The sequence below is a fragment of the Giraffa tippelskirchi genome, chromosome 6 (genome assembly GCF_054371585.1).
Source record: "Giraffa tippelskirchi isolate mGirTip1 chromosome 6, T2T-mGirTip1v1.2.pri, whole genome shotgun sequence".
NCBI lineage: Eukaryota > Metazoa > Chordata > Mammalia > Artiodactyla > Giraffidae > Giraffa > Giraffa tippelskirchi.
The window spans coordinates 113646343-113704447 of NC_137280.1; the positions used below are offsets into that span (position 1 = coordinate 113646343).

Here is a 58105-nt window from a genome sequence, read left to right on the forward strand (position 1 = left end):
CTGTCCATTTTCTTGTCCTCCTAAACAGCAAGCTTACTCCTGCCTCAGGGTCTTTGCACCTGCTGTTTCCTCTGCCTGGATCACTCTTCCCCAGCTCTTTGCATGGCAAATCCATTCTCTTCAGTCAGGTCTTGAGCCAAATGTCATTTCTTCAGAGGCTTTCTCTTACCACCCTAACTCACGTTCCTCTCCTATCAGTCACCCAATATATATTCCTGTTTTATTTTCTCTACCTGTTGACTTATTACACTCTCCTTCACTAGAATAGAAAACACTCTACTAGAGATTCCTTGTCTGTCTTTCTTTTTTAATAATTTATTTGTTTGACTGTATCAGGTCTCAGTTGTGGCACATGGGATATTAGATATTCATTGCAGCATGTTGGTTCTTTAGTTGCAGTATGTGGGATCTAGTTCCCTGACCAGGGATTGAACCTGAGCCCCCTGCATTAGGAGTGCAAAGTCTTAACCACTGAACCACCAGGGAAGTCCCCCCTGTGTCTGTCTTGTTCACTACTGTATTCCAATGCCCCAAAACGTCTAGCTCATAGAAAACTCTCAACAAACATTTGAATAAATAAGACTGAAATAACTTTATATCAAAAGTTTCATTTATTCAACAAATATTTTGTACGCACCTAAGAGGATTCAGGCTTTATTTCAAAGTGGTGGAGATTCAGCTGAGAACAAAATAGACAAAATCCCTGCTTTCTTGGGGCTTGCCTTCTAGTGGGGAAACAAATAACAAACAAGATAAAAAGAGAAGTACATGCGATATCTGATAGTAAGTTTTAAGGAGAAAAAATAAAGAGAGCAGTAAAGGAGGATATGAAGTGTATGTGGAGGGGCACACAGAAATGAGACTGAGCCATGAGGATATGTGGGGGAAGTGCATTTCAGGAGAACAGGGTAAGTGGGACAGGAACGAAGGGGTTGGAGGCCAACACTGTAGGTGATGAGGTCAGGAAAGTTAAGAGAATTCATATTGTATAGTGCCCTGTCGACTGAATCAAGGACTTTGACTTTTACAAAGAGAAGGATGAGAAGGTTTTGTAAAATTTAAGCATGGGGTATCATGATATGGCTTGCTTTAAGAGGATCGCTGGGGCTGCTGTTTTGGGACTACCTGAAAAGGTAAGTGAAGGGACCAGTAAGGACATTACAAATACCACAGCAAGAGATCGGGGCTCCAAAAGACTAGGGAAGGAGCAGGTGTGGGGTTGGAAGATGACATTTTGACTTTTGACGGTTACTTTGGAGTTTAGGGAGAGTTCTGGCCTAGGCGTCAGCACCTGGAACTTAAATCAGTTCAGTTCAGTTCAGTCGCTCAGTCGTGTCCGACTCTTTGCGACCCCACGAATTGCAGCACGCCAGGCCTCCCTGTCCATCACCAACTCCTGGAACTTACCCAAACCCATGTCCATCGAGTCACTGATGCCATCCAACCATCTCATCCTCTGTCGTCCCCTTCTTCTCCTGACCCCAATCCTTCCCAGCATTAGGGTCTTTTCCAATGAGTCAACTCTTCGCACGAGGTGGCCAAAGTATTGGAGTTTCAGCTTCAACATCAGTCCTTCCAATGAACACCCAAGACTTATCCCCTTTAGGATGGACTGGTTGGATCTCCTTGCAGTCCAAGGGACTCTCAAGAGTCTTTTCCAACACCACAGTTCAAGGAACTTAAATGGTACCTAATATAAAAGTAATCGAGTCCCAGCTCTACCACTTACTAGTAGCGAACTCGTGAGTAAATCATTTCTAGGTTCTGAGCCTCTGTTGCCCTACTAGTGAAATGAAAAGGATATTCCCATGTAACAGGGCCTTCATGAGAACAATGAGAAGTGTCAAAAGTTGGCCGTGAGCAAGGTGAGAACCCTGAGCCTAGGACCGCACAGCCCTGCCACAGAGGAGAGGGCTGCCGTGGAACTACCGACTTTCGAATCCACCGCACGAGCTCCGCAGCGACAAGAAAAAAGCGCGCGTGCCGGAGCCGCAAAGGAGCCCGCGGTGCCCAAACCTCGCGAGATTTCTTGGCCGGGGAAAGTCATCTTCCCAGCCACATCTCGCGAGATCAAGGTTCATGAGCGGCTATCGGCCGATTAGGGCTTTCGGGGAAGATGGAGTATACTGCATTGGGCACAGTGGAGAACGCGGACAGCGGCGGGGCCCGGTCATACAACAATTCGGAGGAGCGGGAGGGCCGGGAACCGGATGGGCTGCGCTTCGACCGCGAGAGGGCGCGCCGCCTCTGGGAAGCAGTGTCCGGTTCGCAACCAGTGGGAAGGGAGGAAGGTGAGTCCGGGGGCTTCAGAGGCTGGAAGCCCCTCGCCCGCCTGCTCGTTTCGCGGGGAGTGGCGGAAGCGCGGGGCGGGGACGTGGACCGGCCCCCGGGTCTACGGTCACACCCCCTGGCGCTCGGCCCGCCCCCTTGCGCGAGGCGCCAGGGGACTCCCTGACTCGTGCACCACGCTATGGCCTGGGCGCCGTGGGCCAGCTCCCCTGAAAAATCCAGGCTGCAGCACCCCAACAATCGCGCGCAGATGGTCAAGGGCCTTTTCACGCTCTGGCCGTGGGCTTCTTTCCCCCGCCTTCGTCACCCATCACTCCTGAATTCGAGGACTGGAATCTCTTGGCTTGCCGTCTAGGCCATCTTGGAGACCCCCAGAACCTTCCCTACCAGCCTCGTAGCCCCTTCACCGTCCCAGTTTCCAAGTTCCCCCATCCCTAGTGTCTCTTGCCTCCCTTCTTTCATACCCCACGCTTCCGAGGGCTCTAGAAGGCCACCTCCTTGCCCCAGTGTTCCTTGTGGACTTGGTGACTGAGTCCTGGCTTACCTCTGTTTTTTGGTGTCGCTTCTCTTATCTCCACCAGCTGGGTCTTTTTTCTAATATGGGGGCCAGGAGCCTGAGAACCTGGCCGGGGCATTCTTTGGCTCCAGCTGCTTGTAGTACTCTTGCCTGGAAACTCCCATGGACGGAGGAGCCTGGTAGGCTGCAGTCCATGGGGTCCCTAAGGGTCGGACATGACTGAACGACTTCACTTTCACTTTTCACTTTCATGCATTGGAGAAAGAAATGGCAGCGCACTCCAGTGTTCTTGCCTGGAGAATCCCAGGGACGGGGGAGCCTAGTGGGCTACCGTCTATGGGGTCGCACAGAGTCGGACACGACTGAAGCGACTTAGCAGCAGCAGCTTGTTTGTATCCCACGCTTGACCCAAAGTTGAGGAGAAGAGAATACACAAGGCCACCTAGGAGGGCATTTCTGGGGCTTCCCAGCTTGCTCTGCACTTGACCTGGCCCTGGATAAGATGGAGATAGAAAGAGGAGAATGAAAAGAGCTGCTGTGACCCCGTTTTGTGACGCACTTCACAGTTCTTAGCAGAGCTAGCTGCTTAACTCTAACCCAGAAGTACACAAACTGGGCTTTTGTGCTAATCCTGTCAGGTAATCTATAGAGAAATCAGATTTCTCTAGAGATTTGTTGGCTTGTTGAGCAGACTAATCTTGGAAGTTAATATATTGCTTGTGAACTGATTGCCGTGGGATAAAATGAAGTTTTTGACCACATCCAAGGAAGATATGTTTAAATTTGGGGTGGTACACACGACAGACCTATATCCTGTATATAGTTAAACTAGTCTTGTGTGACTCTTAAATTAATATGAGGCTCCTGTTTCCCTCATTCTCATACTTTCAAACTTGTTTGGCACAGAGTTACAATTTTCCTTTCATTAATTTGACAAATACTCTCTTCCCAGGATTGGCTAGAAATCAGAGCTGCAGAGATGAAAATACTACCGTTGCCCTGGAGGGGCTTGTGGTCTAGTCCAGGAAGCAGACACCAAGACAGTTGCAGTATAATGTAGTGGGTGCAGTAAAGAGGAAAGTCGAAGAGTTGGGGGTACACAAAAAGAAAGTGACCTTTGTCCTCAGGGAACAGAGCAGGCGTGTTCTGGACCTTGAAGCAGAGAACACAGCAGCTGTGCTCTGGAAGGTGAACTGTTTATGTGTGTATGAGTGCACACAATCACTTAAAGACCAATTCATTTCTCTGATCTCACTTTTTCCAATGATTTGTTTGAGATCTAGGTAGATACCTATAACACCAAGTCCTACTCACCTTGGGTTTTTTGTTTTCTCTTAGTTATAATTTTTGTTTTCTCATTGAGTTGTAATTTACACACCATAAAATTCACCCATTATAACTGTACAATTCAATGATTTGTAGTAAAAATACAGAGTTGTATAATGCTAGTCCAACTTAGAATATTTCCATCACTCCAGTTAGTTCCTTTGTGCTCTTTTTTTTTTTTTTTTTTTTTTATTATTTGGCTGTGCCAAGTCTTAGTTGTGGTATGTGGGATCTAGTTCTCTGACCTGGGATCAAACTCAGGGCACCTGCATTGGGAGTGTGAAGTCTTAGCCACTGAACCACCGGGGAAGTCCCTCTTTTGTGCTCTTTCACATTAAATCCCCACTCTCACCTCCTGCCACTGACAACCACTAATCTGTTTTCTGTCTCTATAAATTTGCCCTCTCTGAACTTTTCACATAAATGGAACATATAATACATACACTTTTGCATTTTGTTTCTCTCACTCAGTATGTTTTTGAGGTTCAGCCAAATTGTAGTATTAATACTTTATTCCTTTTTATTGTTAAATAGAATTCCATTGCATGATTCTTGCTTTTTTATCCTCTAATGATCTCTGCCTTTCAAGTGGGCTGTTTAAACTATTGACATTTAACTTAGTTGTTGATATGGCTAGATTTGCTGTCCCTCCTTCATGACCTTGTGAAAATCAGCCCTCTGTTTCACATTCTAGATCTCTCAGCCTCTGCCCCATACATCTTCTGATTATCTACAATATAGATACAAAATAAATCCTACCAATTAGGTGCTTTCTTATAAGATTTGGAAGGCAGAAATGTGGTGAAAATCACATTCCTAAGACTATTGGTACTATCAAGAAAAATTGTAAAACTGTAAGGTCTTCCCACATCAGTGTTCCAGCATCCATTCTCCAGCTTCACAGGTTAAGAGGCCTGTTCAGTGACATGGAGCTTCTTACTTCAGCAAGGCTGCAGTGGAAGCCTCAGAGACTGTAGCTCACATGTTGGAACATTTATGCATGCATTGTTCCTGGAGACATTTCTGGAAGGCTCAGCCTAGTACCTTCAGTCTTTTCAATATTTTCCAAGCACCTAATTGCCTGTATCAAACCTGTCCCCTGTGGTAATTGGTAGATGGATTAGAGTTGTATCTAAGCAACAGGGATGCACACTCAGGCCACCTTCTCAGAATTCTGATAACTCATGTAAGTTCTTTTTCCCCTCTGTGGACCTTAGCTTCCTCCAGCCTCATGAACTTCTCACAGATTTTTTTAAGTCAGGAATTCAGGAAAGGGTTGACTGGACAGTTCTGACTCAAGGTCTCTTTTGCAATTGCAATCAGATGGTGGCTAGAGCTGAAACAATAGTGGATGGAACTTCTGAATAGTGGATAGTCTCAGGGTCTCTCCATGTGATTTCATAATGGAATAGTTAGGGCTTCCTCCCAGCTTGGAAGAAAACTGCTTATGTAGCGGCTTAAGACTTGAAGAACAGTGCTCGCTTCGGCAGCACATATACTAAAGTTAGAACAATACTGAGAAGATTAGCATGGCCCCTGCGCAAGGATGACACGCAAATTTGTGAAGCACTCCATATTAAAAAAAAAAAAAAGAAAGACTTAAAGAGCAAATATTCCCAATTAGGTTCATTTTTATAATATGTCTTCCACATGTCTATATGTTGCTTAGTGGTCAGCCAGTGATTCAGTAACACCTGGAGCCAGTAAGCCCTCAGTCCTCTGCAGTTGGATCTGTGGGTATGTAGGAAAGGGCATTCAAAGTTCAGGCCATTTTAAAGTCAGCCCTAACTTTTACTTTCTGTCAGGCTCTTTTGCATCTCTTCTGTGCATGTGAACAACCAGAGTTGGCCGGGAGTATTTAGCCACCTTAGGCCCTCTTAGGTCCCCACTGCCACACAGTCTCAGCCACAGACATGACTAACGTCAGGTTATAGTAGAGCCTTTGGCCTTTCCTGCTCACCTGCCTCTGAGACCATCACTTCCACTGACACTATCAAAAGATCGGGGCATTATGCACCACTCCAACTCAAGTAATTTCCTCTTTCATGGGGAAAGGTTGGTTCTCACATCCTACCTCTTCCTGGTAGAACCTCTGCTCTGACTGAGTGTGGGAGGTGATGAGAGCAGTCCCAGATCCCTGCTGTTCTCATCCAGAGTTCAGCAGATGTACAAGCATAACTGCTTCCCAGATTGTTAAGTGCCTTTGTTCAGTTTCCAGAATACTGAAGGGATTTTTTCTGTCAACTTTGTCCAGTTTTATAGTTGCTCTGGGTGAAGAAGATCTCCTCACTCGACTATAACTGCAAGCTCCACCTTATACTCATTTTATGTTCAATTTCACTTTCTCTGCCTGACTTCTAAATTTGGAGGGTCCAGGACTCAAAATCCCAGGGGCTTCCCTGGGATTGGTAAAGAATCCAGTCCACTCAGTGGTAAAGAATCCACCTGCCAGTGCCAAAGACACTAGTTCAATCCCTGATCCAGGAAGATTCCATATGCTGCAGAGCAACTGTGCCTGTGTGGCACAAGTACTGAGCTTGTGCTCTAGAGCCCGAGAACCACAATTACTGAGCCCACAGTAATGCAACTACTAAAGTCTGTGCACCCTAGAGCCCGTGCTCTGCAACAAGAGAAGCTACTGCAATGAGAAGCCCATACCCTCCGCAACTGGAGAAAAAGCCCACACAGCAGCAAAGACCCAGCACAGTCAAAATAAATAAATAAATATTAAAATCCCAAGAACTCTTTCCTTTTCCATCTGCGTTAGGCATCCTCTTCTAGTCCACCGCTTTAAACATGATAAATACACTGATGATTCTCAATTTGTATCTCCAGCTCTGACCTTTCCCTTGAACTCCAGGCTTGCATGTCTAGGTGACTACTTGATATCTCTACCCATGTGTATGATAGACCACTCATGTTTAATATAGCTGAAGGTAAAGTCTTAATTTCCCCTCCAACACTGTCTTCCTCCACTTATCATCTACTTGTTACTCAAATTCAAAACCTAGGAGTTATCCCTGACTCCTGTCCTACTTCACCCCTTCCATCCAGTCAGAGAAATTGGATGTCAGATCTACTTCCAGAAGTAAGTGTTAGTCACTCAGTCGTACCCAACTCTTTGCAACCCCATGGACTGCAGCCCACCAGGCTCCTGTGTCCATGAGATTTTCCAGGCAAGGATATTGGAGTGGGTTGCCATTTCCTTCTCCAGGGGATCTTCCCAACCCAGGGATCGAACCCCGGTCTCCTGTACTGCAGGCAGATTCTTTACCCACTGAGCTACAAGGAATTCCAAATCCATCCACTTTTCCTCATCTCCACTGACAACCTGCCTGGTCCAAATTTCTGTCATCTGCTGCCTAGAAGACTGCAGCAGCCTCCTCCCTGCTCTCCCTGCTTCCGTTCCTATTCCCATATAGTCTGCTGACACAATAAACAGACTAATCTTTTCAAGCCATATCTTGTCACCTCTCATTGCGCTAAGAATAAAATCCATAGGTCAGACCATGGTTTGTGAGGCCTGTACTCATTCAGTATTATCTGGTAGGCCTCAAGCTGTCTCTCCCAACTTTATTTCCTACCACTATTCACTCATTCACCATACTGTATCGACAGTGTCCTTCTCTTCATTTCTTGCATATGCCAGACTTATTCCTGCCTTAGAGACTTGATTAATTTATTTTATTGAAGTATAATTGATTTACACTATTAATTTCTGCTGTACAGCAAAGTGATATTTTTTTCATATTATTTTCCATTATGGTTTATCATGGGATATTAAATATAGTTCCCTGTGCTATACAGTAGGACCTTTTTGTTTAATTCATTCAACATATAGTGGTTTGCATCTCCTAATCCCAAACTCCCAATACATCCCTCTTCCACTCCCTCCCCTTGGTAACGACAAGTCTGTTCTCTATGTCCGTGAGTCTGTCTCTGTTTCATAGATAGGTTCATTTGTGTCGTATTTTGAGATTCTACATGTAAGTGATATATGGTATTTGTCTTTCTCTGTCTGACTTCACTTAGTATGATAATCTCTAGTTGCATCCATGTTGCTGCAAATGACATTATTTCATTCTTTTTTTATGGCTGAGTAATACTCTATTGTATATAGGTATCACATCTTCTTTATCCATTCATCTGTTGATGGACATTTAGATTGTTGCCATGTCTTGGCTATTGTGAATAGTGCTACTATGAACATAGAGGTACATGTATCTTTTTGAATTATAGTTTTGTTTGGATATATACCCAAGAGTGGAATTGCTGGATCATACGGCAATTCTATTTTTTCAGTTTTTTAAGGAAACTCCGTGGTGTTTTCTGTAGTGACTGTACTAATTATGTTCCCACCAGCAGTGCAAGAGAGTCCCCTTTTCTCCACACCCTCTTGAGCATGTGTTATTTGTAGACTTTTTAATGATGACCATTCTGGGTCACACATTTTATTAGATATTGGGGATACAAAGTCATAAATGACATGGTCCTTACCCTGTTTAGTCTCTGGGAATCAGATTCTGAATATTCTTGAGAGGGAACCCCATCTCCTTTAATAAAATAATCCAACATCTCCAGGCAAGGAGAGGATGACTGGACCCTGGGTAACATTTTCCCCTTGTGGGTTTTGCATTCTGAGGAGCCTCTCACCTTCCATTTAAAGAGCTCTCAGGGGTTTCCCTGGTGGCTTAGTGGTAAAGAATCCACCTGCCAATGCAGGAGACATGGGTTCAATCCCTGATCCAGGAAGATCTCACATGCCACACAGCAACCAAGCCCAACCATTGAGCCTGTGCTCTAGAGTCTGGGAGCCACAACTACTGAGCCCATGTGCCGCAACTGCTGAAGCCCACGCACCCTAGAGCCTGTGCTCTGCAACAAGAGAAGCCACTGCAATAAGAAGCCTTCACACTGCAACAAGTAGCCCCTGCTTGCTGCAACTAGAGAAAGCCCACACACAGCAGCGAAGACCCAGCACAGCCAAAGATAAATAAATAAAAATTAAAAAGCTCTGGCCCAGATCTATTCACAGATCCACTTCCTTTTTTTTTCTCTGAGGATGGCTGAGACAGCCAAAGTCTTTCAGAAAAATTTACCAAACACTGTAGGAGAAAAATGGGGAAATAAACAAGAGACCCCAAGGAGCAGAAATATAGCCAGACAACACCCCTTCTTCCCAAAAGGGCTGTTATAAATAAGCTTTAGTTCTTGTGGGAGAAGTACCTTAAAAGTTCCCCACCAAGAAGTACCTTAAAAGTTCCCCACCCACAAGTTCCCCCCAGGAAATCTTGTCTACTTTTTGATCGAGAGTAGAAGATAAAAATGATTTGCCATCTCATCATGGTTTTCTAGACTTATCCCTGCCTCAGATTATCAATGCCCTGATGATAGAAATGTCTGGAGTGAGATTTTATTCCCTCCTCAAAAAGTAAGGCCTTGTTTTCCAGGTGCAACAATTAAGCACAGGTTAATACTGTGGTTTCCTACAGTGTGGAACTTACGTGACATATTGAGTAATTTTAGATATTTCAAAATCAGATCAAGAACAGTAAGAATCATTTCCCTTTCGAGTCTTTCAATCCTTCCAGTTCTATCTGAGAAGATGTCTCAGTTGGTTGCTACCATGTCTTAACACCTCTCCTCACAGTTGCCACTCTCTTAATGTTCCTTTTAGGGAGCTCTGCAAGCTTCTCACACCAGTATCTAGCTAGAATTGTTTCTTTTTTAATGTATTCATTTTTATTGGTTTTTACTTAAGTTTGTTATTTAAAGACTCCTTTTTAAAAGAATTTAGTAAAGAAAGTTGGCCTACATAAAATTATAAAGTTAAGTTATAGGTTCGGTGGCACAAGAATATAGCCTGAGTCATGAAAGTCCTTAGGGGAGGGGTGGCAGATTTAATAGTATGGCATTCCATTATTCAGTGCCTGCATTTGAGGCAGCATTCAAAGATGGTGCTATTGAGGCAAGTTTTTAACTCACAGAGCTTTTATTTTCCTCTCTGTAGTGGAACACATGATCCAGAAGAACCAGTGTCTCTTCACCAACACCCAGTGTAAGGTTTGCTGCGCCTTGCTCATTTCTGAGTCCCAGAAGCTGGCACACTATCAGGTATGCCCTTGTACCTTAGTATTTTCTAGACCCAATGCCAAGCCCCCTCTTCTCTCTGGCTTGCACAGTGAATTCCTTCTTAGCCACCCAGATGTTGCCTCCACACATGTTGGCTTAATTTTTGACTGAGTCTTAATTTGACTGGTTGTCGTAATTTGACTGATTGACTTAATTTTTCTGAGTCTCATTTCTCCATCCAGATCAAGATCATTGTACTTATATGTTCCCTTATAGCTTGGTATAGTAGAAAGTCTATGCTTTGGCTTTAAATAAACCTATAGTCTAATCACAACTCTGCTACTCATCTTGATCAAGAAACCTCATTATCTTCAGCCTCAGTTTCCTCATCTATAAGATTGAGATGATGATAATTTTCTCATAAATTTTTATGATTAGATTGGACAGCATCGAAGTACCTTATACAAAGTAGGATTTCAATAAACTAGGTTTTTCCCCCACCCTCTCCTCCTCAAAAGTTTCTGTGAGGATGAACCACTGAAAGTCTAGTAGATATTTTTGAGTGCCTTAGGTATTAAATGGCATTTGGGTATCTTTGATCTTTTTCCTGGGTTCTTACAGAGCAAAAAACATGCCAACAAAGTGAAGAGATACCTAGCAATCCATGGAATGGAGACACTAAAGGGGGAAATGAAGAGGCTAGACTCAGATCAGGTAATCCAGCTGCCATGTTGAGACCACTCGCTTCCTGATGAAGCCAGCAGGCAGGTTGGTGTGGTGGAAAGAGCGTGGGCTTTGAGTCAGACTGACTTGGCTTCAAATCCCGGCCCTGTTTTGTGCCTTGGGCAAGCCTTGATCCTTTCTGAGGCTTGATTTCTTCCTCTGTAATAATGAGGATGCTAATATCAACTACCTTTCAGGATTTTTCCAAACAAAAATGAAGGAAGGTTTATTAAAGCACCCAGCACAGAGCCTGGCACATAGTAGGGGCTCAGTAAGTGGAGCCATTGTTATACATTACACCGAATGGTTTGTTAGAGTAGGACAGCTGTCCATGCCCTACTCAAGAAGAGAAAGTGGAAGAAAACTAGGATGCTTACTTTCTTGAGATCCAGTGGAAAGAACTGAGTTTAGCACTTGAATATTGGGAATAAACACATGGAAGGAACACTTTTCCAAATTTTTGCTCTAATCAAGATGTAAATATGTTTGCTTTTGCCTTAGCAATACTATGAGAATTATGCTGAAACAACCCCAATCCCTCAGGTGTACCATTATTTTTGTTCCATAGCAGGCTGTGCAAATGTTGTGGGATGAGAAGTCAGCAGACTAGGGCCAAATACTAGCTCTACAACTTACTGGTTGGGTGACCTTGGACAAGTCACTTAACCTCTCTGTAGAGATAATAGTTGCTACCTTATAAGGGTATTGTGAAGTCAAATTACAATTCCTAGTGGATGTTCAGTGAATTAGAGTTTACACTACAAACTGTGCCTCCCTATCACAGGGGCCACAGGTTTGGAAGGGCCTTGCTCATCCCTTCTCCACATTCACTGGACTAACCCCCTAGTTGCCCTCCTTATGATGCCCTCCTTATGATGTAGAATTCAGAAAGATAAGATCAACTCTGTGGCCCTGGGCAAGTCACTTCACCTCTTTATATCTCTAATCCCTCAACTCTCGGGGTGGTCCAGTAGTTCAGATGAGGTCACAGACTCCTCCCCATCCAACAAAGAATCATTCAGCCCCAAATGTTAGTAGTACCAAGGTTGAGAAATCCTATCTTAGAATTAATATTTTATTCAGAGAGCATACCTGAAAGAGATCCTGGAAGCCCTTAATATAGGCTTGAAATACGTTGTTTTCTAGCCTAGTCATAATCATCAAATAAAATCCAATGATCTGCTTGTTCAATAAACCCTGAACATCTGCTGTGTGCCAGTCTCCACCAGGGTGCTAAGGATAGGAAACATAGATGAATCTAATGGTCTTTGCCCAAATGTTGAGCTTTAGTCCACAGGAAAGTCTCCTAAGCTACGACACTGTCAGTTTAGGGTGACACATGGTATGATAGAGGTCTATTTAATGTATTCCAGGAATATAGAGGAAGAATAAAGTTAATTCTTCCTGGAATAATCACACAAAGCAGGTTGACAATTCTTTACTGAGTAATTTTCTTGAGTAAAGTCTCTCAAAAGAGGTGATATTTAATCTGGGCCTTGAAGGCTAAGCAGACATATGCCAGGCAAGAAAGAAAGGAGAATCATTCTAGGCAGTAGGAATGGCCCAAGTAAAACATGTAAGTAGCAGAGAACAAAACGGGGAATGGTGAGTAGAGCATGGGATGAAGTAGCTCAGAAAGAATCCAGAAAGGTAGGTTGGGGTTAGTGTGTGAAGGGGGCCTTGAAGGCCCATTCTCCTATGGGCAGTGGGGAACCAGTGAAGATTTTCTGGCCGGGCAGTGGCGTGATCAGACCTGTGTTCTTTCTCCTAACCAGAAGAGCAGCAGAAGCAAAGACAAGAACCAGTGCTGCCCCATCTGTAACATGACCTTTTCCTCCCCTGTCGTGGCCCAGTCGCACTACCTGGGGAAGACCCACGCAAAGAACTTAAAGCTGAAGCAGCAATCCACTAAGGTGGAAGGTACTGGTTTTCCTGAGTGGTGCTATATCGGGACCCCTCCCGTCCTCAAGGCACCAATGCCAGGTGCTCCCAGAAATGCCCACTGGGGCCACAGACTTGAAGAGGTTGAACTGCTTTTGAGAGCTCTTAAAAATATCAGAGTAGACACAGCTTCATTGGAATGCAGACTCAGAGTCATACTCACCTAACCTTCCTTTCTTTGGTTATATCAGTCTTTCTGTATGGAAGCTTCTTAGCCCTGAGCTTTTGTCCTGACAAATAATTATAACTCAGGAGTGCCCAAGTCCTCCAGGCTGTGCACACCAGGAGACCATTCTATCTCCTGCCTCTCTCACTTAGATTTTTCCCTCCTAGCATCCACCTGCCCTTATTACCATGTATTCCAAGTTAAAAGTTAGATTCTTGTCTTTTTTGTGTGCTCAGGTTATGCCCTGCTCACTTTAATTCTCAAAGCTACCTGTTCTCCTCAAGACAAGGACTTGCCTTTCAAAGCTAAATACTTCAGCACTGCCACTACTGCCCAACAAACAGTGTTTGCAACTGCCATGAATTCACTCCCAGTGCAGTGACTTCTAAAATAACCCCCTTTATCTTGTCACCACTAGGGCTAAGCCTTCAGTTTCATCTCATTAACTGCTGGCTTTTTAGGATTTTAAATGTCTGCTAACTGCAGTTAGTCAAGACTGAAGGTTCTTTGATCTTTATTTCATTTTTTTCTCAGTAATTTTTCTTCTCTATTTTGGACCAAGAGGTAGCCTATACTATCTGTTAATACTTGTCTGTTTTTGAATTGCTGTATTATGAAAACGAGACAATTACGTTTTAGAAGACTTTAAAGAATAGGGTAAAAAAAAAAATCACTCATAATTATACTGTCTTACCACACCCAAATCTAGTATTCTACCAATGAAACAACAGATGAAGTCATGGATGCCCAAGTTTAAATCCTGGCACAGCTATTTACCATCTGTATGACTGACCTTCTTCATGCCTGAGTTTTCTCACCTATAAAATGTTGATAATATCATCTATTTCACAGGTTATGAGGATGAAATAATGTGTATAAGGGCCCTGAGACATAATAGATGTTCAGTAAATGACATTTTAGGATTTTTTGTTTTGTTTTGTTTTTGGGCCATGCTGCACGGCTTGCAGGTCCTTCGTTTCCCGAGTAGAGATTGAATCTGGGCCCCAGCAGTGAGAGCGCCAAGTCCTAACCACGGGACTGCCAGAGAGTACCCAGCAGGTCCTATTGTCAGTATTATCAGCACCATCAAGATAGTGAGTGGAATCCCCACATAAAATGCAATGGCTGATCAGGCACTCACCACCCAGAGCATGTCATTGGCCTTGCTTCTGGTTTGTTCATCATTAAGTTATACTAGTACTAGCTGCTTTTTTGTGAAGTCAGTGTTGGTACCATTTATGGTACCAAAGGATTAAACATTAGGCCAAAGGAAACTAGCTTAAGAACAGAACTTTGTAAGATCACTTATCTTTCGATTTGTATGAACTTGTCTTTCCATAAATGGGAAAATTCCCTGGAATATTCCTAGTCCAAAGATTCCATATTGAAGAGTTTATTTTTCATATTTACTTTTGGCCCTTGCCACATAACAGATATATTTTTATATAGTTACAATCATAGTGCATGTACCATTTGTATCCTGCTTTAACTTTTAATTTTGTAGTTAGAGCACATTTCCATGTTATTACATGAGTTTATAACTATCTGAAATTAAACATTTCTCTAATGTACAAGTAATACAAGCATATTGTAGAAAGTATGGAAAATATAGATAAATGGAAAGAAAAATACCCATAATTTTACCATTCAAAGACAACCACTGTTAACATTTTGGAGTACTGTTTCTCCTGTAATCTTTTGTTATGTGTATGTGTGTATATCTGTGTCTATATTTGTTTTATGTATGTCTAGATTATGTATATAAATGTAAAATACTTTAACCTTATTGTTTTTATAAAAACAATGCATACTCCTCATTGTTACTTCTAGTTCAAACAATGAAAAAGGTACAAAGAGAAGAGTAAATACCACCCAAATCCTACCACCAAGAGAGAAACACTGTTAATATGTTGGCAGCATTTCAAAATACCAGTACACACATATAGATTGCACATGTCTTTTAGTAATGATATGATCATATTGTGTGTATAATTTTCTTTTATACTCTTCTTGCTAATAGAACATTTGTATTTCTCCATGTTATTAAAAAGTTTTTCATAAACATTTTTAATGACAATATCCCATTGCACCACATTCATTTAACCATCCTCTAATGATGAATATTTACGTTTTCTCCCTCTCCTTTGTTGGTGTTTATAAATAACACTACAGTGAATAGTCCTGTAGAATTCTCTTTGTATATTTCAAGTTGTTTCCTGAAAGAAGACTCCCATGGCTCTCATTTTTATTGGATGTCCATTAAATGGTTCCTCCAACTTTAATTAACCATTCACCTCTGATGTTTCTCTTTAGTATCTTTTAAAGAATGACCTTTATGTTTTAATGACTATGATTATCTCTTCTGATATCAAAAATCTACATTCACTGTAGAAAAGGCGGAAAATACTGAAAAGTATCCTTTTACTCAATGCTTTTGGTCTTTCTCTACACATCACCAGTTGTTTTACAGAACTGAGGACAAAAGAAATAGTTTGCTATATAACCTGCTTTTTTTTTCACTCAACACCACATACTGAATATTTTCTAATATTATTGAATATTCTGCAACATCTACATTACTTTTCCAGTGACTTGTTGAGATAATGACTAAGGAAAATTAATAGCCAGGGGAATTGAGAGTCTCTGTACTGGAAAACCATTGTAGGAAAAGCCAGCAGGTTTCTTCTGGCTTGTTGAAAATCCTCAAAACTTCCCCCATTGAAGTGGAAGAGATGAAAGAGCATCTGTGTGTGAGTGCTGCTGACCCCACCCCTCCTCTACCGTTGGTGGGGGTTCTAGGCCACATTCTTAAAGCAGTGGTTACTGGATTGACACCATTCCAGCCACATGGGCTCATTAGTGAGCCATGGCATCCACTTTTTAAAGCAGCAGTGCAGCCTATAGTCAGGACATTTGTTGGCCCACAGAAGGCTTACACATATGCCCATACCAGGCTCTGATTAACTGAATTCATGGACCCGAGCCAGGGATGTATTCTGTAGGTACACACGTGGGCTGTAGCCTTCTTGTCTCCCTGCCACACTCTGGCAGCCTGGCGTAGCAAAGAGGGCAGGGTCTTTAGGGTCACACAGACCTGGATTCACTCATTAACTGAGTGGTCTTGGGTAAGTCATTTCACCCATCTGAGCCTTGTTTTTTCTCTGTACCGTGGCAAGATGATACCTACTGCAAAGCATAATTCTGAGGACCAGAAGAGAAAATATATATACAAAGCTCGTAACTAAATGTCAAGTGTCATTCACCTCTCCCCCACTCAGCCTAGAAGGCAGTGTAGCTTAAAAGGCCCCCTTAGTGTGGTGCCTTTTCTAAGTGACCCTCTAGACCCTCAGGCTGTGCATCTGTGCATTGGCTTCCGGATCTATAACTGGAGTACTTTAAGGATGGGAATAAAACACCCACATTTCTTGTCCTGTGTGCTGTGACATTCTGGGGAGTTCTGAGGGATGAAAAGGCTGCAAGCATGTACATCTCTCATCTATTGTAATTTGGCAGATGGGTAGCAGAAGTGCAGAACCTCCTCGGAATATGAGAAAATAGGGATTCACATGCCTAAAGTAGTTTAAGCTGCCAAATAAAGGAGCCGGTCTTTGGGTTCCCCCGTATCTTCTCAATTAGAGAAGATTTTCACTGTGTGATTCACACAGGCAGTGCCCCATATGCAAGTATGATTAACTAGTGACCCAGCCTTTCTTTGCATTCAGCATACATGAAAGCCTGGCACCTTCTGGGTTTTTTCATTGTTTCTGTTTGAACTTTCTCACCACAGCTCTGTCGAAACGCCTTACAAACCCTTTCCTTATGGCCTCCACCTTAGCCTTGCACCAGAATAGAGAGATGATAGACCCAGACAAGTTCTGCAGCCTCTGCCACGCGACTTTCAATGACCCTGTCATGGCTCAGCAACATTATGTGGGCAAGAAACACAGGAAACAGGAGACCAAACTCAAACTTATGGCACACTACGGACGGCTGGCTGACCCTGCTGTCACTGACTCATCAGGTAAGGGGCCTAGCTCACACCAGAGCTGGATCAGGGCTTGACTGCTAGAGCTCCCTGGACCATCAAGGGTATGCCTTACTTCTTCAGGTCTTCTGAAGCAAGCATTACAAATTCAAATGCTTGCAAAAGCTAGATGGGAAATTTTGATAAGTGAAAAAGCCAGGAAGGGATGTAGTCAGCTGAAGAGTACGTGCCTCTCCTAGGCAGTGCTAAACATTTGTTACCGTGTCTTTCAGTTTTTCAAGAGACTCTGGAAGCCAGATTTACAGCTGACCCTCTTTTCCTCTAGTCCCTGCCCCTGCTTTACTGGGTCCTATCTGGCCATTCCCTCATTGTCTCTTTTCTATTGGCAGGATTCAGGCACTGCAGTGTTTCAGGCCGCTTATCTTAACTTGTATCCATTCTTTTCTTTTATCTCAAGCCAAAGCCTTCTCCTTGTATTCACCCTCCTCCATTTGTCTAAGGCTAAATTACCATATTTAATCCTAGAACTGTATCCTAGATATTTTTTTCTTGCTTAAATCATCTGATTTCTTTATAGATCAACTAAATTCTTTCATGAAAACCTAGGTGGGGGGAAAGGGTATCACATCCCACTTTGATATTAATGTATACAGCATAATTTGATCCCCACAGCATTCCTATAAAATAGTTGTGATTTTCCCAACTTACAAGTAAAGAAGATGAAACTCAGAGTAACACGCTCAGGTCATAAAGCTGATATGACCTGATGTTAATAAATGACAGCATCAGTCAGGGTCTCTACCTCTGTCTGATTCCAAAACTTGCACTCCTTCCCCCTGCCTCCAGCTTTGAGTGTACTTGGCTGGAGGCGCTCCAAGTACAGAGTGTCAGCAGAAACACCAAACTGACTCTGACCCTCTTCTTACTCACAGAGGTGGGGTGTTGACCTAGGATATGCAAGCAGGGACTTCCACTGACAGGACTTCTGCCTTCCCAAACAATTTAGGTTGTTAGCAGCTTGGCTTTTTTTCCCTGCTGGCTTCAGTCCACCCTTGTTCATTCATTCTTTCAGACAGTCGTCCTGCACTTACCAATAGCTGCCATAGTCCAGGCCTTAGGCTAGATGGTCTCATATGTAATTACCTGATTTAATCCTCACAGCAACTCTGTTTTGCACATTTTATTATTCCCATTTTACAAATGAGGACATTAGCATCAGAAAGATGAAATGGTTTGTCCTGGATCCCATGCTAGACTGTGGCAGCCAACACTGAAATCCACGTAAGGTTCTGTGTTAGGTCCACAGAATAGTTTCCATGGGGCTTCTGGCATGTATCATGACAAGTATGGGTCAAATGTGAGATGACCCAGAGTGTCCAGATGTCTCCCACCAGGGTGAGATGCAGCATCTACCAAGCAGATCAAACAAGACTTGGAGTTTGCTTTGCACTCCAGGCCCACGTTTCTCTCATTTACTCAAGAATGCCAAACTAAGTCCTGCATATCATTCAGGTAGCCAAATCCTTCCAGTCGCTGGAACTCTCAACATCCCTTCTGGGTTACTGGAATCCTCTTTTTCTGTACCCCCCATCACCTTCGCTCCCTTCCTTAAGGCCTTGCTTCCTGCACAGATCAGGTCTGCTTTCTCTGCCCCGTTCTGATCCCCTGGTTTCTTCAACCTCAGTACATAGGATTTCAGGTCTATTCATTTCATATAAAGTCAAGAAATGTTTGTTGAGCTCTTTCCTAATATATGCCAGGCATTGTGTATATAACATATATTAATTACCTGTCCATATTCTTATGGAGCTTAGAGTCTAGCAGAGCAGACAGGCATTGAGCAATTAACTACAAGTGTGGCAAGCTTTAGAAAAAGAAACAAATGGTATGCTATGAAGATAACTTAAGATAGAGGAGCAAGGATCAAAGGCTACCAGAAGCAAAAGGGATAGTGTGGGGCAACATGATGCTGTGGAGATGAGCAGGTGTCCAATCATGGCCTTGTAGGTCATGTTTGAGATTTGAGCCTTTATCCTAAGAGCATTGGGAAGCCATTCACATCTTCAGCATTATTAATTAGAGCATTCTAGTTACAAAGTGGAGAATAGTTTAGAATGAGGAGGAAGGGTAATGGAGAGAGACCAACAGTGAGGCTGTTGCAGTAATTTGTAGTGGAGAATGTGGGAGCTTCGACTAAGGTAGCATTGGTAGAGACAGACAGGAGTAGATGTATTTAGGAGGTAGGTAGGAAGTAGAATTGGCCATCCAGTGTGGGAGCTGAAGGAAAGGGAGCAGTCAAGGTTTAGCCTTAAGCCACGAGGTGAATAACCAGGTTTTGGCAGCCTGAGTTTAAGATACTCATGAGATATCCAAGTAGGAATGTTCAAGAGGCAATTGGATATATAGGTGTATACCTAAAAGAAAGGTCTCAGTTAGAGATACTACCATTTTGGTGGTTAGAAACTGCTAAATATTGGTAGTTTCATATGTTTGAAGCTAATAAGTGGTACTTGAAATCAGGGAAATGAATGAGATCCCTTAGAGAGTTTGGAAAGAAAGGAACAAAGGGCCTAAGATTGAGCCCTCTGAAAATTCTAATGTGCTATAAACATGGATGAACCTTGAGGATATTATGAAAGTGAAGTAAATCAGTCACAAAAAGACAATTCCTATATGATTTCACTTGTACGAAATATCTAGAGTAGTCAAACTCATAGAAACAGAAAGTAGAATGTGGTTGCCAGGGATTAGGAGAAGGGAGAAATGGAGAGTTTAATGGGTATAGATTGGCAGTTTCACAAAAATGACAAAAGTTCTGCACAATAATGTGAAGATACTTAACATAATGAAAACACAAATTTATCTAACCCAGAACTGTCCTTTAATATTAACTGAATTGGACACTTAAAATAGATTAGATGGTAAACTTTCTGTTATTTGTATTTTACCACAATTTAAAATAGTAAAAAAAGAAAGAAAGAAAACCAAGACTGAGCCCTCTGGAACTGGCAGTAGTAAATGGTGGAGGTCAAACAAGAGAGACAGCAAAAGAAACTGAGAAGGAACCACCAATGAAGAAAAATCAAGAGTGTGGCATGCCGAAAGCAAGGGCAGGAGACTGAAGGAGGAAGGAATCACCCATGCTGTCAGGTGCTGTTGAGAAGCCAAATAGGAAAAGGTTGCATAAGCATCCATTTTGTCCATTAAGTTAAGATACAGGGAAGCCTCCATTGGCCTCAGAAAGAGCATGTGTGAGCGTAGTGGGGTAGGTTGCAGAATAATTGAGAGACAAGGAAATGGAGAAGCAGTTGTAAACAGGGCTTTCAAAGTCTTGGCAGTAAAAGGGAGGAGATAAAGGTGCTTTTCCAAATAAATCAGATGTTTTAAAATGAGCTCTAGTGACTTATTCTTCATAAAATCACAGGGGGAAACCAGATTATCAAACATGTAAAATGAAAACCAGATAAAAATGGATGAGTGTGGGTACCAAACAAAGCTGTTTTTTAGAGGCACCAGTGAATTCTTTACTTACCCAAGTGATGATTTGAGTCTAGCTTACAGATCAGTATACTCTGCACTGAGATGTACTTTGTATAGGAGAGTCCAGAGACCTGTGGTGCAGAGGAAAGGATGGGGGTTTCACAGACCAGAGGGCAAATCCAGCTCTGATCCCAGGTCATTTAACCTCCCTGAGCTTGCTTCCTGCTCTGATAAACGGAGAAAACCACCTACCTATCTTCCAGCATTGTTATAAGAATCCAAGAGCATAAGTATCCAAAATTTTGTCATGGTGCTTGGTGTTTAATAGATGATGAGTGAGCTATTATAATCTGGGCATCAGTGACTCTTAACCATTAGTGGTTGTTACCCCCACACCAGCCCCGGGTTCCACCCTGGACCTTGCAGGGATGGTGGTTCTGCTAGTCCATTATGAGTCTTTTGCCTGTTGGTGTTGAACCATGAATTCTGGCCTTCAGTGTCTAAAAAAGACCTGAATTCTGACTGTAATAATTTTCCCCTTAAATTCTTTAAAAGGATATGTCTTCCAGGAAATACCTGAAGATACAAGAGAAACAACGGTAGCTGGGAACATTGGCTAGCTTATTGAATTAGAGGAGATTGTTGGTGTTCCCAGCTGCCATGGAAGGCTGGTTAAAAGATACTTTCCACTTTTTTGCCAGCATCACTCATGGAACCTATAAGGGTGAAATACAAATAAGCCAAAACCTCATACTTACTGGACACTTACTACGTGTCAGTTACTTTTATTTGAATGATTACAATAACCTTATAAGGTTGATACTAATATTAACTGCATTTTATAGGTAGGGAACCTAAGTCTCAGGGAAGTCCCACTTTTACACATCTCAGAGAGATTAAGTACCTAGCCTGTGGTCCTACAGGTAAGAAATGATGTAGCTGGAGTTTGAACCTAGGTGATCTCACTCCAGAGCCGTGAGGTTTTAGGATGGCAGATGACTCAAAAGGTGTGTCAGAGGGCTCTTGAAGTCATGTGTACAGTGGCCTGCCTTGCGCAGCTGGCACCAGGCATGCTGGGTAAGTAGAGCCTCGTAGTCAGCCACTCCTGTTTACCATTCACTCTGTGTTCATGAACATGTGACCATCCCTTATTTTCCTCCTCTGTAAGAGAAGGATGGTTTTCATGAGATCCTTATGAGCATCAATCAAAATAATATGAAGTGCATGACTATATCAGTTCAGTTCAGTTCAGTCGCTCAGTGGTGTTCAGCTCTTTGCGACCCCATGAATTGCAGCACGCCAGGCTTCTCTGTCCATCACCAGTTCCCGGAGTCTACCCAAACCCATGTCCATCTAGTCGGTGATGCCATCCAACCATCTCATCCTCTGTTGTCCCCTTCTCCTCCTGCCCCCAATCCTACCCAGCATTAGGGTCTTTTCCAATGAGTCAACTCTTCGCATGAGGTGGCCAAAGTATTGGAGTTTCAGCTTCAACATCAGTCCTTCCAATGAACACCCAGGATTGATCTCCTTTAGGATGGATTGATTGGATCTCCATACAGTCCAAGGGACTCTCAAGAGTCTTCTCCAATACCTCAGTTCAAAAGCATCAATTCTGCGGTGCTCAGCTTTCTTCACCGTCCAACTCTCACATCCATACATGACCACTGGAAAAACCATAGCCTTGAGTAGACGGACTTTTGTTGGCAAAGTAATGTCTCTGCTTTTAAATATGCTATCTAGGTTGGCCATAACCTTCCTTCCAAGGAGTAAGTGTCTCTTAACTTCATGGCTGCAATCACCATCAGCAGTGATTTTGGAGCCCAAAAAAATAAAGTCTGACACTGTTTCCACTCTTTCCCCATCTATTTCCCATGAAGTGATGGGACCAGATGCCATGATCTTAGTTTTCTGAACGTTGAGCTTTAAGCCAACTCTTTCACTCTCCTCTTTCACTTTCATCAAGAGGCTCTTTAGTTCTTCTTCACTTTCTGTCATAAGGGTGGTGTCATCTGCATATCTGAGGTTATTGATATTTCTCCCACCAATCTTGATTCCAGCTTGTGTTTCTTCCAGCCCAGCATTTCTCATGATGTACTCTGCATATAAGTTAAATAAGCAGGGTGACAATATACAGCCTTGACATACTCCTTTTCCTATTTGGAACCAGTCTGTTGTTCCATGTCCAGTTCTAACTGTTGCTTCCTGACCTGCATACAGGTTTCTCAAGAGACAGGTCAGATGGTCTGGTATTCCCATCTCTTTCAGAATTTTCCACAGTTTATTGTGATCCACACAGTCAAAGGCTTTGGCATAGTCAATAAAGCAGAAATAGATGTTTTTCTGGTACTCTCTTGCTTTTTCGATGATCCAGCGGATGTTGGCAATTTGATCTCTGGTTCCTCTGCCTTTTCTAAAACCAGCTTGAACATCTGGAAGTTCACAGTTCACGTATTGCTGAAGCCTGGCTTGGAGAATTTTGAGCATTACTTTACTAGCGTGTGAGATGAGTGCAATTGTGTGGTAGTTTGAGCATTCTTTGGCATTGCCTTTCTTTGGGATTGGAACGAAAACTGACCTTTTCCAGTCCTGTGGCCACTGCTGAGTTTTCCAAATTTGCTGGCATATCGAGTGCAGCACTTTCACAGCATCATCTTTCAGGATGTGAAATAGCTCAACTGGAATTCCATCACCTCCACTAGCTTTGTTCGTAGTGATGCTTTCTAAGGCCCACTTGACTTCACATTCCAGGATGTCTGGCTCTAGGTGAGTGATCACACCATCGTGATTATCTGGGTCGAGAAGATCTGTTTTGTACAGTTCTTCTGTGTATTCTTGCCATCTCTTCTTAATGTCTTCTGCTTCTGTTAGGTCCATACCATTTCTGTCCTTTATTGAGCTTATCTTTGCATGAAATGTTCCTTTGGTATCTCTAATTTTCTTGAAGAGATCTCTAGTCTTTCCCAATCTGTTGTTTTCCTCTATTTCTTTGCACTGATCGCTGAGGAAAGCTTTCTTATCTCTCCTTGCTATTCTTTGGAACTCTGAATTCAGGTGGGAATATCTTTCCTTTTCTCCTTTGCTTTTCGCTTCTCTTCTCTTCCCAGCTATCTGTAAGGCCTCCCCAGACAGCCATTTTGCTATTTTGCATTTCTTTTCCATGAGGATGGCCTTGATCTCTGTCTCCTGTACAATGTCACGAACCTCTGTCCATAGTTCATCAGGCACTCTGTCTATCAGATCTAGTCCCTTAAATCTATTTGTCACTTCTACTGTATACTCATAAGGGATTTGATCTAGGTCACACCTGAATGGACTAGTGGTTTTCCCTACTTTCTTCAATTTCAGTGTGAATTTGGCAATAAGCAGTTCATGATCTGAGCCACAGTCTGCTCCTGGTCTTGTTTTTGCTGACTGTATAGAGCTTCTCCATCTTTGACTGCAAAGAATATAATCAGTCTGATTTTGGTGTTGACCATCTGGTGATATCCATAGTAAATAATAACTGCTTCTTATTGTAAGTATTATAGGTATGGTATAATTGGTTTATAGTTGAGAAAAGCTGAGGATCAGAAAGGCAAAGGGATTTAGTCAAGATCACGTGAATGCAGAGCCAGGAATCCAACCCCATTTCTTGGCTCCTGACCCATGCTCTCTCTGCTAGACCATGTGAAGAAAGGCCACTTTGTCATTGGAGCAGCCCTGTTAGTGAGAAAGGGTATCTGTGAGCCCCGTGGTAGAGAGACAGATTAATTTTCTTTATAGGCCTTCTCACATTGCAAGCCCAAGGAGAGGGCTGCCTTCCCAGAGATCTCTCATCTAAGGGCACAGTCAAGGTGGAAAAGACAGTTACACCAAATGTCACCTCTTTGTTCTGTCAATCATTTATTTCCTCAGCAGACAGCTACTCTGGACCAGGCTCCTTGCTGGGACTCAGGGTACAGGGCAGGGGTGGGAGTGAGGTTCCCAGCTCCAGGGAACACACAGGCACACATGTGCCCCTGATCAGTGAGTCATTGAGGCCTCTAGGATTCTTACCAGGGCCAACGACCTAACCTCACTCCACTCTTCCATCTTCAGAAGGGCATTTGCACATGCTGTCAAAAGCACAGAGTCCCCAGGTCCCTTCTTACTGGATTACTGAGCATCTTGACTTTTACATGTGTTTCAGCCGGGAAGGGCTACCCCTGCAAGACATGCAAGATAGTGCTGAACTCCATAGAACAGTACCAAGCTCATGTCAGCGGCTTCAAACACAAGAACCAGTAAGTAATCACACTTTGAAATTCATGGGTCTGCAGCAGCAGGGCTTCAGAATCAGAACAATGCCAGGTATTCCTTGGCTAAAAAGGAATCCTGGCAGTCTTTTCTTTTTAGTTAGCAGAAGCTTGGTCAGTCAACAGAAGTATCCCCTATGTGAGTTCTCCTGTCAGCTTCTCCCCAGCCTTTAGACCTGTTGGGCTGAAGGTTTTAGTAGAAAAACATAAATGATTCCCTTAGTGGTCTCCTAAATTTTTTGGCTGTTAGCAGTCTAACTGGGGACACACCCCAACCCCAACCCACTACTGGCTTGAAGACCCTAGTCTTCACTGCCATTAGTTCTGTGGCAAGAGCTCCCTCTACAGGTTATTACCAAATATGACCAGGTTCTTTCATTGATCAAATACTGAACACCTCTGAGTGGTAGCCCAGACAGATCCAGTCTGACAGACTCAGTCCCTGCTCTGGTAACCTAACATTCTGATGGGAGGAGACAAAAACAATGACCATGCAAACCACCAATAATTACAAATGGTGATAAGTGCTTTAAAGGGAAGAGACTAACAGAGTTGTCTGTAATAATCTTGAAAATGACTCACATTCTTTGGTTGAGCTCCTGGTCTGTTGCAGGCCATATGCCAAGGAGATTCTCTCAGGTAATCCTCACAATAGTCCTGGGAGGAAAGGGTTATTATTCTGATTTACAGACAAAGGCGACCACCACTCAGAGTAGTGGTATGAGGCTTGGCACTGAGGCTTGGCAGGCTCACAGCATGCTCCTACAGGGCAATGCTGACCAGGGGGTTGTGGTGCCATGTGATATGAACAGGCCAGGTCCGGCTGGGAGGGCTCAGATGGTTCAGTCCCTGCTTCTCAGGAGGGTAGTGTGGACAGTGTGCCACAACATAACCTTCAGAGATAGGAATTATCCCTGTTTTACAGATGAGGAAACGGTTTCAGGCAGATCTGCTGAGATGACTGCCTTGACTTTGGTGACTGGTTCTGCATTGCTTACAGAGCCGAGTGAATTAAAGATGGTAGAAGTGCAGAGTGTTAGGCTCAAAACGTTCTTGGTCCTCTCTGCTCTGCCTGAAGTCTCCTCTCCCACCTGTGGCTTTATTGATAGATACATCTTTAACTGGGAGAACTCGTGAGGCTCCCCTTAGATATGGATTTGAGACAAGCCCTTGCAATTTGGCTTGCATCTCACTTTCAGCATTACAGCTTCAGTTCAGTTCAGTCGTTTAGTCGTGTCTGACTCTTTGTGACCCCATGAACCAGAGCACGCCAGGCCTCCCTGTCCATCACCAACTCCTGGAGTCCACCCAAACCCATGTCCATCGAGTCGATGATGCCATCCAGCCATCTCATCGGTGGCAATTTTGGTAAACAACTCAGAACCAGTCAGAACCTTACCGTGGGGATACCCAGACTTGAAAATGCTAGTGTTGTTTGCTATTTTCTTCTTACACTTTCCAGCTGTGTGACCTTAGGTGAGTCAATAAACCTCTTTGAGCCTCCAATTTCTTTTCTATAAGATTATGGTACAAAAAACAAAACAAAGATTATAGTACAATTTGTTGAACACATAATTCAATCTCATTTAGTTTGCAACAGCATCTCTGAATTAGGACTCCCCCCACCCTCTACAACCCAAGGAAACCTAATATCAGATAGATTAAGTAACTTGCCATAGATCTCATGGTTACTTGGAGTTAGCCCCAGTATTCAAACCTCTAACTCCAAAGCCCATTCATTTTGCTCTGCTATTTCCAAATGGAGCTCTTCTTCCTCACCATATGGGATGAAGTAAGTGTTAGCGATAACATATGTGAAGTCCTAGTCCTGATAAGAGGAGCTGTTAGAGTTAAGCTTTCATTCATTCACCAACAATTTATTGTGCACCTATTATATGTCAAACCCTGTTTTGAGCACCAGGGCTATGGTAGGAACCAAGACCAATGCTTTTCTCTGATCCTTTTGCTCCCCCTCTGATGGTAGAAAGAGATCCTAAACAAATCCAAAACAAATCAGACAGTATCAGGTGATACTAGTGAGGTCATGACTGGAGAGCCACTTGATTCCGTGTGCTGGGAGAATGGTCTTTCTGTCCCATCCAGGTCGTGTAGGGCCCCATAGGCAGAAAAAGTGGTTCAGTATAGAGGAAACACATGGAATCTACTGGAAATCAGTCCGGAATCTACCACACTGTAAAACAGCTTACTGTGGGCAGGTCACTTATACTTTCTGAACTTTAGTTTCCTTGTATATAAAATGGGGGTGTTGGTCCCCCCACCTTGCAAAATTAGCATGAGAACGAAACAGGATACTGAAAGCAGAACACCCGGCCTTGTGCCTGGCATGCAGGGGCCCTTGGTAAAGGAGAGCTGCCCTGCTTATTACTCCTCATCCTGAAAGAGCTGTACTATCATTAGAATAAGCTACCTGGGATACCATTACAACCACTACAAACTAACCCTATGCCTTTGTTCCTTCTCAAATTACAGGTCACCAAAAACAGTGGCATCACCTCTGGGCCAGATTCCCATGCAAAGGCAACCCATTCAGAAAGACTCATCCACCTTGGAAAACTAGAGGTGTTTCTGTCCAGCAACCCAGGTTGAATCGGCCATGAGCCAGCTTCCTGTTACTATGGTCAGCCCTTGGCTCCCTCTTCCTCCTTTCTTACACCCGGAGAATACACAGGCCTGAGGCAGGAGTAAACCATAGACAGCCTCTGATTGGCCCAGGCAAATCTACTCCTCCTCCTCCCCTTTGGAATCGGCCCGGTAGGTTAGAGTAAGGGAAGCAGAGATGTTGACAGGACTTGGGATTTCCCAGGGTGGTAATTTGGAGGATGGCCTTTCCCCTTTGTCAGCCCCTCCGGGCCATATGTCGTGAGACCCCAGGCCTGTCTTTCCGCTAGAGGTTACTTTTGGACCACTCCCTGCAGCTAAAGAACAGAGGTCTCCCTAAGCTCTAGGCATCTCCAGTGAAACCCGGAATTTTCACTCCAGGCCTTGGCCTAGGTAGAAAAGGGCAGATGAAAGTGGCTGCCACATGGAGGCTTGGAGTTCATGTGACGCTTCCCGCCCCCCAAAGAGTGTGAGCTTTCCTGAGCCTGGTATCCGATGCTGGCCAGTTGCCCAGATTTCTGCCCACTGTGAAGTCTCCTCCTGGAGCTGTGACACAGTCTTGGCAGAGCACTGCTATCCCGCTTTCCCCTCCACAGTTCCTGAATGGTGCTAAGGACCTGCAGTAACTGGGGACAAGCTAGAGCCGAAGGAGGCCTCAGTGCCCAGTGGGATCACGGAAAATGCCAACAGAGGCCTTTCCCCTCCTCCATCAGAGGTGCTCTGGCACAGGGTCATGTGGGAAGGTCCCCACGTAAAAATTTCCTGGATGGCTCTCTCCCTTTAAAGGGAAACTGCCCTCATGCCAGCCAGCTCCGAGGTTGACCACTGCCCTTCGGCCCTACTGGTCCTCTTGTTCCCCTTGCGCAGCAGACCATCCGCTCAGGCTGCTGTGGTGCTAGTCCTCCCCCATCGTCCACTAGGAGATTCTGGAGACCAAGGAGCAAGATGGACCCTTAAGGGAAAAGAAAAGAGAGCTGGTGTAAGCTTTGGAGTGAGGAAACAGCTATGTCCCCAACCCCAAATGTAGATTTCTACAACACTGCTGTGCTTTATGGCCTGGGACTTCACTGGGAGTGGACTTTACCTCATAGCTTTCAAACAGGAATTCCATGGAGGGTCACCCTCTGAGGTCCCTCCTCACCGGGTCAGAGAAGTCCACAGCTGCTCTCGTGGGCTCCTCCCTCCACTCCCTGTCCCTTCGCCTGTAAATGCCTTTATGTATTGTGTGTGGGTGTGCGTGTGTGTATGTGCTTATGCTCTATCTTTTGGTCACTGAAGCATCTAAATAAAGAATTTCTCCCATGAGCCAGACTGCAACTCAACAGATCTGAGATTTGAATCATCTAGTATGTGTATCTTTACCCTTTGCCCTCGCCATGCCAAGACTTCCTGCATCCTAAGTAGTGATTTTAGGAGCTGGGACAGAAACAGATATCCAAATTGCTTGGCAGCTCTGTAGAAGTCCTACAGAGTCCAGGTGCCCTAAATTCAATACAAGCTTATCTGCTCATCTACCTCCCCATGTCCTAGAGGGCCTCACAGAGGTCTCTAGAAGGTTTAAGCTGGGAATCTAGTTTGTTTGAGATGATCATGTGGCTGTTATGTGAGAAGAAATTCAGGGGAGCAGGAAAGGAGATGTACAGGGAGGCCAAAATGGAAGCTGTGTCCAATTTGACTCTCTCCAGGCCAACTCCTTCAGGGCAGAGACCTAGCGTCATTCTTCCCCATTCTTCTGATGGACAGAGTGGTTTGTCGTGCAGTGTTTGTTGAATGAAAGAATGAATGAATGAGGATGCATAAGAAGAGATGGGCTTTTCCTGCTCAGCTCATACACAGCTTGTAGGCTTGTTCCATGGGACTTGTGATTCTTGGAAAAACCTTTTCTATGTCCCAGAAATGAGCTGGGAAAGGAGTGCATGTGATGACTTCAGCAGCCTTTTTTGCTTCAGCCAGATCTGAGGAAGGTGCCCAGGTGGCCTGAACTCCCATTCTTCACTCAGCAGACTATTCTTGGGAACCTGCTGTTCACCGCTGGGAAAGGCCCTACACAGCTCTCAGCTTCCAAAGCCTAGACTGCCTTAGCAGTTTCCTCAGTGTCGTTCTACCCCAACCAAGATGTCATGATCAGCCCTACCTACCAGGCAAGGAAGCAAAAGGCAGAGAGGTGAGTGAGCTGCCAGAATATGAGCCCTTGACCTGCAGGACCTCTTAGTCAGGATTCAAGAGTCCTACCAGCTGTGTGCCCAGCCCTGTTGGCCTGGGATTGCAGGAATGAACATTCTCTTAGAACCCTTGGGTAGCCATACAGTCAAAGATCATTATGGTGATAGAGGGTTATATAGGATGCTCTGGGAATGCACAAAGATGCAGGCACTAACTCAGCCAAGGGTATGAAAACACTGAAGAAATTGGGAAACTAGCATTGGGTCTCTATAACAACCTTTTGAGCTAGGAGATGACACTGCATTTTATAGAAAAAGAACAAGGTTCAAAAAGATACAGTGATTTGCCTAAGGTCTCGCTGCTAAGAGCAAAATGGAGCATAGAATCTGGTTCTCCAGATTCCTTGTCTTTATAAACAAGGACCAGAGTACTTCCCCCGTGACCCCTGGGCCTGCCTCACTCATCTGGCAGGGCCACAGTCTCACAGAGTGAGTAGCCACTCAGCAGGGGCGGCAGCGGCAACATCAAAATGAGATTGGACAAGGCTCTATGGTTATTTTATATTCCCAGCCCCCTTCCCCTCTCATAATTTTACGCAAGATTCCTGGTGTATTAGACTCTAGTTGTAACTGTGAGAAACTTAAAGTGATTATCTAAAAAAGGAAATTTATTGCTTCTCCGAATGAAACAACCTTGTACAGGAATGGCTAGATTCAGGTTCTGACACAGTCATCTCTGGTTTGCCCTGTGTGACCTCTTTCCCTGGGCAAACTTTCTCCAGAATGTGGAGACAGCCTCTGGCAGCTTCAGGTTTATATCCTAATAGGTTGGTAACTGCAGTGGAAAGAACATCTTTTTCTTGGTACCAGTAAAAAATGCTGGGATTGACTCATTAGCCCATCTGGATCTGTTCCCATCCCTAAACCAGTCACTGCAGCTAGGGGAAACGGTCCTCTGGGCACCTGGAAAGGAGTGAGTCCCACCTACAACACAATGACTGAAAGAAGGAGAGATGTGCTTGCATCAAAGAGGAAAGTGCAGAGCTCCCTCCGTCCCAAGGGAAAAGAGTGGACGTGGAGGGCAAAAATAACTGTTGTTGTCAGCCATATTCAAAGATTATCTTGACTTGATCATTGCTTTTCTAATGTTTTGAAATACACCATACATTCAATAATGTGAGCCAAATTTTTTAGAGTACACTTTGATGAGGCTAGTGTATCCATATGGTCAGTCGGCCTCTAGACCAAGAGAGAAAACATCACCAGTCCCCAGAGGCTGGCCTTGTTCCCTTCCTAGTCAGTATCCCACAGAAGCAAACACTATCTTGACCTGTCTCACCATAGATTTGTTTTGCTTGCCCTTCAGTTTTATAAAAAAGGACTCGTCCATGCATCCACTTGTGTTCAATATTATGTCTGTGAGATTGATCCATGTTATTGTGTGTATCAGAAGTTCATTAAAAAAAAAAAGTTTATTTCATGCTGTATGCTGCTGCTAAGTCACTTCAGTCGTGTCCGACTCTGTGTGACCCCACAGATGGCAGCCCACCAGGCTCCCCCGTCCCTGGGATTCTCCAGGCAAGAACACTGGAGTGGGTTGCCATTTCCTTCTCCAATGCATGAAAGGGAAAGTGAAAGTGAAGTCGCTCAGTCATGTCCGACCCTGAGCGAACCCATGGACTGCAGCCTGCCAGGCTCCTCTGTCCATAGGATTTTCCAGGCAAGAGTACTGGAGTGGGTTGCCATTTCCTTCTCTGTTTCATGCTGTATAGTAGTCCATTATATGAATATACCATACTTTACCCACTCTACTGCTAATGGACAATTGGGTTGTTTCTAGTTTTGAACTATTATAAATAAAGCCACTATGAAAAATTTTTGTTATGTGTCATTTGGTGTACACGTGCACGCATACACTCAGGAATAGAATTGCTACATCGTAGGGTAGGTGCATGTTTAGCTGGACTAGATAATGCCAAATGCTTTCCAGAGTGATTCTACCAACTTACATTCCCACCTGCAGTGTAGAGTTCCTGCTCCACATCCTTGTCAGCACTTGGTATTGTTCATCTTTCTAATTGTGACCATTCTGGTGGCACCCAGGAATTTGAACCCAAGAGTCTTATTTTTTCATCAAGGTTCCTCTTACTCTGAGCACCCCTGAGATCAGGTTTGAATTTCTGTAGCCTGAAATATTCTCCAGTGTGGCCCAGGACCCACAATACACAACCCAGCAGATAAACGTTAGAGGGAGCCCCTGCCCATGACTCCACCGGCCAAGGAAGTTCTCATGGAAGAAGAGGTATTAGCCCTGGAGAGGTAGCCTAGTGAAGCAGCAAAGAACTCAGGCTCTGGGACTTCCCTGGAGGTCCCGTGGTTAAGACTTCGCTTCCACTGCAGGGAGCACGGGTTTGATCCCTGGTTAGGTAAGATCCTGCATGCCACATAACATGGCCAAGGGGAGACAACAAAAAGTACCTACTAAGAGCTCAGGCTCCAGAATGGGTAAAATGTTAGTACTCACTTACCTTATAGGGTTATTTAAAAGAATATATGGGTGCTAAGTCACTTCAGTCGTGTATGACTCTTTGTGACCCTATGGATTGTAGCCCGCCAGGCTCCTCTGTACATGGGGTTCTCCAGGCAAGTATAATACTGGAGTGGGTTGTCATTTCCTTTTCCAGGGGATCTCCCAACCCAGGGATCGAACCTGAGTCTCTTGAGTCTCCTGCATTGGCAGGCAGGTTCTTTACTACTAGTGCCACCTGGAAAGCCCAAAAGAATAGATATATATGAAAAAATTACTGTGACTGACACGTGATAGAAGCTATGTGAATGATGACTACTGTTTCTATCATTGGCCAGAATTAAGCTCTGGGTCTCCTTGGGGAGGGAAGTCTATAGGTAGATGGCATCTGGCTCAGCCCCCTGTATTAAGACTCAGTGATTTATGAAATGTCAGAAACCTATTTCAATCTGATTGAGGGAGGAAAAAAAGGCAACATGCAGGCCAAAGATGATTCTCCCCTGGGCTCTAGCAAGCAGTCATCTTCCACTGATACGGAACCTCAACCTATCACTGCACCCCAAGCCCTACAGCCAATGACATCTGAAGAGAAGATGAAATGGAATCGTGCAGGTAAAGCTCTTAGCTCAGAACTGGATGCACCAACCACTCAATACAGACACAAGACTGTGTATGTGCCAGGAGCTGTATGATTCTGGATCCCTGGATATTGGTCTGAGCCCTGCCACCAGCTTCATGTGACCTGAGGCCTTCATATTTTCTTGTGAAGTAGAAATTAGAAGAAATCATAGTTCTCAGCCAGAGTTCTAAAGAGGTAGTGACAGGCAGGGATTCTTCCAAGAAATAGTAAAAAAGAAAGCCCTTCCCTCACAACAGCCCCTGTCAGATGAGCTGTTCCAACCCTTAACCAGGCCTTCTGATGGGCAGCCAATAGTGTCAAATAGGAAAAACAACTTCTCCCTTTCACCGTCTGTCCACCTAGTGACCTCACCTACTCTGCCTTGTGTCAAGCCCACATTACAGACAGGGCAGACACAGCTCTGCTCTAGCACTCCCAAGCTTGCTGTTGTCCACAAATGCTGCTTCCATCCATCCAGGAGCTTCAAAACCGGGAAGAAATCTTAACGGTTCTGGGAAAAGGTCAACTCTGTAGTGCAATGACCCCACTGGCCACTAGGTGGAGAAAGCTCCTTTTTTTGCTGGACAAAGTGGACCCGTCTCAGGACCTTAACTGTTTGATTTAATGCCAAAGAGAACAGAATGACTTTTTCTGAGCCTCTGTATTTGATATTTCATTTAGCATTCAAGACTATTTGAAAAGGTTCGTTTTAACAGGAAAAATACAGAGGCAAACTCTTGCAAAGCTTACACAACTAAGACATAGTGTGCAGAGATATGACCCCCATGATCCCAAGTTTTAACACACTTTACCAGGGGTCCCTTGGGGGATAACTCTGAGGGCTATAATTTAGTCACTTTCCCAGGAGTACACCTGATGTCTAGCCTGCTCATCAGCCTTTTTTTTAAAACTCTCTTCATTTGAGTGATGTCTCTGCTCCATTCTTTAGACCCTGTGGTTCTGAGAGACTGACCCCACCCACTCCCTGGTTCCAGGGGTGAACCTGTGACCTAAACATGGGCAATCAGAATCATAAGTCTGGAGCTGTTAGTAGCCATGTTTGCCAATATATAAGGATAGTCTGCCTGATAATTAAGCCAACATAGGGTTTCCCTGGTGGCTCAGATGGTAAAGTGTCTGCCTGCAATTCGGGAGACCCAGGTTCGATCCCTGGGTCAGGAAGATCCCCTGGAGAAAGAAATGGAAACCCACTCCAGTACTCTTGCCTGGAAAATTCCATGGAGGGAAAAGCCTGGTAGGCTACAGTCCATGTGGTTCCAGAGAGTCGGACACAACTGAGCGACTTCATTTTCAGAGGAAAACAGAGCTGAGAGATAAGAAAAGACTGATTTCTAATAAGCATCTGGATCCAACCATGCCTGAAGCTAATACTCTCAGGACTTTTTAGTTATGAATTAATACATTCCTTTTCCCTTAAGTCAGTTTAAGTTGACTTTCTATCACTTCAACCGAGAGTGCCCCCTAATACATTTCTACCCATCCTGAGAAGATCACTGACCCTCAAGGCTGAGTTGCCTGCCTTTCTTTGCTCCCAGATGCCTTATGCCTCCTCTAGCATTACTATTAATATTCTCTGTTACGGTCAGCTTCCCTGGTGGCTCAGACAGTAAAGAAACTGCCTGCAATGCTCAGAGACCCATGCTTAATCCCTGAATCGGGAAGATTCCCTGGAAAAGAGAATGACAACCCACTCCAGTATTCTTGCCTGGAGAATCCCATGGCCAGAGGAGCCTGGCGGACTACAGTCCATGGGGTGGCAAAGAGTTGGACACGACTGAGCAACTAACACTTTCATTTAAAACTAGAAACTCTTTCAGGTCAGGAACTGGATCTTATTCATTACCCTGAGTCCCTGGTGCTTAGCATAGGACTGATTATCTTGATAACTGCTTTGTGATCAGTAAATTAATGGATAAGTGAATATGGGCTGGTAGGGACCATTGCTGGAATTTTACACAAAGACTTCTTGAAGGAGCAGAGTCTCTAGTGATTATCAAGGTCAAAGGAACCAGGTTGCTGGGTGGGAATAGAGTGGAAGGGCATAGAAGGTATGGGGTATAGTAGATTGTTTCAATAATGGCCTCTCAGGATTTTTGGCCTCCTGGGTCTGTGCCCTTTTGCAAAGTGACTTTGTCACTCTAGGCATCAAGATGCATGCGTGCATGCTAAGCTGCTTCAGTTGTGTCCAACTCTTTGCGAGCCAATGGACTGTCGCCCACCAGGCTTCTCTGTCCATGGGATTCTCCAGGCAAAAATACTTAGTGGGTTGCCGTGTCCTCCTCTAGGGGATCTTCCTGACCCAGGGATCGAACTTGAGTCTTTGACATCTGCATTCGCAGGCAGGTTCTTTACCACTAGCACTACCTGGAAAACCCAGGCATCAAGATAGGAAGTCCATTTCACAATCCCTTGAATCTAGACTGACCTCGAGACTTGCTTTGCTCAGAGAATGTAGGAATGTGACACTGTGCAACTTTCAAAGCTAGAGCATAGGCCTTGAAGCTTCCACTCCCGCCATGTTGAAAAGAAGCCTGGACTAGACCACATGGAGACAGAAGCCAGTAGCCAGTTCCACATGCATGAAGGAGAACATCTTCAACTTTCCAGTCTAAGGGGAACCACCAACATAGGTGATCTCAGGAGGGAGAAGCAGAAGTGCCAAGCTGAGCCCAGCTAATCAATAGAATCACAAGGAAAAATAATGTTTTAAATCACTATGTTTGGGGATGATTCATTGCACAGTAAAGGATCACAGAATCACCAAGTACAGTATCTATCCCTTGTTTTGGCTTCCTTGTATCTATTTACCCTTCTTCCTATAATAGGATTTTCCTGGAAAAGCCCCGCCCTCAGCTCCTGTGGTCTGGGTGGATCCGACTCTACCCTCCTGGCCTCTGCTAGAAGCTTTGGGAAGGTCTTGAGCCCAGAGTTGTTGGTGACCTTCTTTGTTACTTCTTGGAGAGCATCTGCTGGAGAAAGGAGCCTTTGGGAAGAAAACAGGAAAGAGAACGGGTCCTGATCCAGCTGTTCCTGGAGACTGTCCGCCCCTGAACTTTAAAAGGCAAAGGCCAATCAATTTTGTATTAGCCTATTCAGTTCGGTCCCTCAGTTGTGTCCGACTCTCTGCAACCCCATGGACTGCAGCACACCAGGCTTCCCTCTCCATCACCAACTCCCAGAGCTTATGCAAACTCATATTCATCAAGTTGGTGATGCCATCCAACCATCTCATCCTCTGTCCTCCCCTTCTCCTCCCACCTTCAATCTTCAATAAGCTGATTAGAGTTGGGAAATCTGTTTCTTGCACCTGAGGGCCAGGAAGTTGGCTAGGAGCTGAGCAGTTAGTTCCTGGCAGAGGGCTGTTAGGGTAGGAGAGAGCTGTGGGAAAGTGAATTTGTTTTTCCTCAATGCCTCCTGTATGCCAGGATCCTGGAATGAGACACGATCTCTGTCCCAGAGGAACCAATGGGTACAAGTTACTCATTACAATTATGATAAAGTGCTGGGAAGGAAAACGACTGTGCAGCTAAAGCATATAACTGAGGGGACTGAGCCTAGGCTGGGGGAGGGGCAGGAAAGGTCTCCCTGAGGAAGTGACCTTCAAACTAAGACTGGAAGGTTGAATAGGAACTAGACTGTGGGTGATGGGTAACAGGTGCAGGGGAGGGGGAGGTGATATTCTAGGCAGAGGAACAGTGTGTGCCAAGGCCTTGAGGCAAGAAGATGCTTGTCATCTTGAAGAAGGGAGAATATGTCACCATGTAAGGGGAGAGACTAGCAGGGCCAAGTCCCCTGGGGTGAATCAAGATTTTCAACAGAAAGCCGCAGAAATAAATTCCAGCTAGTTAAAATTCAAGAAACTACCAAGAGCACTAAAGAACTGGGCTTGAGGTATAGAACCCCTATCACATCACAGGACAGGTACAGAAAGGACACCACTCTCCCCGCCTATACTAAGCTCTGGACACTGCTGCCTGTGCCAGTAGCCCAGCCAGTCCTGACTCTGGATGAGAGTTCACTACCCTGTGCCCAGGACCTCAGTCTTGTCACCACAGCCCCCACCAGAGAAAATTGCTCCTAGGCCTCCCCAGCCCAACTTGTGGGCATCACTGGCTCTCTGGAGTAGATGGCGTGAACTGGAAGAGCCTGGACCTTAGCTGGAAGAGAAACCTGGAGAACAGCTAACATTTTTGGCGGAAAATGGGAGCATTTCCCAAACCTTAGAAAAGGGTTCAGACAACAAACACCAGAGTAAGATCTGGTCTCATAGTGGTTTTATTATAGTCTTATAGTGGTCTTATATGGCCATGCATTTTTTAAACTATTCCTCTCTTCAGGAAGTCAAGTTTTAATTTCCTCTCCCCCACCCCACTCTCTACCTTGAGTGGCTTATACTGAGTGATTCACTTCTGGCAACCAGAATAATGTAGAAACGACAGAGTATGACTCTCGAGTAAATCATAAAAGACATGCAGTCAGTCTTTCTTGGATCACCAGCTCTGAAGGAAACCAGCTAACATGTCCTGAGGACACTCAAGCAGCCCTGTAGAAAGGCTTGTGTGGAGAGAACTGAAGGGCTCCTGTCAACAGCCAGCCAAATGTTTGTTATTTTAAGCCATTAAGTTTTGGGGTAATTTGTTATACAGTCATAGATAACTAATACAGGTTTGGGGTAATTTATTGTACAGTCATAGATAACTAATACAGGTTTGGGGTAATTTGTTATACGGTCACAGTTAACTAATACAGGTCTTTATTCTAAAAGCAATGGGAAGCCATTGAGTGGTTTTAAACACATGGAAGCAGAGACATGATGAATTTGCTGACATGTGAACAGATGAACAGTATGGTCTAAGAGCCAACAGAGGATGGTGGAGACACAAAGGAGGGAGGAATAATTTCTACTGGGGAAGATATTTATTAAGAGCCTTTTATGTATAAAGAGTTTGGGGGAAAACAAAAGTCAAATTAACTTAAGAAAAAAAAGTATTTGGCTCACATAAGTGGAAGGTTCGAAGAAGTAATGGCTTCAGGCATGGCTGGATCCAAGCACACTCCATCTCTTGGCCCTCTTGTTTCCTGTGTTGGCTTCACTCACAGGCAGATTTACTCAAGCAGCTCTCGACTTCCATATTCATACCTCAGAAACCTCTGAGAGTGTTAGCTTCCCATTAGTTCCAATAAAAGGCCTAGATAGCCTCTCACTGGCCCGGCTAGAGCCATATGCTCATCCCTAACCTGGTCATAATAGGCTGAAGATGGAATATCTTCATTGTCCAGGTGAAGGGACACACACCCACCAGAGGACCAGGGAGAAGTGTTGGCTCTACCCAAACCTCTCATGAATTCAGAGTAAGAGAGGGCCAGGACCTCAAAGAAGAGGTCCTGTTTCCACAGAGAGGGAAAGGATTTAAATGTCCAGATCAGGGTGGTCAGGAAGGGTCTCAGAGAGGATGGAATGCTTGAGAGGAGTCCAGAAACCCGAATGGCAGGCATCTGGTGGGATAACTGGGGGGGGAAGGGGAAGGAGGGACAGGCAGGAAGGATAATCCCAAAAAAGAAGAACAGCAAGTACAAAGGCATCAGATGTGAAAAATCAAATCTGTTCAGGAGGGAGTTCAGTGCAGCTGGAAATCATAGAGGGGAAATTGGACAGGAGAGAGTAGTAGACACCAGTCTTAAAGGGTCCTGAGTGCTAGGCTAAAGAGCTGGGGATACCAATGGGTGGTGGGGAGAGAGTAGTTGAAGCTGAGGAGTGACTGGATTCGGTTTGTGTTTTAAACAAGTCACTGCATGGCTGATGAGACTGGTGATACAGAGGCTGTTAGGCACTTGCCCAATGCTCAGGCACCCCTTCTTTTTAATGGATCCAGGTTTTGTTAGGGAAGACAATGTGTCCGCCAGAATTAATGTATGTACTTCCCAGCCTCCTTTGCAGCTAGGCATGGCCATGTGTCACAGTTTGGTCAAAGAAATAAAATCAGAAGTTGCTTGGTACAGATTCAGTTCTTTGTGGCTTCTTCCTTCTTCCTGCCTGAAAACAAATGTGATGGCAGAAGTTGAAGCTACTATTTTGCAATCATGAGGTAAAAGTCTAGCGACCAGAAGAGACCACAATCCTGATGACTTCAAGATGACCTTCACTTACCTCCAGACTTGGGGTTAAGGGAGGCCTGAGGCTGGCAAACCACGAAATCCCCCAGACACCTCTGGTCCTAATATGTCAGGACACAGGCTCACAGTATCTGAGACCAGGAATGAGGGGACCAAGAATGCTGCTGAGACTCTGGGAGGTAGCAGGATTGACCCAGAGAGACCCTCATATCCTTCGTAGTCCATTCTTATCCATCGTACTTGATTCAGGGGGCCTTGCTGAGAATGCTCCCAAACTGCCAACATTAGCACCAGGCTCCCCGCCTTTGCTACCAAGGTCCTGGGCAGCCTGTAATTCCTGGCTTTGTTGTCCCCAGAGTAGAAACTGGATGTATATGTGCCCAATGGGTGACTTAGGAGGAGATATGAGGGCTGGAAGAGAGAAGACCCTCATAGTCCTTCCCTTCCGGTCTCAGCAGTATATTTCCCACACCATGGACCAGGTTCTACCTAGGCCCATAGTTGTGAGTATTAGTATTGGCTATTCTTTCCTGAACATGGGATGTGTGCATCATATTTTAGACACATCAATATCACATTGAGCCCTCACAGAAGAGTTGTTGTTCCCATTTTATGGAAAATGAAACTGAGGCTTAACTTAAGTGACTTATCCAAGGTCACAAAGCTTTCAGCATTCAAATAACTTATCTGTCTGACTCTAACACCCAGCCTTTCACCACTCAATAGCTATCAGTGTCACCTCCATTTTGCAAGCCAAGCCAGACCTCCCCAGAGCCTATGCGAGAAACCAGAAGAGAAAAGGTTTGGGAAAAAATGGTAAAGTGATACTAATTGTCAATTCTGAGTAGCAACTATTAATTTATTACCCCAGGTACTTTTTCCATATCCTAAAACTTCCTCAAAATAAAAATTGTTTTAAAAGAAAGAAACGAAGGAAAGAAGAGCAGAAAGCACAAGACTGGGTCAGAGGATGGGGCCAGGCCTGTGCTGGAGTGGGGCCTGGGCAGGGGCTCACGGCAGCCCTTCTGCACAAGAGCCCCAGTGTTCCCTGGGCCCGGCTGCCATCCAAGAACAACATGGTCGGCACCAGGCAATGTCTACCCCCTCCCCCTAACTCTGCTCCCAGGCAGGTGGGGGGTGGGGGCCTGGCCTCAGGAGTCCCTCTTGGCCCAGCCTTGCAATCCAGGATCCCAGAGCCTGCCAACTCTGCCTTGGGCCTGGCACTTCATAGGTACCCCCATCAGTCCTGGCCAAATGGGCAGAGAGAGAAATGCCCAGTCCCAGCTCCCATACATACTCTCCTTAGGTGAATCTCCACTTTTCCAGGCCACAGAGCGAGAGAGAGAGAGAGAGAGAGATGCAGACAGAAAGTGGGCTGATGTATTAGCACCAACCATCCCAGCTCTGTAGACAGTCACCCCGAGGTCTCCCTCCCTTTTTTGGCCCAAGAGAGTAGGGTTCATGGCTCACTTCCGTTCAAGTTTACTTGCTATGTGACTTTGGACATGTCATTCTGTCTGCCTGAGTGCCTGCTCTGTCACCAGCAAAAGGGAGCTAAGGACTCCTCCCCCATTTGGCTGGAGGGAAGGATCAAAGGATATAATGGATGGATAATACCTTACCTAGCACGGTGCCTGGCATATGGTGGGAACTCAGTCAACACGAGGAATTCTTCTTCTCGACTTCCTGTTCTGGTGAAACCCATTCTCTTAACTCATTCAATTCCTCCAACACCCAGAGGAAAAGGAAGTAGGGTGAACCCATTTTGGGGCTAAAGAAATTGAGGCAGAGACAGCTAAAGACAAAATCACAGGATGGCAGGCTCCTGAGCCCCCGTTAGGAGTGTGGGATGTGTGTGTGTGTCTGTCCGTGCATGTTTAACCATCTTTGAGAAAGGTTGCAAATGTGACTGGTGAAAGATTGTTAGCAGCAGAGCAAGACGGTGAAGGGAAGACAGGCTTGGGTGCCTCTCCCAGACTCCCCCCGCATGTCTCCTTCTATGCTCTGTTTACTTATCTATCTTTCCCTATTACAGTGTCAGCAGCTTTAACCCCAGGACTTAGAACAGTATATGCTATAATGAACCTTCCATACACGCTTGGTGAATGAGTGAATGAATGAGAGACCTTGTGAAAGAGTGTCAAACTCTGCACAGGCTCAGTGTGAGAAGCTGTGAGTGTGGGAGGAGGGCTGCTCACACGTGTGCCGATGCAGGGAGTGGGGGCAGGGTTGTCAAGCTGAAGGACTTGGGCATCTCAAGGGACAGGGAGGTTGCACAACCTGGACTATGAAAGCCTTATTCTGCTTTTGGCTCAGGTAAACCGGGAAAGTGCCTGGAAGTTGAATGAAAGCTATGTGGGGTCCAGCTCTTGCTGGCAGCTCACCCCACTCTCCCCCCACCAACCACATTCACAGAGGAGCCAGCAGAGGACCAGCAGTGGGGAGCTGAGTCCGGGAGGTCTGAGGCCCTCTCTGGGCGGGAGGCTCCCATTTGCTTGGCTTCCCCTGTGCCCGGAACCTCATCTTTCCAGGGTGCTCCACAAGGAAGGACCCTCATGGGGGAATCAGGACAAACAGTTTTTAAAAGCTAACCAACTATTTTCTGGAAACTCTGCTCAATATTCTGTAATAACCTGAATGGGAAAAGAATTTGAAAAAAAAAAGGTACATGTACACATATAACTGAATCACTTTGTTATACACCTGAAACACAACATTGTTAATCAACTATGTTCCAATATAATATAAAATATTTTTTTAAAAGGTAACCATTTTCTGATTTATCTTTGGGAAGAGACCCTTCCTTTGTTTGAGAGGGAAAAGGGAAAAATCCCTCTGATGGCCTTTTAGGACTTCCCTGGTGGCTCAGACGGTAAAGCACCTGCCTACAATGCAGGAGACCCGGGTTCGATCCCTGGGTCGGGAAGATCCCCTGGAGAAGGAAATGGCAACCCACTCCAGTACTCTTGCCTGGAAAATCCCATGGACAGAGGAGCCTGGTAGGCTACAGTCCATGAGGTCGTAAAGAATCGGACTTGACTGAGCAACTTCACTTTCTTTCACTTTGGTTATCTAGCTCTTCGGGAGTCAGGGTGGAGAAAGCTGGACTCCTCCGCATAACAAAGGGAAAGGAAGCTACTTCTCCAAGGCAGGGTCTCCACCAGCCTAGGGGCTAACTGGAAGGCTTGACTGAGACTCCACTGCAAGGTTTCCTTTCTCCTGCAGAAGTCTTCAGAGGAGAACAGGGCTTGGACTTAAGGTGAAGATTGGATAGAGATCAAAGGTCAGCAGACCTATGACACCATATTTCGGAGAGAAGTGCTCGCAGCTGAGGCAGACCTGAGCCAGAAGGGACATGGTGGAGCTATTTGGAGTCCATCTATTGTGTACCAGGCAACTGAGATATAATGGTATGGCCTATAGGCCGTTCCTATCTTCTATTTACAGAATTAGCTGTTATACTTTTTGAACATGTGGTGAGGGAATAACAAGTCCTAAATAACCACAGCTTACATGATAAAGCTAGTGCTATATGTCAGGCAGCATTCTGAAGGCTTGGGTTCAGCGGTAAATAATTTGCCCACAATGCAGGAGATACAGGAGACACAGGTTCGATCCCTGAGCCGGGAAGATCCCCTGGAGGAGGGCATGGTAACCTACTCCAATATCCCCTTGGACAGGGTAACCTGGCAGGCTGTGGTCACAAAGAGTCAGACTTGACTGAGGAGCACCAGCATCAGCATTCTGAAGGCTTACACATAATATGTCTACTTATTTTTCCTTCATATTGAGGTATAGTTGCTATACAGTCGTTCTAAGCTACAAGCATACAACAAGATGATTCTCAATTTTTAAAGGTTATACTCCATTTATAGTTATTGTGAAATATTGGCTATAATCCCTGTGTTGTACAATATATCCTTGTTATACATATTAGTTTATACTTCTTAATCCCCTCCATTTTGCCCCTCCCCACTTTCCTCTCCCCACAGGTAACCACTAGTTTGTCCTTTTTATCTGTGAGTCTGTTTCATTTTGTTATATTCACTAGGTTGTTTTATCTTTTAGATTCCACATATAAGTAATATCATACATTATCTGTCTTTTTCTCTCTGACTTATTTCACTTAGCATAATACCCTCCAAGTCCATTCATGTTGTTGCAAATGGCAAAGGTTTACCCTTTTTATGGCTGAGTAGTATTTCATTATATATATATATATACAGAGAGAGAGAGAGTAGTATTCTATTATATATTCCATTTTATATATATATATATATATATATAATATCTTCTTCATTCATTTATCTATTGATGGATACTTAGCTTGCTTCCATATCTTGGCAACTGTAAATAATGCTGCTATGAACATTGGGGTGCATGTGTTTTTTCAAATTAATGTTTTCATTTTTTTCCATATATACTCAGGAATGGAATTGCTGGGTCACATGGTGGGTTTTTTTTTTCATTTTTTGAGAAACCACCATACTATTTTCCACAGGGGCCCCACAAATTTATATTCCTACTGTTGTGTGTGAGAAGAACATGTCTACTTTTTGCAACCACTTCTTGAGAATGATACTATCATACCTGGTTTACTGATGAGAAAATGTAGACACAGGGGTGGAGTAACTTGACAAGGCCATGTGTGATGGTGCTGAATTTGAGTTCTGCAGTCTGTGCTCTAAATCACTTCACTACCTGCTTCTTTCCCATGCTCACAGAAGAAAAGACATGGAAGAAGAACCTGGCAAGTTCAGAGGGCTTCTCTGGGGACATGAGCTGAGATGTAAAGAATATGCCTGCCAATAGGAGGCATGGTCTGATCTCTTCATCGGGAAGATGCCCTGGAAAAGGAAATGGCAATCCACTCCAGTATTCTTACCACGGAATTTGCATGGACAGAGGAGCCTGGTGGACTTCAGTCCATGCAGTTGCAGAGTCGGACACGACTGAGTCACTGTTTTGTTTTGTTTGTTCAGTCGCTCAGTCGTGTCTGACTCTTTAGGACTCCATGGACGGCAGCACACCAGGCTTCCCCATCCTTCACCATCCCCCAGAGCTTGCTCAAACTCATGTCCAGAGTCGGTGATGCCATCCAACCATCTCATCCTCTGTCGTCCCCTTCTCCTCCTGCCTTCTATCTTTCCCAGCATCAGGGTCTTTTCAAATAAGTTGGAATCAGGTGGCCAATGTATTGGAGCTTTAGCTTCAGCATCAGCCCTTCCAATGAATATTCAGGACTGATTTTCTTTAGGATTGACTGGTTTGATCTCTTTGCAGTCCAAGGACTCTCAAGAGTCGTCTCCAGCACCACAATTTGAAAGCATCAGTTCTTTGACACTCAACCTTCTTTACGGTCAAACTCACATTCATACATGACTTCTGGAAAAACTATAGCTTTGACTATACGGACCTTTGTCTACAAAGTAATGTCTCTGCTTTTTAATACTCTGTCTAGATTTGTCATAGCTTTTCTTCCAAGAAGCAAGCGTCTTTTAATTTCATGGCTGCAGTCACCATCCGCAATGATTTTGGAGCCCAGGAAAGTAAAGTCTGTCACTGTTTCTATTGTTTCCCCATCTATATGCCATGAAGTGATGGGACCAGATACTGTGATCTTCGTTTTATGAATGTTGAGTTTTAAGCCAAGTTTGCGACTTAATGACTAAACAACAGCAAATCAGAACTAGAGCAGAAAGATTGTTTCAGGAAGCAGTACCATTTGTGCAAGGCCCAGAGGTAGGGTGGGAGCAGGGAAGAAGTAAGGAAGGCTTCCTCTGGAGACGTGGGCAGGGCCAGGTCAGGCCAATAATCTCTACAGGAAGCTATTGGAAAGTTTTAAAGAGATGGTTGTGATTGGCACAGTCAGATTTGTATTTTAAACATCACTCTGAAGGTTGTGCAGAGAAGGATGAGGGTTAGGGCAGAGAGGGTCGGTTGTATGATGATTGTGCAGAAGACAGAGGAGCCAGGCTAAGCCAAGTTCTGCGGAGATGGCAGGACTGAACTGCTGAGCCTTGTTCCCTGAGGTGTGAGGAGCAAGGGACGGAGCGATGGTCAAGAATTTGGAAGCCTGGCCCAGGTGGGGCAAAGGGGGCGGACTCTGAAGGGGTGTGCCAGCCAGCATCGGGCCGACCCCTTAGGCTACCAGGCCCAGCTGAGTTCGAGGAGGAGTCTCCAGGTACGCGAGACGCTGTACCACCAGCTGTCAGGAGCTGGTCCCGGCGGGGCGGGACCCGAGATGGGCGGGGCGCTGGGCCGTTCCCCGCCAAGCCGCTGTTAGGACAGAGTTGGTCCAGGAGGGGCGGAGCCCGAAGTAGGTGAAATCCGAGGTGGGCGGGGCGCTGGGCTATCCGTGGCCACGCCGCTGTCTCGGGTGCATTCCTGGCTCTGCGGCCGGGGGCTGAGCAACTCCCGGGCAGTCTTCTGTCTCCGTTGGGCGCGGGGGTCGGAACTGGCGGGAGCTGAGAGCGGGGCCGCGGAAGACCCAGGTAAGTCGGGACCTTGTGCCAGTAGCGGGACCACGAAGGTTCGAGGTGAGCCGGGACCCCGTGCTGCGCTTCCAGCCACCAGGGGGCGAGCGGCAGCGGGGCTCTGGGAGCTGACCCCTCCCAGCACTAGGGACCTGGGCGTCCGCTCGGCGTGGGGGTGAAGGGGAAGGTAAATCAGTAACCCGTAGCGCACACAGGGCCTTTTGTCCCGCTCCGTCCAAAGAGCACCCTGGCCGCGGAGCTGGTTACTCATTGCCCACCGGGGCGGGGGCGGGAGGACTGTCCCTGCAGCTCCTTTCGAGACCCGCTGACTGGCACTGCTCCCCAGGGTGGCCCGATAGGGGCGGAGGAGGAAGGGCGCGCTGGTCCCTCGGCTGCTGGACGGTCTGCTCGCCCCGAATAGAGATGAGAACGCTGAGGCTCCGAGAGGTGCAGTCACTTGCCCAGGCTCTCCCAGCGCTTGAATGCGGGAGGCTGGAGAACCCAGGACTACCTGAGGTCAGAGTCAGACCCTTCGACCCTAGGTGCAGGGCAGTCTGTCCGGTCAGCCGCGCGGGTGACCCGACTAAGGTTCTGAGGTCACGGTAGCCTCGGAGTGGGAATAGAATCCCTGGGCCTCCCACTCCCAACCCAGAGAGCTACGTCCTTGAAGAGCAGAGCAGGGTGAGGGGATTTCACAGAGGAAGGCAATGGAAACGGAAGGTGGGCATAGACAGAGCACAGATTGTGGCATCTGCACCAGGTAGAGAAGTGGGGTCACAGAGGTATGGGCAAGAGAGAAGACATACCCAGTTCTGAAAGCCAATGACTTCTCAGTGCTGAAGAAGCAGACTGGGTGGCCAATGAGAATGACAAGGGCAAGGAGGGAGGCCTTGGGCGCTGGATAAACAGTGTGGACTGGATGCTGCTGCACACAGGCAGCCATTAAGAGCTTGTAAGCTGGTGGGTGTTGAGCAGGGGGGACATGAAAGGCTTGTAAATTTCTAAAACCCTGCTGGAGAATCAAGGGAGATGTTTGCAAAGGCCCAAGCTAGAGATGCCCGTCGCATGCTCTGGGTTCAGGCAGGGAAGGTGAGATGGACTGGAGAGGGACTGGGCAAGTGATGCCCCAGCTGTGGGGGCAGCCCAGAGAAGAAACCATTTGAAAGGAGAGATGATGGCTTTGGCCAGAACAAGCTAAGCGCCCTCTGCCTCAGAACCAGAGCTGGACAGAGGGAGCAGTGGCTGACGAAAAGGGGTGCCATGAGATACCTGAGTGAGGTGGATGCAGAAACATCAATGACACCTGTTACTCAGCCCCAGGTGATAGCCAGCAGGCCCCTGGAACTATACTAGTCACCCTCTTCCCCTGCCAGCTGAGGCTCAGGTTTGAGTGTTCCTTTTGGAGGATGGAGACATCGTTGGTGGTGTTTAGAGGAGAGTACCTAGATGGGGTGGGAGTGTACATCACACCTGCTAGGAATAGCACCAGAATTGGAGGTGACTGGCTGAGGGCAGATGCAGGATGACAGTCATGGAGAGGGGAAGGGAAGAAAATACTGCAGCATTCTGTGTGCCCAGCCCTACATATGTTCTCTTTTATCCTCAAAGCAGTCCTGTAAGGACAGCAGCCTAGAGAGGGACAGTGACTAGCATTTGGTAAGAGTCAGGATTTGAAGTTGGCTCTGTCAGACACTAGAGTCTACCTGCTTTACAAGAGCTTGTGTCACCTCTGATGGAGTTGTGGGGGCACAAAAAACAGAGGTATCCCCAGAATGCAATTCTGACTCAGAATTTTTCCTAGCCATGGAATGTATGGCCTTCTTAGCAGTGAGCACCCTGCCATTGCGGGGCTTCTTGGGTGGCTCAGGTGATAAAGAATCCACCCACAATGCAGGAGACCTGGGTTTGATGCCTGGGTCAGGAAGATCCCCTGGAGAAGGGAATGACAACCCACTCCAGTATTCTTGCCTGGAGAATCCCCGTGGACTGAGGAGCCTGGTGGGCTACAGTCCATCGGGTCGCAAAAAGTCAAACATGACTGAGCGACTAAGCACACACACACCCTGCCACTATAGGTATCTGAAGCTGGTAATGAAAATGTAAGCAATGCTCTAAGGAGTGGGGGTCAGATCAGATAACATCCAAATGCTGAAGTTTGGCCTTGTATTATATTTCAGATTTTTTTTTTTTTGGCTCTTCAGTAATACATTTATTCAGCAAAAAATAAATTATGTGTGCTGAAAGGAAGAAGATGTGTCTCCATTCTCTGTTTCCCTCCAAGCAAAGAATTCCAAAACTGCCCTTTCTGTGAACTTGTGCCAAGAAAGGTCTCAGCAGGACCCAAGAAGGGCAGGAAGCCCAGCCCCCCTGCCCCCCTGCCCCGACCTACCATGGGGAAGCCTTGAGCTCTGGTTAATGGCAGAGCTGGTTCTAGTCTTTGCTCTGACGCTGCCTGTCGGGCTTGGACAAGTCAGCCAGCCATTTCTTGTCTCAGTTTCCTCATCTGCAAAATAGGAGCAGAGTGGCAGCAAAGGTGCAGGTCTAGTAGTTCTTCACCCTCTCTGTTTCAGGAAGTCAGTCATAGGAGGCCCAGCCTGGGTCCCCGAGAGCAGCAGGAAGGAGATGCGGCTGCTGTTGGTCCTACTGGGGGTCCTGCTGGGGGCACCTGGGGCTCCAGCTTTGTCCTTTGAGGCTTCTGAGGAAACGGAGCTGGGTATGGCCTCTAAGAAGGGAGAGGGTGGCCGGGGTGGGAAGAGTGGGCCTCAGGAGGGGGCTGCTGGCTGAGCAAGGCTGGAGAGGATCCTGGCCCAGGCCCTGAGGAGGTGGCAGCAGGGCAGGACTCAGCCATGGAGACTTGGTGTCTGGCTCCCAGCAAGCGTCCACCTATCTGTGTGTCCCCAAGAGAGGACTGGCCTTGCAGGGTGCAGGGCCCCAAGCTGGGCCGCAGAGCTGGTGGTGAGCCCCTTGGCTGTGTGTGTGTGTGTATGTGTGCGTGTGTGTTCTGTGCACTGGGTGTGTGGGACTTGGGGGGCCCCACCAGCATGTGTGGTGTATGCACTGTGAGTGTGATATGCCCCAGAGGTATGGTGTGTGCCCTGTGTGTGGCACGTATAGCATGTGCCTTGTGTGTGTGTGTGTTCCTTAGACAGCGGCATGTCCAGTCCAGCATGTATGCTATGTACCATGTGTGTGTGCTATGCACCAGAGGGGTGGCATTTGCCCTGCACATAGCGTCTGTAGCATGTGGTTGTGTGTCTGTGAAGGGGCAGCAGGTGTATAGCATGTGTCGAGCGTGCTCGTGTCTTGTGTGTGCAGCATGTTCTCTGTAGGCAGGGGGCTGCGGGGCTCACAGACCTCTGCCCTCGACCCACAGAGCCCTGCCTGGCCCCCAGCCTGGAGCAGCAAGAGCAGGAGCTGACGGTGGCCCTTGGGCAGCCTGTGCGGTTATGCTGCGGGCGGGCTGAGCGCAGCAGCCACTGGTACAAGGAGGGCAGTCGCCTGACACCTGCTGGCCGGGTACGAGGCTGGAGAGGCCGCTTGGAGATTGCCAGCTTCGTACCCGAGGATGCTGGCCAGTACCTCTGCCTGGCACGAGGCTCCTTGCTTCTGCACAATGTCACCTTGGTTGTGGATGGTAAGGGGGTCCAGCAGAGGCTAAGGGATGCCTGGGAGAGAGACTCTCTGTCCTGGGCCTCAAATACCTCCTTCTGTCCCGGACATAGACTCCATGACCTCCAGCGATGGCGACGAGGACCCCAAGATCCACAGGGGCCCCTTGAATGGGCACGTTTATCCCCAGCAAGGTCAGTGTGAGTCCTCAAAGACCCTGCCTCCCTGCTGGCCACTGAAAACAGATCTGTGTGGGAACAGGAGGTCTTCTAGTGGACACTGAATTCTCCCTTCTCCTCCTCTTCAGCACCCTACTGGACGCACCCCCAGCGCATGGAGAAGAAACTGCATGCAGTGCCTGCCGGGAACACCGTCAAGTTCCGCTGTCCAGCTGCAGGCAACCCCATGCCCACCATCCGCTGGCTCAAGGATGGACAGGACTTCCATGGGGAGCATCGCATTGGAGGCATTCGAGTGAGTCTCTAGGTTTCCTTGTCGGTGCCCTCAAGTCAAACCCACAGCTCTTTTTCTAATGAGGAAGGCAGCCGAGCACCCCAGAAGGGGCACCAGACCTTGGACATGGACAGCTCTGGGTCAAGTTCCCACTCTGCTACTCCCTGGCAAGTGACTTAACCTGCCGACCTTAGTAACTCCATGTGTAAAGTGGGAAAGATCACTGACCAGCAGGTATCAGTGTTTTAGCAGCTCATTTTCATGATAAGACCACAACAGGGTCAGTTCCAAGCTGTAGTCTCAGAGGAAGCTAAGACTCAGAAGGGCAAAAACTGGTTCAAGGTGGCCCAGCTTGGAAGAAGTAGAGCTAAAACTCAAAAGACTCAAACCCACAGTTTGGATACTTTTAGGAGCCTTCTCCTTTGTCCCAAGGTCCCTACTCTTGGCATTGGTCTCCCCGGGGCTTAGAGAGCTTGAGAAGACCCCTATGGGCATGGTTCAGTGGCCTCTCATGGACGCTTGCCTGCTCCCCAGCTGCGCCACCAGCACTGGAGCCTGGTGATGGAAAGCGTGGTGCCCTCTGACCGTGGCACGTACACCTGCCTCGTGGAGAATTCTTTGGGCAGCATCCGCTACAGCTACCTGCTGGACGTGCTGGGTGAGTGGGCAGGCAGGTGGGTGAGGTGGCATGGGGGTGAGAGCCCTGTCCCTGCCTTCAGGTGGGACCTAGACTGGCAGGCCAGATGGACTTAGTCTTAGGCGACTCACTCAGGCTACTCAAAGTGAAATGGGAAAGACATCCAGGCAGAGGAGACAGGCAGAGCCAAGGCCCTCAGTGTGAAGAATACAATGCTTCTTTGGGGAGGTATATGCCTGGGTTGTGGGATTTAAGCAGAGAGCCAGGCCTGGAGGGTTTTTGAGTGCTTGGCTGAGAAGTTCTCTTTGTCCCCAAAGGCAATGGGGTGCCACAGAAGGTTTGAATGGTGTAAGGAGGGGATGAACAAGGTCTGAGCTGAGTATCAGGAAGGTCCCTCCCTTGAGCTGGGGGGTAGGCGGGAGGCAGGTAGGTGCCACCGATCAGGGCTGACAGCCTGGCCCGGCCTCACCCCCAGAGCGGTCCCCGCACCGGCCCATCCTGCAGGCAGGGCTCCCGGCCAACACCACGGCTGTGGTGGGCAGTGACGTGGAACTGCTCTGCAAGGTGTACAGCGACGCCCAGCCCCACATCCAGTGGCTGAAGCACATCGTCATCAACGGCAGCAGCTTCGGTGCCGATGGCTTCCCCTATGTGCAAGTCTTAAAGGTCTGGTCCCTGCTGGCACCTGATTCCACCATCCTCCCACGGGGGTGGGGAGTCCCCACCTTGCTTCCTGGCCACAGCGGGACCCCAGGCCCTGCTGTGACCCCTGAGTGTATTCCCCATCCCCCAGACAGCGGACATCAATAGCTCAGAGGTGGAGGTCTTATACCTTCGGAACGTGTCTGCTGAGGATGCAGGCGAGTACACCTGCCTGGCGGGCAACTCCATCGGCCTTTCCTACCAGTCGGCCTGGCTCACGGTGCTGCCAGGTGAGCTCCTGCTCTGGTCCAGCCGTGAGCTGTGACCTGCTGGATAGAGAGAGTTTTCCTTGGTCTGTGAGATATGGATTTGGGATGTGGCATGTGGATTTGGGATTCTGCATACAGTAATCTCACTATGCGTGTCCACTATGCGTGTCTGTACGACCCTCTGGGACATGGGTATGCAGTGCTGTGCTGTGCTTAGTCTCTCAGTTGTGTCCGATGCTTTGTGACCCCATGGACTGTAGCCCATCAGGATGGGGATTCTCCAGCCTAGAATACTGGAGTGGGTTGCCATGCCCTCCCCTAGGCAATCTTCCCAACCCAGGGATCGAAGCCAGGTCTCCCACATTGCAAGTGGATTCTATATTGTCTAAACCACCAGGGAAGTCCATGGATATGCAGGACGGGGTATCAATGCAGTTTTACTGGTGTGTGTCTCTCTGTGTGAGGAGCTACAAGGGCCTCAGTGAGAGAGGGTGGGACCAGCCATCTGACCGCTGACTGACCAATCAGTTTCTGTCCGTGTGTCCATCTGCGGGCAGAGGAGGATCTCACATGGACAGCGACAGCACCCGAAGGCAGGTACACGGACATCATCCTGTACTCGTCAGGCTCTCTGGCTTTGATCGTGTTCCTGCTGCTGGTTGGGCTATATCGCAGGCAGACGCTCCTCACCCGACACCACCACCGACAGCCCGCCACTGTGCAGAAGTTGTCTCGCTTCCCTCTGGCCCGACAGGTAACCACCGTGCTATCCCCGCCTCCGTGTTTCCATAGCAAAGGCTCAGGGCCTGCGTTCCCGCCCCAGCTCAGCTTCAGCAGACCGAACAAGTCTCTCACTTTGCAGTTCTCGCTGGAGTCAGGCTCCTCAGCCAAGTCAAGCTTGTCCCTGGTGCGGGGTGTCCGTCTCTCCTCCAGCGGCCCCCCCTTGCTCGCTGGCCTAGTGAGTCTCGACCTGCCTCTTGACCCACTGTGGGAGTTCCCCCGGGACAGGTATGCCATGCCGAGTGAGGGTGGGGATCAGACCCTGAGTGGGAGTGATGCCTGGTAGCTGAGGCTTCGTCTCTCTCATCTCCAGGCTGGTGCTGGGAAAGCCCCTGGGAGAGGGCTGCTTCGGGCAGGTGGTGTGCGCAGAGGCCTTCGGCATGGACCCCACCCGGCCAGACCAAGCCAGCACCGTGGCCGTCAAGATGCTTAAGGGTGAGTGTGGTGGCTTATGGGAGACCCTATGACCTTGGGAGTAAGAGACGGGGTTCAGGGTGCTAGTAGATGAGGACCAGAAAAGGCTGTCAATCCCCTCCCTCAGGCCCAGTGCCCAAATGTGCCACCGACCCTGGCAAGTCATTTCTGAGCTTCAAATTCCTCACAGGTCACATGGGATAAATAATAGTCCTTGCCTCCCAGCCCGAGGTTGGTGGAAAATGACGCCTAAAGTCTTCACCACTGGGATGATGGTGACCACAAGAGTTCAGGGTGATGGGTCTGCTACCCTGTGTCAGCCTTGACCTCAAATAAACCTTGTTAGCCTTGAAGGCCTCCCCCTCATCCCTCATGATTCCCCCCCCAGATTGCACCCTTAGTCTCCCCCAGGCCCTTCCCGGATCTCCCCCTGTGTCCACCACTCTCTTGGAAAACAGCCCAAGCAGCAGCCCCAGGAGGCTCAGGACACCCGGGAAACACCCACCATCGAGGCCTCTCACTGCTATTCCCCAGCCCCCTCTACAAAAGCGGCCCAAACCGTTGTTCCACTCCCACCAGCCCCTCCTTTCTGCACAGCTGGGGCCACCTGGCACTTTCTGGGAGGCAGGGATTGAGAAATGTGCATTGTGAGGTCTGGCGGGGAGGGTATGTCATTGGCCCAGGGCCACAGGTCAGCCCCGGGGGGCTCAGCCCCTGGTCCTTAGCCTTCTCAAGAGAAACTAGAGCAGCTTCTTCCTGGCCTCCCCTGGCTGCGCCCCCACCAGCGGCTCCCTGAACTCGCAGGCCAGATGGACGCCAGGCCCTGGTCAGACAGACCTCAGGGCGCCAGCCCACTTCCCGCCCCTAGGAGCTCTCACCCAATTCAGGGACTAATGCCAAGGCCTCCAGACAGAGCTTCCTTCCTGTTCAGAGCTCTTTCCCCTCCCTCCTGTTTCCTGGTTGCACTGGCAGGCCTAGCACTTTTAGATCCTGATCTTGTCGCATCCTTGCAACTGCTATGAGAGTAGGGCATGATCCATCGTCCCATTTCATACAAGATGATCCTGAGGTTCAGAGAAGTTAAGAGACTGTTTCAAGGCCACACAGCCTAGCAGGGATTCAGGCTCAGACCCTCCTGGCATGGAACCTAGGGCTCCACGTCCTGTCCCCAACCCAAAGCCTCCCTTGTGTAATCACCCTGGCTGTCATCCTCGCAGACAACGCCTCCGACAAGGACTTGGCAGACCTGGTCTCTGAGATGGAGGTGATGAAGCTGATTGGCCGACACAAGAACATTATCAACCTGCTGGGTGTCTGCACCCAGGAAGGTGGGAGTGGGGCGGGGTGAGGGACGGGGATAATAGGGGCATGGAGCCACAGCCTCGTCAGCTTCCCTGTCGCCCCTCTCCTCTGCAGGGCCTTTGTACGTGATTGTGGAGTGTGCTGCCAAGGGCAACCTGCGGGAGTTCCTGCGGGCCCGCCGCCCCCCAGGTCCTGACCTCAGCCCTGATGGGCCTCGGAGCAGTGAGGGGCCGCTCTCCTTCCCTGCCCTGGTCTCCTGTGCCTACCAGGTGGCCCGGGGCATGCAGTACCTGGAGTCCCGGAAGGTAATGACCCATCCCCGCACTTTCATGCCCTGCGTTAAATGCCCCCAACTTCTCCCTCTATCCTCTTTTTCCTTACTCTAAGTGTCCCTGAGTCCTTCTGTCCTGTCTCATCCACATGCAGTTAACACTGCATGTTCCCATTCCTTCCTACCCCACAGGAAGGAAGAGGTGGTGCAAGAGACAAGGTGTGGGCCCTGAAGTTAGTTGACTTACGTTTCCCCTCTCTCAACTTCCCCATCTGCAAAATGGGTGGATGATCCCCACCCGTCGGGTTGCTGTGAGGTCCCCTGTGCCCAGTTACCAGTCGTGTGTCCTCAATCTAAGACCCCTGCCCCACCCCCAGTGCATCCACCGGGACCTGGCTGCCCGCAATGTGCTGGTAACCGAGGACAACGTGATGAAGATTGCTGACTTTGGGCTGGCCCGTGGCATCCACCACATTGACTACTACAAGAAAACTAGCAATGTAAGGAGGTGGGGTGGAGCTGGTTGGGGCCAGACACTGGGACCCATGGCCCTTGGCAGCAGTGTGCCCTCTTCCCTCCAGGGCCGCCTGCCTGTCAAGTGGATGGCACCAGAGGCCTTGTTTGACAGAGTCTACACACACCAGAGTGATGTGTGAGTCCTGGAAGCTGGGGCCTGGGATATATCTGCAGGCAACCTTTGTTCTTCCAAAGCCCTTGCCCTGGGTCTAAGCGGGACCAGACTCTAAAAGAAGCCCTTATTCCCACCCCCAAGGTGGATCATAGTTGTGAGGTCCCCCATCCTAGCCGCAGGGTTAGGGAGTGAAGCTGTGCCCTGCTGAGCCTGGGTTCTGCCTCCATCCAGGTGGTCATTTGGAATCCTGCTGTGGGAGATCTTCACCCTCGGGGGCTCCCCATACCCTGGCATCCCCGTGGAGGAGCTGTTCTCGCTGCTACGAGAGGGGCATCGGATGGACCGGCCCCCACACTGCCCCCCAGAGCTGTGAGGCCTCACCCCACTCTCCCTCACTTTCCAGTCCTCATTCTCTGTCCTAACCCTGACCTCACAGTCCGGTCAGACGAGTGGTCAGCTCTCACTCATGGACACCACCTCCTCAGCTCAGCAGGGAAGGCCTGGCAGGGTACCCTTTCACTGAATGGCCTCACTTCGCATCAAACCCTCCTACCCCTTCACCACACCCCCTTACCCAGGCTCTAGGTTCCTTCTGACTCTCTCCCGCCCCTCCCCCAGGTACGGGCTGATGCGCGAGTGCTGGCACGCAGCACCTTCTCAGAGGCCCACTTTCAAGCAACTGGTGGAGGCGCTGGACAAGGTCCTGCTGGCTGTCTCCGAGGAGGTACTGCGCCCCTATGGTCCCAAGAGCACCCCCCCCATGCCCACCGCCCTCTGGGCCTCTTCCCACCTGACCGCCAGGGCTGACCAGCACTGTTCCCCACAGTACCTCGACCTCCGCCTAACCTTTGGACCCTACTCCCCTGCCGGTGGGGACGCCAGCAGCACCTGCTCCTCTAGCGACTCTGTCTTCAGCCACGACCCACTACCACTGAGGCCCAGCTCCTTCTCCTTCCCTGGGGTGCAGACGTGAGCAGGGGCACAAGGCTATATGGGCAAGGTCGGCTGCCAGCCTTGGGCCTCCTGGCTCAACTGCAACCAGGTGGTGCTCGACCTTGACAGCCCCAGGCCCTGACCTAAGGGTACTATCCCAGGTCTCTGGTTCTGTTTAGGGGAGGTCTGTCCTTGGTTCTGGGGTCCCTAGTTTTGAGACTTCCTTCTCTGGCCTCTGGGTCTCAAGCCAGAGTTCAACCCCAGTCTCAAGGCCCTGTTGTTTGGAGTCGTGGCCCCAGTGTTCTAATGGCTTGTTAAGGTTCTGCTTGGACTTCTGGGCCTTGGCACTCAGTCCTTGTGCCGGGGCTTTGGTTGGACCTGGCTGCAGGGCTGTCTTAAACCTCCCCGCTTCCCCATACCAAGAGAGGTCTTAGACCTCTGAACCCCACTTTCCCAGGCCTCCCCTGCCTCCCTCTGCTGCTTGTCCCAGCATCTTGATGAAAGGAGCGCTCATGCCCACCCCATCCCCACACCGCCCGTGCTGGCTGAGAGGCTGGGAGCCTGCCAAAACACAGAAGCAAATGACCTTTCATAAATTATTTTTTTTGAAATAAACTTCTGTGTGCCTGCCTGGTGTCTTCCCCACAGCGGATGGAGGGGGAACAGGGTGGAGAAATCCCTGAGCTGGGAGTTTTGCTGGGGATGACATGGACGGAGGGCTCCACGCCAGGCCCTGGGTTGACATCCACCTCCAGCTGCCTCAGGGTGGACCCAGGAGCCTTTGTGCCCCTCTGTTTTGGTTTGTCTGTCTCAGCAGCCTCGTCGGATATGTGATAGTGTGAACGAGTGCTAACTGGCAGGTGAGTCCACACGGCACCATCCACTTGGCGGGACTCCTGTACCCTCTGCACATGCGTTATGTGCATACGTGCCCTGGGACTGTCCCCAAGGGAGCTGGCAGCACCCCGCCCCCATCTGCTCAGCATTAACCAAGCTGACCGTTAACACAGCGTGAAAGCCTGAAACTCAGCTTCGAGGCTGCTGCCCGCTCCCACGCTCTGCCGCTCAGGGTGGGGGCTGTGCCCACCCCGCACCACCCTGGCCAGTCTCCCAGGCAGCAGCTGGTTGCCGCCTGGCTGGGCTGCAGCTGTCTCTGCCTGCCTGGTCCTCCCCTGGGGAGGCCGTCATGGCCTTGTTCTCAAACACCCTCTGGGGGAGGGTGGAGGGATCAGCTTCTCAGGGCTATAAGCCTGGAACCTTCTCCGGCTCCATCCCAGCAGTCACCGCCGCTCTTCAGCCCCCTAATCCACAGAGGAGGTACCTGACCCAGTGCCTGGCACTCTCTCTGGCCCTGCTCGGCCCTGCTGAAACAGGAGCTTCCATCCAGGACAGACCCTTGGTGGAAGCTCCTGGATTACCCCCAGAACCTCTAGGGGGTGGTGGCTGAAAGTACAAACAGGGTTGGGAGGGGCTAGGAATAAGGATTTGGGACTAGGGCCATCCTGGAAGATGGACCAGCAGCCACACTTCTCTTCCGATTCCAGGTCTCCTCTTTGTCTCCTCTTCCTATTCCTGTGCCCTCTTTGCCTCGCTATGTCCCATCTTCCCCCACAAAGCTGTACCTCCTCCAGGAGCCCCCATCTCAGAGAAGGCACCGGAGAAAAACCCAGGGAGTCTTCCCTGACCACTTCTTTTCCCTCAGGAGCCCTGTTCCCCAATGGAATGAGAGAACACTGGGCTTGGAGCTAGCAAGTTCAGAGTTGCCACTTCCACTGTCCCACGGCCACTGCTCTCACTTACTTGATCATCACTCTTCACCCATATGAGTGGTGCACTCCTGCTTGCTTACCTCCAGGGGTTAGGGTTTAGGATGAAATGAGTCTCAGATGAGCACATGCTTGGGGAAGGACGCCCTGCAGAGTTCACGTGGGTTATGCTGAGTGTTTCCCTAAGAACTGGTGAAATTGGCCTTTGCCGCATCCCTGAGTCTCAGGGCTGCCTCAAAGGGTCTCCTTCCTGCCCGAGGTCTCCTCCATCCCCTTCCCTCCTATTCCCTTGCAGGTGGCTCCACAGGCAGCTTCCAAAAGCAGCTCTTGGCTTACGTTCCTCCTGCACTCAAGAACCCACTCTGGCTCCCAGGAGTCCTCCAAACTTTCTGACTGAGCCCCTATCTCTCACTGAAGTCATTGGCTAGTGACTGTCCTTCATTAACCTAGTCAAACACAGGACAGGCAGATCCCTCAAAGCCCACCCAGGGAAGAAAAGGGCTGGGAGGCTAGAGCAGTGCGTAAGGACAAGGGAGTGGCAAATGAGAACCCCCGTTTTCCACTTTTCCACCGTGAGCCCATTGCTGTGCTAGCCCCAGCACAGTGGAGGGAGAGGCCCACCACTCTCCCTCATCGCAGCCTTGCCAGATATTGTGACCCTACGGACTGCAACCTGCCAGGCTCCTCTGTCCATAGGATTCTCCAGGCAAGAATACTGGAGTGAGTTGCCATGTCCTCCTTCAGGGGATCTTCCCGACCCAGGGATCGAACCCAAGTCTCTTAAATGTCTCCTGCATTGGCAGACGGGTTTTTTACCATGAGCGCCACCTGGGAAGCCCAGATAAAGATTGGTTTTCCCAATTTAATGGTAGAGAAACTGAGGATATGACGAGCCCCAGGGTCATAAGGATTAAGGTCTAAGGAAGGAGCTCAGTTGATCCCCCACACCAGGTTCCCAGCAGGTCCTGTGTACATGGGAGACTCATCAGAGTGACGGAGGCAGCTGCTGCCTGGTAGGTCCTGGGGTCCCAGAGGGGTTCAGCTGCCCCTCCCTGTGCCCCCTCCCTGCTAGCCTCTCTGGCAG

The 58105-nt window shown here is 47.6% G+C and overlaps 2 protein-coding genes and 2 non-coding genes across 13 annotated transcripts; 3 read left to right on the plus strand and 1 right to left on the minus strand.

The window, feature by feature from the left end:
* Positions 1-413: 413 nt before the first annotated feature.
* TRNAR-CCU (transfer RNA arginine (anticodon CCU)) lies at positions 414-486 on the minus strand. The gene has a single exon. It is a non-coding gene; the product is annotated as a tRNA-Arg (tRNA).
* Positions 487-2066: 1580 nt separating this feature from the next.
* Positions 2067-38787, plus strand: ZNF346 (zinc finger protein 346). 9 transcript variants are annotated; one of them, XM_081501941.1, is made up of 7 exons: positions 2067-2291; positions 10143-10246; positions 10826-10918; positions 12703-12847; positions 16822-17055; positions 24671-24764; positions 27267-28712. In XM_081501941.1, the coding sequence occupies exons 1-7, from the start codon at positions 2117-2119 to the stop codon at positions 27352-27354; spliced, it is 933 nt and encodes a 310-aa protein (XP_081358067.1). In that variant the 5' UTR covers positions 2067-2116; the 3' UTR covers positions 27355-28712. The 9 variants fall into 9 exon arrangements, with proteins under 9 accessions (XP_081358067.1, XP_081358068.1, XP_081358073.1 ...); XM_081501942.1 differs by having other exon boundaries at positions 16870-17055; XM_081501947.1 differs by lacking the exon at positions 16822-17055.
* On the plus strand, positions 5607-5713 carry LOC145511760 (U6 spliceosomal RNA). The gene has a single exon (XR_014058141.1). It is a non-coding gene; the product is annotated as a U6 spliceosomal RNA (small nuclear RNA).
* Positions 38788-45219: 6432 nt separating the features above from the next.
* FGFR4 (fibroblast growth factor receptor 4) lies at positions 45220-55870 on the plus strand. 2 transcript variants are annotated; one of them, XM_081501922.1, is made up of 18 exons: positions 45220-45332; positions 47885-48027; positions 48688-48948; positions 49037-49117; positions 49231-49397; positions 49911-50034; positions 50489-50679; positions 50807-50945; positions 51482-51678; positions 51787-51932; positions 52018-52139; positions 53336-53446; positions 53535-53725; positions 54069-54191; positions 54273-54343; positions 54554-54691; positions 54941-55046; positions 55149-55870. In XM_081501922.1, the coding sequence occupies exons 2-18, from the start codon at positions 47937-47939 to the stop codon at positions 55293-55295; spliced, it is 2406 nt and encodes an 801-aa protein (XP_081358048.1). In that variant the 5' UTR covers positions 45220-45332; positions 47885-47936; the 3' UTR covers positions 55296-55870. The 2 variants fall into 2 exon arrangements, with proteins under 2 accessions (XP_081358048.1, XP_081358047.1); XM_081501921.1 differs by lacking the exon at positions 45220-45332 and adding an exon at positions 45420-45501.
* The last annotated feature ends 2235 nt before the right edge of the window (positions 55871-58105 follow it).

Excerpts from the sequence above, each read along its gene's own strand:
- ZNF346 (XM_081501941.1), top strand. The coding sequence starts at position 2,117 with ATGGAGTATACTGCATTGGGCACAGTGGAGAACGCGGACAGCGGCGGG. Across the intron at positions 2,292-10,142 it reads ACCAGTGGGAAGGGAGGAAG|TGGAACACATGATCCAGAAG; the intron begins GTGAGTCCGGGG and ends TCCTCTCTGTAG. Across the intron at positions 17,056-24,670 it reads TGCTGTCACTGACTCATCAG|CCGGGAAGGGCTACCCCTGC; the intron begins GTAAGGGGCCTA and ends CATGTGTTTCAG.
- FGFR4 (XM_081501922.1), top strand. The coding sequence starts at position 47,937 with ATGCGGCTGCTGTTGGTCCTACTGGGGGTCCTGCTGGGGGCACCTGGG. Across the intron at positions 48,949-49,036 it reads TGTCACCTTGGTTGTGGATG|ACTCCATGACCTCCAGCGAT; the intron begins GTAAGGGGGTCC and ends TCCCGGACATAG. Across the intron at positions 50,680-50,806 it reads CCTATGTGCAAGTCTTAAAG|ACAGCGGACATCAATAGCTC; the intron begins GTCTGGTCCCTG and ends CCCATCCCCCAG.